The following is a 72089-nucleotide window of genomic DNA, read 5'->3' as shown; positions in this document are numbered from 1 at the left end:
GGCGTTGTATTCGACTTTCTCTGTGGACATGGGATCCCCATCCACTAATTGAACGGAGACGTTGTTTGGAAGACAAAAGCGGTCGCGAAACTCCCGCTCATTGAGGAGCTCAATGTTTTTTCCCTGATAGGGGTGTCCGGAACCGCCCTTCTCACTTGACCCAACCGCGTTAGATGAAGCAATATCCTTTTTCGCAGGCATGTTGGAGCGTGGGCCCAAGAAAAACCTGCATGGCGCAATGCCCACAGTTAGAGGATAATTATCTGGCCCCACCGCCCTGAAGGCATCACCCCAAAATGCCTAAGCTAGGTGACATGCCTGAGTTGATAACCTCCCCAAGTCAGGAACCCCAATTCCGCTAGTCAACTCCTAACCCTAGCTAAGAAGCGACTCACAGCCATTTTCAGGTATACGAAAGGCCGAAAAAAATACTCAATGGGCTCAACAGAGCCTCGAAGCACAAAATAACCTTGAAGCAACCCTGACCAAAGTTAGCAAGGCACGCCGCCAACAGAATGTGATGCCCTTGAACGACACTATGCATCCTCCCTCTGCAAAATCTAACAAGGACATTTCCCAACCCACCAAAACCCCCAAACATCACCCCCATCCCTTAATCGCAAACTGGCACCAGAAACCAAGGAAAATCGAGAAAACGGGAAGTAGAAGACGAGGAGGAAGAAACAGGGAGCATACCTGACAAGTGTTTGCAAGAAGAAGACGAACTAGGTCACAGTCGCCTGAGTGAACCAGTCGTGAGATTGTGAGGAAAGCACCGTTGAGTAAAGCCTTAGGAGCAATGCCCAGTTAACGCCAGAATGAAGTAGAAATGAAGAAAAAGTACTACCGGGGGGGAGATTAATTCCCTATTTATGGGATGAAATCCTTAGGGACTCCAAACGACCAGGCACCCAACCGCACTACACTCGAAACGACACGCTGCCTGGTAATCATCCCAAGGACAGCGGCTCTCCATAACTGCCCCTCTTAGGCGCTACGTGCCACACAACTTCCAAAAAAAAAGGCTAAATGGATTGTTTTAACCTGCTTTTTCTATCCTGATAAAATAACCAGTTTAAAAGGGGGGCATTGTGGGGACCACCCCTAAGCGAACACATGGCACGTCCTACCCTCTGTCCGGACATCCATAAGGCACTCCTCCAATGGACACATGGCACGTCCTACCCTCTGTCTAGACGACCAATCCGAACCCAGTAGTTGTCATCCCAAACAGGACCCCTGACCATATTTTACGGGCAATCATTACTCATTTCTCCAAAAACATACTCAACAGGACATTCCCAAGTCTTTTCAGATGACCTGCTATGACCTGTCTTACACCACCTGTAGAATGAAAAGACAAGTGGGATGACAAGTCATCTCCCAACAATCTCTGTCAGCCGTTTACAGGAAAATGATGGCTTTACCACCCTCTGAGCACTATCATGACTGTGAAAGTCAAAGAGTCTTTCCATCTTCAAAGTGACGGGGCTTCGGACACTATAAAAGGCCCCCAATGACTCAATAAAAAAGAGGTAAGCATTCCTGAGAAACGCCCAAGAACACCAATATGCTTGACCGCCAAACTAACAAAAGCTTCGAAGGGTGTATCCGGACCACTTGTCCGGACATCTTTTGCAGGAGAATGGAAGGAAGCATCGTTCTTAATTGAAGGGGCGAGTACTTCAGGGAGCTACAACGCCTCTAGGTCTTCCCCACACCAACAGTAAGTGTGGCAAGGCCCTATCGGGATAGGAGCGTCTTGATATTCTCACAATAAGAGATAGTAAGTGATGTAAGAGTAATGAGGTTTTGCAGTTGATGAGGTAGCAGCTCCATATTCCCACAATTATTAATATCCAATTCTTTGAGTTTGTAGAGGCAACCTGGTATGATTTTGAAACAAGGATAGCTCCAATACTAAAAAATTCAAGTAAACTATTATTGGAGTGAAACATCTTTTAGCATATTAGTTTTAGTTTTTTATTTTTATTTTTATTTTTATTGTTATAACCAATAGTTGGTTAAGTTGTTTTTTCTCTACAGAGCTCTACAGCTCCTTATGCGTGACTTCTATTATAAAAGGCATTTTTACTACTCTATTTTGGGGCTCTCTGTACAGCTCATTTTTTCAATCAATGAAAGAAAAATCTGTCAATTTTTTTCTCCATTTTCCTTTGTAATATGGTATCAGAGCTTCTTACCTTTACCGCTCACTGAAATGGCTCGTGGTGGTTAGCATAACAATGATAATAGAATTTAGCCCCTCACATCCTCTACCTCTGGTAGCACGACAACACAATCAGATCAATCTCTCATGGAGAACACTAATAACCCATTTTTCTTACATAGCGGTGATCATCCAGGCTTGGTGCTCGTTTCGCATCTCCTCACTGGTTCAAGCTATAATACATGGAGTTGGGCCATGCTGATGGCTCTCAATGTAAAGAATAAGCTCGGATTCATGGATGGCACTCTTTCGCAACCCATGACCGACTACCCTACAGCCAGAATCTGGCCCCGATGCAATAGCATGGTCACATCTTAGCTCCTTAACACTGTCTCAAAAGAGATAGTTGATATTCTTCTCTATCTCGAGAGTGCCCATGCTGTTTGGGCAGATCTGCACGAACGCTTCCATCATAGCAATGCTCCACGGATTTTCCAAATCAAGCAACAACTACATGGTCTCTCACAAGACTCGCTCGATGTTAATACCTATTATACTTTATTGAAGATTCTCTGGGATGAACTCAAAAACTATCAACTAGTTCCCATTTGCCATTGTGGAGGTATGAAAGATTGGATGGATTATCAATAACAGGAGTATGCGATGCAATTTTTAATGGGTTTGAACGAATCTTATGCTAGCACAAGAGGCCAAATTCTGATGCTTGATTTGCTCCCTCCTGTGGTGAAAGTATTCAATCTTGTTGTTCAAGAAGAACGCCAATGATTTATTGGATCTAGGTCTTCTGCTCCATCGGATTCCATGGTGTTCAATGCCTCTTCTCTGGCTTCTTCTGTAGCTACTACATCATCTCACAACAAGCCTAGACATGAACACCCAATTTGCACCCATTGTGGGCTCACATGGCATACAGTAGATAGGTGTTATAAATTGCATGGATTTTCACCAGGTTATGAGCCCAAAGGGAAAGACCAAACATAAATGGCCCAGACAAGCCCCCTTCAATCCCAATCTACTTCACCAAGCTCATTTACTGAACCATTGAAAAGCATTCATTATTTCCCTTCTGCTGCCGCTGCTACAGTGGGATCTTCCCCACTACTAGTCTCTCTCTCATCGAATCAAGTTCAACAACTCATTGCCTACCTTAGCACACACCTTCAACAGCAAACTATCGACCCACTTGAGTCTCCATCGACATCAAAACCTTCAATTTCTCAAATCTATGGTAACAATTGTTCTACTCAATTTTTTTTTCATCTTTTTGTTCCTTCTGATGCTTAGGTGATTAACATAAGGGCCACCCACCATGTCTGTTGCAATGTTTCTCTGTTTTCTCATTCTAGACTGGTTCATAATACTACAGTCACTCTTCTTAATGGTCATGCTATTGCAATCAATCGTGTAGGTTTTGTGAGGTTGTCTGATACTTTGAACTTGGATAATGTCTTGTTTGTCCCCATGTTCACTTTTAATCTTCTCGGCATTAGTGCTCTTACTCTTAGCCATAATTGTAGTGTTAATTTCCTTTCAAATTCATGTGTCATTCAGGACCTCACTCAGGGCTTGACGATTGGGAAATGTAGAAGACGAAAGAAGCTATATTTTCTAGAATCAGGGAATGAATTTTGTAATTCAATTTTTACAAATTCTGTAATGTCGAAAAGTGATATTTGGCATTTTCGCCTTGGACATCCATCTCATGTAAAAATTCAAATTCTTCACAATGAATTACACATTCCCAATTCTTTATCCCATTTGTCTTCTCACTGTAAAATTTTTCATATGGCCAAGCAAAAACGTTTACCTTTTGTTTCACATAATAATATGTCAACTAATCCTTTTGATCTAGTTCACATTGACATTTGGGGACCATTTAATGTTAGTACACCAATTGGACACATATTTCCTCACTATTGTTGATGACTGCACACATGCTACTTGGGTATATCTTCTTTGTGCTAAAGCTGATGTTCTCACTATCTTTCCTGAATTTTTCAATTTGATTTCTACTCAATATAACATTGCAATTAAATCTGTCTGTTCCAATAATGCCCCTAAATTAGTTTTCCATGATTTTTTTTGTACCAAGGGTGTTATTCCTTATCATTCTTGTGTTGCTACACTTGAACAAAACTCAATTATAGAGCGTAAACATCAACACATACTTAATGTGGCACAAGCGTTATTGTTTCAATCTTGTGTTCCTCTTTGTTATTGGGGTGATTGTGTTTTGACAGCTGTTTATTTAATCAATCATACACCCTCTCCATTACTATCCAATAAAACCCCATTTGAGCTGTTGAATAACAACAAACCCACTTACAACCATCTTCGCATTTTTGGGTGTCTATGTTATGCTTCCACGCTTTCTAACCAACATACAAAGTTTGCCCCTCATGCTTGAGCTTCTATTTTTCTTGGCTATCCTTTTGGTTATAAGGGTTACAAATTACTTGACTTAGAAAGCAATAAGATCTACATTTATCGGAATGTCATTTTTCATGAATCACTCTTTCCGTTTGCTCATTCTGCTATGAGCAACGATGTTATTGATTTGTTTAATGATCATGTCCTTCCTAAGCCAATTCAATCCATCTCCGAGCCTTCTTACAGTTAGCCCAACATGTCTTCTTCCTATAGTCCAGAGTGCATTTTCTCACCAGCCCCAATTCAAACAACCTTATGTCCACGTCGTGTCACCACAAAACCAGCTTACTTGTCTGATTATCACTATTACCTCACTGAACATGTTTCTTCTAAGCCTTCTCTATATCCTATTTCCTCTTGCTTGAGTTACCACAAGCTTTCCAGGCCATACCGTGAATTTGTTCTCGCCATTAGTTCTCAAACCGAACCAACATCATTCTCTCAAGCCATTGAGTCTCAAGTGTGGCATGATGCTATGAATATTGAATTGCAGGCATTGGAAAGCAATGACACTTGGTCCATTTGCTCTCTTCCCATTGGCAAACAAGCGGTTGGTTGTAAATAGGTGTACAAAGTCAAGTTTCGAGTTGATGGCATTATGGATAGATACAAAGCATGCCTTGTGGCTAAGGGATTTACACAACAAGAAGGTATTGATTATCTTGATACCTTTTCTCCTATTGCCAAGCTAGTTACTATTAAAATGTTGCTTTCTTTAGCTGCAATTCATGGCTGGTCTCTCACTCAACTTGATGTCACTAATGCATTCCTTCATGGTGACCTTATAGAGGAAGTTTACATGAGTCTTCCCCCTGGATACACTTGCCATAAGGGGGAACATTTGCCTCCTAATGTTGTGTGCAAGCTGCATAAGTCTATCTATGGTTTGAAGCAGGCCTCCCGTCAATGGTTCCATAAGTTCTCTAATGCTCTGTTACTAGAAGGTTTTGTTCATTCAACCAGTGATCACACCTTGTTCACAAAACATCAAGATACTTCTTTCTTAACACTTTTTATCAACGTTGATGACATCATTATTGCTAGTAATGATCAAATTGTTGTGGATACTTTAAAGCATGCCCTCAACTGCAAGTTTAAGATGAAGAACTTGGGGCCACTAAGATATTTTCTAGGCTTGGAAGTGGCTCAATCTACTGTTGGTATCTCTATTTGTCAACGCAAGTATGCGTTGGAATTGCTCTCAGACACTGGACATTTAGGTTGTAAACCTACCACCATTCCCATGGATCCTAATTTGAAACTATCTCAAGATGATGGTGACTTGATTGAAGATCCTACCAGCTATAGGCAACTCATTGGTAAGCTGTTATATCTTACTATTACTCGTCTTGACCTGAGCTATTCTGTGAATCGTCTCAGCCAATTCTTAGTAACCCCTCGCAAGCCACATTTTCAGGCTGTTTTTCTCATTTTTTACAGTACATCAAGCGAACCCCAGGCAAAGGACTTTTCTTTTCATCAAATTCCAAAGTGCAACTCAAAGCCTTCACAGATTCTGATTGGGCCTCTTGTCCTGACACTCGTCGTTCTATTTCTGGTTTTTGTCTGTTTCTTGGGACCTTCCTTATCTCTTGGAAATCCAAGAAACAACCGATTGTCTCTCGCTCATCTATTAAAGCTAAGTACCGATCCATGGCCAACACTACTTGTGAGATTCTGTGGCTCTTGTCTCTTCTTCACGAATTGAAGATAGCCCATCATGGGCCAACTGTTCTTTACTATGACAACCAAGTTGCTCTCCACATTGTAGCAAACCCAGTCTACCATGAGCGCACCAAACATATTGAGATTGATTGTCATATCATTCAAGAGAAGATTCAAGCTGGGATTCTCAAGACTCTACATGTTACCTCTTAAAACCAACTTGCTAACATTCTTACTAAGGCTCTCCATCCTAGTCAATTTCATGGTCTCTTAGGCAAGATGGGAATTCATGATCTATATTCTCCATCTTGAGGGGGAATTTTAGCATATTAGTTTTAGTTTTTTATTTTTATTTTATTTTTTCTGTTATAACCAATAGTTGGTTAGGTTGTTTTTTCTCTACAGAGCTCTACAACTCCTTATGCATGACTTTTATTATAAAAGGCATTTTTGCTACTCTGTTTTAGTGCTCTCTATACAGCTCATTTTTTCAACCAATGAAAAGAGAATCTGTCAATTTTTCTCTCCATTTTCCCTTGTAATAACATTTTCTCTAAAATTGACTCCAGTTGTGCACAATTCATAATATAAAGTTTCTTGAGGGTGGAGGGAAACTTGTCTGTGGGGAAGAATGTGAGAGATGGGCATACCCTAATGACCAAGACATGAAGACCACAACTGGTGGTGGTGGTGGTGTTTGAATCATGGTGCATCATCCCCTCGGTAGAGACTCCAGTTTTTCACACCTCCATATCTTGAGTTCCTTAAGCGTGGTGGGTAACTCAACGTCTGGAAAAGCAATGAGAGATGGGCACGTATCTATCTCCAAGTATTCAAAGAGACGCATGTTGCTACTGTTAATACTACCATCCTTCATCCCCATCATCTAATTGGGTAGACATCGTAGACCTTTACAACTAACAATAACAAGATGTCTAAGCATGGGCAAGAACCCCAACTCTGGAAATGACACCAACTTTGGACAACCATTGATTTTCAACCCTCCAAGACATGTTAGCATGTGCAGTCCATTTGGAAGCTTCTCTAGGTTGTATCAATGCAATGTCTCAATGGTGACTTTTGGATCCTAATGTTTGAGTCAATTCCAACGTGCTGTTGATGAATTATGAAAATATCGGTAATTACGGATATATTAATATATTGATTTTATGAATATATCAAAGATATATCGACAGACATTTTAGAAAAAAATATCAATAGACTTAAAATTATCAAAACTCCTAAAAATATAAGAAAAACTTCATAAAAATGAATTTAAAAGTATAATAGACATTTTAAATTTATTTTGTTCAAAATTTATATATATATATATATATATATATATATATATATATATATATATATATATATATAATTTATCATATTTGATAATAATATTGTATGCATCGATAAAAAATATATATATTTTATAAGCATACATTTATTATTAAGTTGCACAATATTATTTTACAACAATAATATGATAATATGTTTAATTTCAAAATATTAAAATTAGGTTCAATTTTAATTTAAATGTATTCAATTATATCAAATAAATAATAAAATATGTATAATTTTTTTAATATTTATATTTTTTATATTTGATAAATATATAGATTACATAAAAAATATAAAAATTATATTTTTATATTTTTGGTAATAAATTAAATCAAATGCAAAAATAAAATAATTAAAATTAATTTATTTAATAAAATAATTTTTAATGTTCTTATATATACAATTTGGTGTATAACTTTTATCAAAGAGCAACTTGCTCTAGTGGTTATTGCCAGGTTCAAATCCCCTCAGCAACAACTTGATTTTTTACCACTTTTGACTGAGGCCTAGTAGCAGCAACTTGATATATTGGTGAAAAGTATTAGTGTATTATCGATATATCGACGATAAAAATGGAAAAATTGGGCCAGTGAAAATTTGTATTGACACCCCGATACACGATATATCCAAGATATTTTGCCGATATATATGAAAATTTTCATCCTTGCTAGTGATGGGTCCAAATGAAAATGAAAATTAAAGTAAAATATAAACACAATTATTAAGATTTGATGTGATGTTACAACAACTTCAATTAATTATCTTGAAAGTTACAAGTCATTGCGTGAAAATTTTGTACTAAAGTAATCATAGTAGTTGCTCATTTGTTTTTTTATACACTTAACTCTTATTTACAAATAATTATACTTATTTAAACAATTTAAAAATCTTTTATATATATATATATATTGTTAAGATCCAATGACCTAGATTAGTTCGAGGTTTTTTAAACTTCTTACATTAAGGATGCAACAACCAAATTTAAATCTTGATTGGAAACCCTCTCTAACGATTACATGCATGATCCAAAATCTTTTCCTTCAATAATATATAGAAATAAGTTACAAATATATGGGAGAAACTTACAAAGATGTAAACAAATAATTTAGGTTAAGTGCTCCACTTCCAAGCAGATCATGTGCTTAATTTGACATTTTTTAGTTTTTGGTGGGAGGCCACACCACCATTGTGTCGTTCTTCTCACTTAATAAATAAAAGAGTTGTAATTTTTACACCATAAAATTTGTCCATATTAATTAAGGAGCTATAACATCATCTCACTTTACTTAAAATTGTGTTTACATTCCACTTTAATGTCCACATTTTTTATTTTCTTTTAAACGTACCATAAGATATTCAAATTCTTTCCTTTTTTTTTTATTTTATAAAACCTACCACCAACATTGCACTTAGTTCTAAGTATTTTTATTTTATCATTATTTAATAATCTAGATTTTATATATGTTTGAACGGTCAAAATTCTTATTTAATAATCTGGATTTTACATATATTTGAATGCTCCAAAAAATGATCAAAGACAGCATAAATAGATGACAAGGATACAAAAAAGGTCAAAGACTTTGAAAATTCTTCGTAAAGATGTATAACATAAAAATATTATAATAACCTTAGATTTATCTTTTTATAAAAATTAAGAAGATACAAATAATTATTTTGAGGATAGAATAATATTTGTTTAACACATAACAATATTAACACATTAATAAGAACAAGTAATTTAATGTTTAAGAATATTTAAATATTAATAGAAATAAACAATTTAATCTTAACGAGATTAAGTTCTATTTAAAATTCAATAAAGATTTATTTAAATTTAAGATAGAGAAACAAATTAGATATAACCTTTTCACTTCTTATTAAAATATTTTGCAATTAAGTGTTCTTAATAATATTTTTATCTATTATAAAAATTATAATTATTTGATGAATGATAGACTAATTTTCTTTTCAAGAGAAAAAATATCATTGAAATGGATCTTGAGACAGGACAATGAAAAGAAAATGGAAGTTGAGTTATTGAAAATATTGTAGCCTCTAAAGATAGAAGGAAAGTACTAAGCCATAGAGTGATCAAATTTAGATTATTGAATAAAAATATACATAAATTGGATCAAGAAATAAAAGAGACTTTAATGTAAACAAATGAGATTTGAGCGTGCACATGTGATACCATTTGAGACATGCCAAATAAAAAATTTTGCTCTCACATTTTCTATAATATTAAAGGAAAGTCAATTTCCTGATGATCTCTTTCCATCTTTTGGTACATGCCATAGAATAAAATATAACCATAATTCTATACATTTCTTTCATGGGAAATAAAAAAAGAAAAAGAAAAAACATGGGGTGTAGGCTAGCTAGGTGTCCGCAAGCAGAGCCCTTGTATGCAATTATAGGTAAGAGATGGCTAAGATAGGTGGCAATTATTGGGGCTCTTTTACTTAATAGAATATATTTATAAAATAATTTTAAAAATAAATTCAAAAAATATATTGAAGTCTATAATAATTGTCAGATGTTGTCAATTTGATTTTAGTTCCAGTAAGAAATCTTTTTTGTTCTAGTATAGGAATTTTTTTACTCCATTGAAGATTAAATGTTACTACTCATTTAACCATATTGTTACAAGTAAGTGTAAAAATATTTATTAAAGGCAAGTTATTTTTTTTATTGAGGTAGAGTTGGATATGAAATTTTAAAATTGAGCTAAAATATTTTAATTAATTTTTGACAACTTTGAGATTTTTTTTTTTAAGAATTTCTTAATTAATTTATAGAAGTTGATATTTTATTTTTTAAACAAAAATTATTTTCTTAATTAATTTTGGAAATTTAATATTTTATTTTTTAAGAAAATTTCATTTCCAACCATCTAGGATCTTAGGCCTATATATATTTTACCTAAATATGTTTTTGGGTTGGATGCTTTAATAGAATCAACCCCAACTTGCTCTATCATTCACAAACTCTCAACAAAGAATTCACTAATCGAATTTTGGTTTGTTACAAGGACTTGCATCTTCCTAAAGGCTGAGGTGAATTCACTAGAGCATTGAGACATGAATCAAGTTATAGGTAGGAGTGAGTTTTTAGGGTAAAGCTATCAGATAAATCTATGTACTTTGATCTAATATTGTGAATTATTAGATTAGAGATCTTAGACCCTATAGTTTTGTATCTCCATATTAGCATGAGATTTTTCCACGTAAAATTCATTGTCTTGTGTGTGATTGTGATTTCATTATTTTTATGGACATGTGAAATTGATAAGGCTGCCCCTAGCCTAGAGGCATAGGATGTTACAAACATCCTTATTTATGTGCTCCCCTTATGTTGACATGATTATATTCATATTAACCCAATGTGAAGATCTTTGAGTTGTCACATTCCAATATTATCTATAAGCTTCTTGAGAGTTGAAGTTGACAATGCTTTTGTGAATAAGTTTACTAAATTATAATTTGATTTTACTTTTTGAATATTGATCTTACTACTCTTTTGAAGTTTATGAATATAAAAGAACTTGAATGATATATGCTTACTTCTATCACCCTTAATATATTTTCTTTTAATATGTGCAATTATATATATAATATTGTATTATGTATTTTTTAATGATTTGAAAAAATGACTACCATTGTTTGTTTAATATCATCATTATGATTACCACATGCAAATACATATCATGTTCAAGATCTAACCTTGTGAAGATTTAAAAGGTAATCACTATCTGCATATACAATTGGTTTTGATTGTATTCCTTTAGCTTATGTTTTTCCTCTTTTTATAATTATGGCCTATATGATTCTTATTGATCTCAAAATTAAATTTAAAAGGTTAGGCAAGACATTAACCTACTTACAATTCATTAAGCTTGAGTTATTTAAAATTAGCCAATTAAATTAGTTTGTCATTTCTCTCTCTTTATAATTATGGTTGGCAAGGTTCTTATCTATATCAAGATTAATTTAAAACATTAGATAAGAGAACTTACTTACAATTTATTAAATTTGAGAGAATAAAATTGATGGAATTAGTTTGTCGTTTTTTTGTTTTTATAATTATGGTCGGCTTAGTTCTTATGATCAACTTGAAGATTAATTTTAAAGATTAGGTAAGGGCACCCACCTAAAATTTATTAAACTCGAATTAATAAAATTAGCTTTAGCTTGATGCATTTCTCTTTTTATAATTATTGCCGGCATGGTTCTTGTCAACGTCAGGATTAAATTAAAGGATTAGCTAAGTGAACTTCAACTAATTGGTTAGTTAAGTAAATACGCTTGCAATAATTTAAAATCAAAATCCACTTTAAAATAATAAATATATGCTACCTTTTTCTAGTTGCATTGAACTTATTGTTAATTTGATTTAAACATAAATAAATATAATTATTAAATTATTAATTAAATTTATATATATAAAATATAATATAAAATTTAATTAATTATTTTATATATAAAATAAAATTTAATTATCTAATTAAAATTATTAAATACTTAAGCATTATCGTGCCTAAGATTTAAAATAATTTTTTTATTTTTTAAAGGCACAAAAAAATAACGAAGGAAAAATCTTTATTCAAATAAATAAATAATTCCATGGAAAATATAGAAGTGAAAATAACATTTATATTCTGTAATATTATATTATAACCATCTACAATTTATCAATCCTATTTGGATTGATTTTTGAGAAGTCAAAAACTCTTTCATAAACTCAAGGACTTCTATGTAATAAATTTTCTTAAGAGAGCTTATGGTTTAAAATGAAGATATGGAAGCTAAGTTTTTTTTTTTACTTTTTATAAAAGCTTTATTTTGACTAATATAAGTTCTTTCATGATTAATAAAATTTTTATATTGCCCAAAATTATCATTGAGAAATTATAACTTCAGCTTCCCACTAAAGTGAAAAAAAGAAAGTTATTCTGAATGAAACCATTGTATATTCAAACTAAGTTAATGATTCATGGAACTAATAAGAAATTAAATATCAATATTTAAATTTAATTATGATAAGTTGAACATTGTCTCATAGTATATATCTCTTATCAATAAAATCTATAATGTCATGTATAAAGGATTTTTGGAAGAGAGAAATTGAAGAATTATTACTACTGATTCTCATTGATATGGTTAGTATATATACAGATTGCATGAGCACGAAAATAGGAAACTGATTGCAAAGAAATAGGAAACAAAATAAATTGAGTAACTATACAAATAAATGGTATAACTACAAATATTCCAAAATATTCAAAACTTGGAAATCCCTTGATTTTCTCCCTTGACTTTCTCAACTTGATTGTATATCCTTATCATGTCCCCGCAAGATGGACGGCCGTGGAGCAAGTCCAATCTTGGCCTTGAGTGAGTCAAACTGAGGACGAGCAAGAGGTTTGGTAAGAGCATCGGCGAGTTGATCAGAGGCAGAGATGTGGGACACTCGTAGCAAACCATTTTGAACTTGTTCTCGGATAAAGTGATAGTCGAGGGCAACATGTTTCATGCGCGAGTGAAAGACCGGATTGGAACAGAGATTTGTTGCACCAACATTATCACAATAAATAACTGGTTGTTGAGGAAGAGTGACACCGAGTTCGGTGAGGAGAGAGCAAATCCAACGAATTTCTGCAGCAGTAGAGGCCACCGATCGGTATTCAGCCTCAGTGGAAGAGCGAGCCACAGTTCGCTGTTTCTTAGAGCTCCAAGAAATAGGGTTGTGACCCAAATAGATTATGTATGCACTGGTGGAGGTGAAATCATCTTTGTTACCTGCCCAATCAGAGTCAGAAAAGGCATGAAGTGCTAGTGGGGAGGTCCGACGAAGTGTGATGCCGTGGTCTAAGGTGCCACAGAGATACCGCAGCAGACGCTTGATTGCATTCCAGTGGTCACTTGTTGGTTGATGCATAAACTGAGAGAGTTTGTTCACCGTATAGGCAATGTCCGGCCGAGTGAGGGAGAGATACTGGAGGCTACCAACCACTGTTCGATACTCGGTTGGGTCAGATAGTGGGGTTCCTGATTGTAAAGTGAGAATTGGACTAGTTGCTAGTGGTGTAGGAGCAGGCTTGGCTTCAGTCATGTGAGTTCTGTTAAGTAGATCGGCAATGTATTTGCGTTGACTGAGGAAAAGACCATTGGTGTGGGAGGTAACTTCCACTCCAAGGAAGTATGTCAGGGGGCCAAGGTCCTTGAGAGAGAAACGCTGAGAAAGTTGTTGAATGAAAGTCTGCGCTGCTTCAACATTATTCCCAGTGATAATGATATCGTCGACATAAACTAACAGATAAAGAATGGTGCCATGGTTATTGAAGATGAACAAGGAGGTATCGGCAATGGAATTGATGAAGCCAAATTGGAGAAGAAATTGGCGCAACTCATGATACCAGGCACGTGGGGCTTGTTTGAGGCCATAGATAGCCTTGCGTAGCTTGCAGACATGATGAGGATGATCACGATCAATGAAGCCCGGTGGTTGAGACATAAACACATCCTCAGTGAGAGTGCCGTGAAGAAAGGCATTGTTGACATCAAGTTGTCTTAGTGACCAACCCTGGCTGACCGCAAGGCTGAGAACAAGGCGGACAGTGGTAGGTTTGATGACGGGACTGAAGGTTTCAGAGTAGTCAATGCCAGGGCGTTGGTGGAAGCCTTTAGCAACCAATCAAGCTTTGTACCTGTCTATGGAGCCATTAGGTAAATATTTAGTGCGAAAGATCCACTTACAACCAACCAAATTTTGAGTGGGATGAGATGGCACTAGGTCCCATGTCCCATTACGTAGTAAAGCATCAAACTCTGCAGACATAGCTTGTCACCACTTAGGGTCCTTGAGGGCTTGGGTAACAGTGGTGGGTTCAAGGGTAGGTTGTTGGAGTTGGGCTGTGAGGTTAAGCTTTTGAATTGGTTTATGGATGTTATGTTTGGAGCGAGTGACTATGACATGAGGTGAGGGTGAGAGGTCGGGTGGTTGATTAGGGTCATTTTGAGTAGGCGGGAGGGGTGGGTTATTGGCATAGTCGCACTTGGTTTCTGGTACGGGCACACTGGAATGGCTGTCAGGCTCTGGTGTAGGTGTGGCATAGGTGGTATTATTTTGGCTTGGGTCTTGGGATTGGCTTGGTGCGGTAGGAGTGAGCAGACTTGATGGGGGAGCAGAGCCGACATTCACGGATGGTGTGGCCACGACTGGTAAAGTGATAGAGCACCATTCAGAGATGGTGGATGAAGTGGCGCGAGGAAGAGAAGTATGAGAAGTGACAAAGGGAAAGATTGACTCAACAAAGCGGACATGACGGGAAGTGTATAGACGAGCGGTGGATGTGTCAAGACATAGATAGGCACTTTGAGTAGGAGAGTACTCGACAAAGACGCAAGGGGAGGAACGAGACTCGAGTTTGTGGGATGTGTATGGGCGAAGCCAAGGATAGCAAAGACATCCAAAGCTTCGAAGTTTGGAGTAGTTAGAGAATGTGCCAAAGAGTTTGAAATATGGTGAGAGGTGGTTTAGAGTCGATGTAGGAAGACGATTGATGAGGTAGACGGCAGTAGAAAAGGCAAAAGGCCAATATGATAGAGGCATGGGTGCATGGGTAAGTAGAGAAAGACCCGTTTCGACAATGTGACGATGACGACGTTCAGAGTACCCATTGTGTTCAGGAGTGTGAGGTGGAGAAGTAAGGTGTGAGACCCCGTTGATTGTTAAGAATGAGGAGAGAGCTTGATATTCCCCCCCCCCCCCCATTGTCAAAGTAGAGAGTTATAATTGGACGGTTAAAGAATTTTTCGACTAGGGCCTTAAAGCGCACAAAGACATCATGCGTGTCGGATTTGCATTTGAGGGGATAAAGCCAGATATATTTTGTAAAATGGTCGACAAAGATGACATAGTATTTAAAGTTATCAGTAGAGTAGACTGGTGATGTCCATATATCAGTAAATATAACTTCAAGAGGGGAAGAGGTAGAGAGAGTAGAAGTAGAAAATGATAATTTATGACTTTTATTGCATTGACACGAATTACAATTAAAATTGAAATTGGATGGACGAGAGACATCTAAATGAAATGAAGACATGATATTTTTGAAGATTGACAAAGAAGGATGACCGAGCCTATGATGCCACTCGGACAAAGTGGTCTTGACACTAGAAACCGCAATTAGAGGACGTGACTGGGTAGTGGAGAGTGGTCATTCATACACACCATCCTTAGTTCGACCCTGCAAAAGAATTGCCCCCGTGTGCAGATCCTTCACATGAAAAGAAGAGGGTAAGAACTCAATGGAAGTATTGTTAGACTTGCAAAATTGAGAAATAGAAATAAGATTACGTTTCATGGTAGGAACACATAAAACATTAGATAGAGTAAAGGAATGAGAGGGAGTGGTAAGAGAGGTGGAACCAGTGTGAGATATGGGGAGACTAGAGCCATCGCCGATCATAATTTCATCTGTGCCATCAAAAGGATTGTGGAGAGCAAGATTGTGTAGGTCAGTGGTGACATGATGTGAGGCTCCACTATCAAGTAGCCATGTGGTGTTGGGGGGAATGGTGGTTGTAACATTTGCTTGAGCTTGCCAAGGAGCTGGTGGTCGAGATTGTGATGAATTGTCGGGACGAGAAGCTGGCTGCACCTGTGGAAACTGTTGTCGGAAAAGAGTACAGCGGGAGACTACATGACCTTGAGTACTGCACCATTGGCAGCGACCAAGGAATGGACGAGCAAGAGAACGGTTGTCACGGGTGTTGGTGGGAGAATTTCTTATGATACCTTGAGTGGGTGCGGATGTGGACCTAGGGAGCCGAGGAGTGCGATTGGTGACAGACCATGGAGTGAAGCGAACATTGGTGGCATGAGCAGATGCCGGTAAGGGTGAGGGGCTTATCTTGTTGCGGAGAGACAATTCTTTGTTGATGAGTTTTTCATGGAGTTCATCAAAAGAGATGGTGGAATCACGACCGTTGACAGCATCAATGATGGACTGATAATTTTCATCAAGGCCTTCAAGTACTTTTTCAATCAGATCTTCTTGGTCAAGAGGCTTACCAAGAGCAGCAAGTTCATCGGCCCGGGTTTTAATGGACTGCATGTAGTCTGTAATGGACTGAGAACCTTTGGTGATGTTTTTAAGATGGTCTTTGAGTTGCTTGATATGGCCACGAGATGGGCGAGCATAGGTGTTGGCCAATATTTGCCAGGCTTCATAAGAGGTTTTTGATTGGGTGATGAGAGGAACTAGAGTAGATGAGAGAGTGCCGACAAGGGCTCCAAATAATAGTTTGTCTTGACGTAGCCATGTTTGGTATGCAGGGTTAGTAGAGACAACATTATTGGTGGTGATGGTGGTTGGAGGAGCAGGGTGGGATCCATCAATGAATTTTTGTAGATCATAGCCGATGAGAATGGCTTCCATTTGGGTTTTCCAAGAAAGATAGTTGGTGGGTGTGAGTTTAATGGAGTTATGGATAGTAATCATGGTTAGTGGTTTTGTGGGTTCCTGGGCATTAGGAATGATGAGTTGAGAATTCTCAGTGGCCATTGGAATGAGGAGGATGAAAGGCTTGCTGAAGATTGAAGAACGTGGCTGGGAAAAAAAAAAAAAATTAAAGAAAAAACCTTTGCTCTGATACCATAAAGGATTTTTGGAAGAGAGAAATTGAAGAATTATTACTACTGATTCTCATTGATATGGTTAGTATATATACAGATTGCATGAGCACGAAAATAGGAAACTGATTACAAAGAAATAGGAAACAAAATAAATTGAGTAACTATACAAATAAATGGTATAACTACAAATATTCCAAAATATTCAAAACTTGGAAATCCCTTGATTTTCTCCCTTGACTTTCTCAACTTGATTGTATATCCTTATCAATGTATAGTGTGGGGTAAAAAAAAAAAAAAATTAAATTAAATTAAAACAACAACAACATTGAACTCACCTTTTAGGAACAATAAGTTCAAGAAAAAAAAATAGATTTTCATATAAGCCTCGCCTTTTGAAAAAACAAGTTAAGCATTGTGGACCCCGCATTTCGGCTCATGCGTTTCCCACTCGATGGTGAGCTCGATTTTTATTTGAAAATTTGATTTTTATTTGATTAAGAAAAATGACTTGGAGTCGCCACTTATTTTTGTTTTATTTTTTAAAAGGGTAAACAAAATAAGAAAGAAAAACCCTAAGTGTGACTCCTTATTTTGGAAAAGGCGGTTTGCGAAAAACCGGATCGGGTTCGGGGGTCAGGTTACTTATCGGGAAGGTACGGTACGGACCGTAGCACCCCTTTAAGTCCCTAAAGTCGGGTCTCTACTAATAAAATGAAGCAATCATGGCAATTGATGAGGGAATCAATGAATACTCAGAGTGATCATGCACATGTGAGAATCTAGACATGCATACAGAAAATGACCCGAGCGGGTGTGGATGCGTACCTGGGCAGTAATCCATAAAGCGCTATCAAGAAGTGAAATTAGCACGCAATTAAGGAATAATTTCGAGCATGTCATAGAGCAGAATAAAATTGATCATGTATGACAATTAAATCAAACAAACAATCAATCAATCATAAGGAAATCACATATGTTGGACCCCCACCAAAGCCCGATTGATCTTGTATGAATTAATCTCACAAATTCCATTGTTCCGAAATTATGAAAATGACATTCATGCTTATATAAAATTAAGAGAAAAAAAAGATTATTTGAAAACCAAAGTGGAATTAAAACTGTTCGAGTGAAAACTGGATTTTTGAAATTTATTTAAAAATTGAAGTCCCGAAGATTATCTGATAATTGGAGCCTTGGGAATTGAATTTAAGAATGGGAATTTTGGAAATAAAATTTGAAAATCGAAAATTTTGAAGAATTGTTTAACAACGGAATTTTAAAATGAATAAATAAAATAATGATGATTAAATAAATTGATGTGAAAATTAAAATTTTGGAAACTGAAATTTAAAATTAGAAATCGGAATTTTGAAGAGTTATTTAAAGATTGAATTTTAAAAATAAACAACTGAACAAAATGATGATGATTAGATGAATTGGTATAAAAATTGGAATCTCAGAAATTGGGGTTTAAATTTAGAAATTGGAATTTTGAAAAAAAATGTTTAAAAATAGAATTTTAAAATAAATAAATAAATAGAATGATAATAATAATGAGAATGATGATTAAATGAATAAGCGTGAATATTTGAATTTTTGAAATTGAAAATTAAATTTGGAAGTCGAAAAATCGTAATTGTCTAATGATAGAATTTTTAAAAAATAAAATTTGAAAATAATTAAAGTTTGGGAAGTTAAAGTATTGAAAACTAAATTTTTAAAAATGGGAACTTTTGAAAAATTAAATTAGAATTGGAGCTTTGAGAAATTAAATTAAAACTAGAGTTTTTTTTTGTATATTATTTTAAGATTAAAATTTTGAAAATGAAATTTTTGGGCATCAAAAGTTGAAGAAAACTAATAAAATAATAGAATGAAATAAAATAAAAAGTGGCTTACCATCAAAACGTGTACACAACATGAGGAATCAATAAATGGAAAGAAAAGGCCCCACAAACCTATTTTTTTAAGTCTCTTCCCGGAAGGTCCACTTATAATTTTGTCCATTGGATAATAAGGTGATCCCATACTTTGCAACCATATCCATATGACCATATAGACCAAAAAAAGTGTGCTGGAGCTAGTAAATAAAGTCAAACCACTTACCCTATTATAATAATAATTCTACTTGGAAAAATGCTCCGAGCCTTCACTGTTGCTGAAACTTTATGCATATATATGTAAAAAAACAGCTGACATACCTAATGGCCGTGAAGGTACCAAAAAAATGGGGTGTGCAGTTGGTGCGGCGACGAATGAAAAAGAACCAGCTGTGACATGGAGTTGATGCTATGGTGGATGAGCAGCCCGGTGATAAAGAAAAGTCAGTAGCCCGGTGATGAAAAAGAATAGCAGTCCGGTGATGAAAAGAAATCAACAGCCCGGTGATAAAAATATGGCAGCCCAGTGACTGAAAAAAATGGCTCTCTTCCCTCACTGTTCTTACATTTGTCACTCTTGTTTAACCTCAGGCCTAACACGCTGCCAGTTTTGGATGATGACTCTTTGCATGCAAGCTTCTCTGTTTACAGATATTAAAAGAAGAACAAAGATCCTAAAAAACAGAGCATACATCTCGTTAACGTCTCTGCTTCATCTGAAACCATGGGTGGCTCAATCGGTTTTATCAAATACAAGAAACAGCCTTTGTGTATAGGCCTTCATTCATAGAAAGGATCACAAATATAGGAGCCAAAACAACAAAAAACGAGGGAAAGATAATCAAGGAATAAAGTAGAAAAACATGAGTGTATCAAGCCTCATGTCGGGTGGTATCCATGGGCAGATACAGGTGGGAAGATCTCAAGCCAGAGCCACAAAATACGTGAGAAACAGATCTCATCAACTCCAAACTAAACCATAAGGATAACGGCAAGATCAACGACAACAAACAAGTGATCCAAAAAAATCAATGAAATTCAACATGAAATCCAACCCGGACTGATGAGCAATGCAAAGCAAACCAAAATGAGAAAGGGATGAGGAGAATATGAATCAAAAGGGAGCAAGAGACTCACCCCAAACTCACCTGCAGCTGCCTTCTTTCTCTGTTATCTCCTTCTCTAGTAAGTTCTCCTCTAAGATCAATGGAACCAGCAAGCTCCCTTCTCTGTGACTCCCCTAATGGCTTCCTCTAATGGCCCCCTCCCTCCCATCAGACTCCCCCCCTCGTATATCCTTTTTCTCTCCTGTTTCTATCTTCCACCGCAAGCCACTCTGCCCCCTGCTACACGTCCCATCTGGTGGCTACCTTCATCATCAGCATGGCGTCTCTGCTCCTCTCTAGCTGGGGGTCCCCTACCCCTTCTAACAATATAATGAAAATCCAAAAAAAAACAAACCTCCCGGGTCCTCACTACCAAAGGGGGTCTACAAGCATTTTTACATGGAATTTGTTTTATGAAAATCTAAGTCTAGTATCTTTCAACAAACTTTTCTTTCGGAAAGATGAGTTTAGTATTTATATATTAAGCTCATCTCTTAAAAAATGAGTTCAATGAAAAATGTAAATTTATTTTTTTATATTGAACTCATCTTTTGATAAGACAAATTTTAGTTAACAATTTTATGGTAGAACCTTTAATATTTTGTAAGTTACCTTTTTTTTTTAAATAATATTTAAACAAAAAATCTATATAACATGAGTCACACACTCAATGGTTAGAAAAAACAAAAATTGATAAATTCAATAACTAAAAAAAGGTAATTATCAAGTCCTATAAAGAAATAAATTAAATATAATCTTCTAAATCTTTTTAAATATTATTTTTAATTAAAGAATAATATTTAAAATGATTAAGACTATCAAAATATGAATTTTCAAATCTTCCTAAATAATAGCTTTGATTAATTAAAAAATAATATCTTTAAGGAATCAAACAAATATTTAAATACATTTGTAGACCCTTTAGAGACAGAAATTTTTTTTATTTTTTTTCTCTCTTTTTACCACCCCGAGGGTCAGCCGTTGGAGGCGGCCAGAGATGACAGAATGGGCTGCGTTGGGCGGCCATGAGATGGGACGGGGGCGAGCAGTATTTGGGCGGCTGAAGAGGACGAGAAGTAGCGGGAAAAAAGGGAGATTGAGAAAAAAGATTCCTGGAGCTGAAGCAGATTCCATAACAGGAAGGAGAAGGAGAACGAGAACGACCAGAGGGGAAGATCACAGCGAGAGAAGACAGGTTCGTTAAGCAAACTTGAAATTTTGAGTTCTGTGTTTGTTCGTTTATTGTCTTCAGAGAATGGACCAAGCTGCTTTCAACGGGGGCTTTATTTTAGTTTCCCTTTTAGGATTGAAGATTCAGATTTGTTGACTTGCGTTATTGTTTTTGCTGTTGTTTTATCATGTTAGTGGACTGGGATAGAATGTGGAACAAACACTCTTATGAACCTTCTGTGTGCCTCTCTTTGGCACATTTGATTTCTCACAATGATGAATGATGAACCTTGAACTTGATTGGTAATGTTCATTTGGGCCCTCTATGATTGGGCTTTACTGAAGGCTATTTGGTTTTTATGGACCTAGTCCGTTGCTTGTTAGGTGTAGACCCCATTGGCCTAGTGTTTGGCCCTCTTGATTCTTCTTCTTTATATGTTAAAAATATAGTTCTTGTAAAAAAATTCTGTTATCATGTAACTGTCTAAAATTCACATTTTTAAATTCCAATATTCATGTTTATTTATTTAATTATTATTCTTGTTATTATTATTCTATTTACTTATTTGCTTATATATTTTTTTAAAAATTTAATGTTCAATTCTTAAAAAATCTGACTTTCGAATTTAATTTTCAATCTAAAAAAAATTCTACTATTCACGTTCATTCGTTAAACATTATTTTTGTTATTATTATTATTCCATATTTATTTATTTATTTATTTATTTTAAAAAAATCCAATAATTAAAGTTTAATTTTTCAAAAATCTGACTTCCGAATTTAATTTTCAATCTAAAAAATTCCACTATTCACGTTCATTCGTTAAACATTATTTCTGTTATTATTATTATTTCATATTTATTTATTTATTTCTTTTAAAAAAATCCAATCATTAAAGTTCAATTCTTCAAAAATCTGATTTTCGAATTTATTTTTCAATCTCAAGAATTCCACTATTCATGTTCATACGTGTAAACATTATTTTTATTATTCCATATTTATTTATTTCTTTTAAAAATTTCAATCATTAAAGTTCAATTCTTCAAAAATCTGATTTTCAAATTTAATTTTCAATCTCAAGAATTCCACTATTCACGTTCATTCATTTAAACATTATTTTTGTTATTATTATTATTATTATTCCATATTTATTTATTTATTTATTTAAAAAAAATTCAAATCATTAAGGTTCAATTCTTCAAAAATCTGACTTTCAAATTTAATTTTCGATCTAAAAAATTCCACTATTCATGTTCATTTGTTTAAATATTATTTTCATTATTATTATTTCATTTAAAAATTCTAATAATTAAAGTTCAATTCTTCAAAAATTTGACTTCCGAATTTAATTTTCAATCTCAAAAAAATTTCACTATTCACATTCATTCATTAAACATTATTTTTATTATCATTATTATTATTCCATATTTATTTATTTCTTTCTTTTAAAAATTCCAATGATTAAAGTTCAATTCTTCAAAAATCTGATTTTCGAATTTAATTTTCAATCTAAAAAATTCCACTATTCACGTTCATTCGTTTAAACATTATTTTTGTTATTATTATTATTATTCTATATTTATTTATTTATTTATTTTAAAAATTCTAATAATTGAAGTTCAATTCTTCAAAAATCTGATTTTCAAATTTAATTTTCAATATTAAAAATTTCACTATTCATGTTCATTCGTTTAAACATTATTTTGGTTATTATTATTATTATTCCATATTTATTTATTTTAAAAATTCAAATCATTAAAGTTCAATTATTAAAAAATCTGACTTCCGAATTTAATCTTCAATCTAAAAAATTCCACTATTCACGTTCATTCGTTTAAACATTATTATTATTATCATTCCATTTATTTATTTTACAAATTCCAATAATTAAAGTTCAATTTTTCATAATCCTGTTTTCCAAATTTAATTTCCAATCTAAAAAATCCCACTATTCACATTCAGTTGTTTAAATGATTCTTTTCATTATTATTATTATCCCGTTCATTTATTTATTCACTTATTCATATATTTAAAATCTCATCTCTAAATAATTTCTTAAATTTTTAATCTCCAAATTCAATTTTCAATCTCTAGAATTCTATTTTTCGCAATTATTTATCTAATCTTTATTATTTCGTCATTATTATTATTCTATTCATTTATTTCTTCACTTATTCATTTATTAAAAATCTCATCTCTAAATAATTTCTCAAATTCTCAATCTCTAAATTCAATCTCCAATATCTAAAATTTTATTTTTCACAATTATTTACTTAATCTTTATTATTTCGTCATTATTATTATTCCATTAATTTATTTATTCACTTATTCATTTCTTATTCGTTTATTAAAATTTCGTCTTTAAATAATTCTTCAAAATTCCGATTCCCAAATTTAGTTATCTGAAATTCCAATTTTCTAATTTCCGAACTTAATTTTTTTCAATTTCCAATGTTCCAATTCTCGTATTTATTTTGTTACTTATTTATTATTATCATTATTATTATCATTTTATTCATTTATTTCTAAAAAATCTATCTTCGAACGATTTCCAAGATTTCCAATTTTTATAATTCAATTTTCATAGTTTCTACTTCTCAAATAACTTTCAATTCTGATTTCTTTCAAAATTTTATTTTTAAAGTCCCAATTTCCATAATTTAATTTCTAAAAAAAAAATCCCAAACTTTCAAATAATTTTCAAAATTCCAATTTCTTTTAAATTTAATTTCTAAAATTCTCATTCTTATATTTAATTTCTAAAAATCCAATTTTCAAATAATCTCTAAAACTCCAATTTTCAAATAAATTTCAAAAATCCAGTTTTCCCTCGAACAGTTTTCATTTCTATTTGGTGACGTATGTGATATGTTTTGTGCTCTTTATTATACACTGACCCCATTTTTATGATAGCGCATTACTCGTTCGTGGCCCAGGTATGCATCCATTCCCATTCTAGTCATTCTCTATACATGTTTTGATTCTCATGTGTGCATGGTCGATTTGAGTATCTGTTGATATTCCTATTGGTCGCCACGCCAACTTCATTTTATTAGTAGAGACCCGACTTTAGGGATTTAGAGAGGTGCTACGGTCTTTACTGTACCTTCTTGATGAGTAACCTGACCCCCGAGCCTGATCCAGTTTTCCACAGACCACCTTTTCCAAAATAAGCAGTCACACTTAGGGTTTTCTTTCTTATTTTGTTTACTCTTTTTAAAATAAAACAAAAATAAGGGGCGACTCCAAGTCATTTTTTTAATAAATAAATCATTTTTTAAACAAAAATCGAGCTCGCCATCGAGTGGAAAACGCATGAGCTAAAATACGGGGTCCACAAAATGGAGACTCCACTGGGGGATCATGAGGGTCAAGCTTGAACTTAAGATGAAGCAAATGTGGCGCTTGATGAGTCGATCAGTGGGTACTCGTCTCTTGATTGCACATTGAGAGTTCCTGAGTTTTCACTTGGGACATTGACACGTTGATCGTATTGGTTGATCATCTTGATTGAGGATTCTGCTATAGTGATTCTTTTTGCGCTTCATTGATATATTTGTTGAGATATTTGACATGTTGATCGTGTTGATTGATTTGTCTTGATTGAGGATTTCGAGATAGTTATTTCTTCCATCTTCGTTGCTATATTTGTTTGGGATATTGACATGTTGATTACATTGATTGCTTATTTTGCTTTACTTAGCATAATGATTCTAATTTTTGTCATGATTGTTCTGATCGCCTTGCATTTGTGGATTCATTGTTACATAGCGTTTGATTCGACATTATTGATTCTCTTGCTTGTATGTTATCTTGATCGTCTTCGAGCATGATGTCTGTATCACTTTTCATCTGATTGTCATAGTTGTATGTGGACCTGAGTGATATATCCTATACTCTGCTTGACTGCATGTTGCATGACTGTCCTCCTTCTGCGTGATTGCATGTCGCCTGTCCATGTGGGTGACACATCTATCCCCTTACCTCCAACTCTCTTGGCCTCGGTCATTCCCTTCATTTCGGTTCTCACTATTGCAAGTGCGAGGCCTTCTGTATGCTTGTTATTTTGATTGAGCCAGAGATTAGGAGTAGAGTCTAGTGACGGGCTATATCGATGTTTGGGAGCATCTGGAGGTGATCGACACTTTGATGTTGATTGAAGTCCGATCATTGAAGACCTGTATAGCCCTGAGCTAGGTTTCATGGATATTTGTGTAGCCAGTGTGTTTTTTCTTTTTGTTTTAGCTTCATAGGGCTTTCGGATGCACCCGCACCGCTCATTGTGCACTCTAGTTGACCACTGAGAGTTGAGAGTTTCGAGTGATTTCGCCATAAGAAACCCCTTTGGATATCGAGGTAGTACATGTGTTGAGGTGATGCCCACCTTGCATGGAAGCGGCCCGTCTCTTCGGAGCCGTGTAGAGGGTTGCGTACCATCGGAGGGTACGATCGCTTCTGCTAGGGATCTTTTAAAGTCCACCTATTTCCTTTTAGAGCCACCTTGACCTTGTAGATTGAGCCTTAGACATTTCAATTAGAATTTTCCTTCCCGAACACGTGGGTGCATTTGTGGGCCTTCAGAGCTAGTTCAGTAGTGACAGGTTTAGTTACCTTCGCAGTAGTCTTTTATATATCTGCTCAGGACTGGATATCAGTTTGATTGCTTCCGGGTTACCTTTCGACACATTTGATAGACATTCTTTGTGAAGTTTCCCTTACCCCGCATCTTATCTAGTATTTCCACTATTGTAGGAGTATCGATACGTTTGGTTTGGGTTCGACTTCTTGGATTAGAGTTGGGGGTAGATTGATCAGGGTATCGGACCAGTCAGACCAGAGATCATATAAGTGAGATATGGATTCACAGATAGTTACCGTCGATCAGTTTGCTGAGGTCATGGCTTCGATTCAGGAGGCTATAGCTAGCCTAGGCCGGAGGATAGATGGGCAGCAGGCCTAGTAGGTCCCACCTCAGGATGGCGCCCAGTATGACCCTACAGTGCCACCATCCCTTCCACCCAGTCAGTCAGCACCATAGGCCATGCCGTTCACTCTGCATAATCAGAGCGAGGTTACCCCGCCTCCCATCACCGTGCCTACTCTAACCTCAGAGGACCCACATGCTCGCATGGATAGGCTTGAGCAGAGGTTGAGGCAGTTGTGGACTTCAGACAAAGCCATTACTTGGGAGGATTTTGATGGAGCACCAGTGGCTAGTTTACCGGCCAAGTTCAGGATGCCAGACATTAAGCGATAAATGGAGATTGGGTTCCCCCGCATCTGTTTGAGGCTTTACAGTACGATCAAGAGGGCTCATGGATTGAACGAGGCTCAGATGATTATGCTTTTCCCCATGTCCTTGAGTGGCGCTGCATAGTGTTGGTTTGCTTCTTTGGATGTATCACGTCGTCGGACTTGGGATGATCTGGCCCAAGAGTTCTTGAGACAGTATGCATTTAATACTATCGTTGACCTATCGAGGAGGGAGTTAGAGGCATTGAGACAGAGGCCGGAGGAGTCGGTCACCTCGTTTATCTCCCATTGGAGGGAGAAGATTTCGCAGGTCATTGATAGACCATCTGAGAGGGACTAGATCAGCATGATTATGAGGAGTTTGCAGCCTCGATTTGCTCAGCACTTGATGGGATTTCCACATATAGATTTTTGATCTTTGGTACAGGCTTTGTACGGTATAGAGGAGGGCATAGCTAGAGGATTATGGTATGAGTCTTCTCCTTTTGATTCGAAGGGGAAGAAGCCCTTTGGAGGACAGAGATCAGTGGATGTGAGCGCCATTAGTTCTTCCAGTCAGAGGCCTCCTAGACGTCATCAGCCGGTCCCAAGGTTTCCCGAGACTCATCATTCTTATTCACCTTAGCAGTATAGGCCGCGAGCGCCTCGTCCGACTTATGATCAGTCCTACGTGCCACAAACTTTGGCTTTGCCTTATTATGCTACCCAGGGCATTGAGAGACCCCCAGTTTCCTACACACCCGCAGGACAGCCATGCTATGTTGCTATGTTCACTACGAGACCCACAGCGCCTTATCCCCGACCTAGAGCTCAGCAGACTTCTGCTACATTTGCATTGAGGACACAGAGGCAATTCTCACAGTTAGGCATGCCATTGAGCCAGGCTCTTCAGAAGCTCATAAAGGTAGGGTTGTTAAGCTCTCACTCCCAAGCCGCCACCTCAGCCGATTCCACCCCAGTTCAGAATGGATTTGCACTGTGCATATCATCAGGGGCCTGGACATGAGACCGATCGTTGTACTGCTCTTAGACATGCCGTCCAGGATTTGATCAACCAGGGTTTGGTACACTTGGGTCAGCCGAGTGTGACCACAAACCCGTTATCGACCCACACCACACATGCAATCCCTCCACCAACCGATGGTATTCATTTCTTGGACTTCGATGAGATCGACGACCACGTCCACATGTTGAGTGGGGACGATTCAGACCCAGAGCCCATCATGCCAGATGTGATTTATGAGATGAGTGGGGTGACTCTAGGGCCTCGGATGTCCGCTCCATTTCGATTAGTTCTCGAGGCAGCATCTATACGGGCGACCACTTCCGAGCCTCTGACTTTCACACGTTATTACGTTCAGACGCCATTCATCTTGATCCCTAATGTTAAGGAGGTTTAGGCTTCGCATGTTGATGATTCTCATGCTTTAGATGTTCAGTATATTCTCCGAGGAAGTAGAGTGATGCAACAACCACCTCCCGTGGCAGTTAGGCCAGTTGAGGGTACATCCACTCCTAAGGAGGTCAGAGCAGGGGACGATGAGATTTTGAGACAGCCACAGAGCACTCAGGCTCATATTTCCATCTGGAGCCTGTAGGCATCCTCGAGCACTCACGGTGATGCTCTGATTCGAGCTTTGAGTAAGATCAGAGTCGAGACTACCACCTCCCCCGAGGGATTGATTCATATGATGACGGTCGGTAGAGCCACATGCATTGTATTCTCCGATGATGACTTGCCATCAGAGGGCTCGGATTACACATTGTCCCATATGTCCTTCTGGACAATGGCTCGGCCCTGAACGTCTGTCCTCTGGCCACCGCCATTGCCCTCGGTTACGCACCATCAGATTTCGGTCCCTCCACTCAACTGTTCGCGCGTGTGATAGCACTCGAAGGGAGGTTATGGGTACACTAGAGATTGAGCTACTGATTGGTCCGACCATTTTTGTCGCCGTGTTTTAGGTTTTGAGGATTCCTACATCCTTTAACCTGCTTCTGGGCCGACCATGGATCCATAGAGCTGGGGCCATTCCTTCTTCCCTTCACCAGAAGGTGAAGCTTATTCACGATGGCCAGGTCATCGTGGTGCAGTCTGGGGGGATATGTTCATTTCTGCCAAGCCTGTACTTGAGATTAGTCACACTGATGATGATTTTTTTCTGACCGGATTCACCTTTGACGAGGTGTAGACTCTGGAGATGGAGGATTTCTGTTAAGACTTTGTAGTCATGTCTTTCGACCAGCATAGTAGCACGATGGTGCTTGATATTATGCGGAGCATGTCTTATCTTCTCGGCATGGGGTTAGGGCGGTGTCAGCACGAGCCTAGTGAGTTCTTGGCCTTCCCTGATCACGACGTATCGTTTGGGCTCGAATTCATTCCGATTGAGGTCGATTATCGTTATATGACGCGATTGCGCAAGGAGAGGGTGAAGGCTGGACTGACTCATACGTTTTTTTATTATCCTGTTCGCCCATACACCATGAACCTAGCCTATTACTTTGTGAGGGCATCAGAGCCACATGCACCATCTGATGGGATCATTGGAGGACTCAGCACCACCCAGGAGGCCGAGCTTCAGCGCATCGTCCAGCAATCACGGTTGAGTGACAGAGCCCTTAGCCCTTTGACTTCTTCGTTGATCGCTCATTCCTTCCTAGATCGCACGAGCCTTATGACGTTTTGCTTCTCGGATGAGATCGATGATCACGGGACATTTGTCGAGATCAGCGACATAGTAGATGGAGCCGCGCCACATGACGAGTACGTTGATGAGATGCTCGCGATGAACTTAAGCTAGATCAAAGAGATAGCCCCGCTTGAGCTCGTTTCACCATTTGATTTCTTCGGGGTGTCTGTCGTTGAGGAGATCCAGGTCGCCCCCGCTCCGGAGATCGCTGAGGATGTTATAGTTGTTGATGGTTTGTTTGATGGCCCTGTTGGCCTAGTTGAGGGAGCGCCCGACTTTGTGGACCCATCTCTTTCTTTTGATGTTTTATCGGGATTTGACTCCCGTCATAACTATGTTTATAACTTTTCATTTATGGATTTGAGCATCTTTGAGTATTTGCCTATCTGTCATGTTATCGCTTTATCCGTACCATCTTCACCTACATCACAGATTTTTGACATTGATGATGAGATTGCACAGCGTGATTCAGACGATGACTCGTCTTCTGTTTCTGATTCGGATCCCGTTGATGAGACAGTTTCACCTGCTGTAGGGGACACAAAGATTGTTGATTTTGGCATAGTAGATCAGCCTAGGGAGTTGAGGACCGGATCAAATTTATCTGTTGATGAGAGGGATAGCCTCATCCAGTTGTTGAGAGCATACTTGAACGTTTTCGCATGGTCTTATGAGGACATGCCAGGCCTTGATCCGTCTATTGTCCAGCATCGTTTGCCACTTCTGCCCCATGCCAGACCGGTTAAGCAGAAGTTGAGACGATTGCATCCTCATTGGAGCTTGCAGGTCAAGGAGGATATTCAGGAGCAGCTCAGTGTAGGATTCTTATCAGTGGTCGAGTACCCGGAGTGGCTGGCTAATGTCATCCCTGTTCCCAAAAAGGACGGTAAGGTGAGAGTTTGTGTTGATTTTTGAGATCTCAAGAAGGCCAGTCCTAAGGATGATTTTCTTCTTCCACATATCGACATGCTAGTTGACAGTACGGCAAGTCATTCGATGTTGTCCTTTATGGACGGATTTTTTGGGTACAGTCAGATCTTGATGGCTTCAGAGGACATGGAGAAGACGTTCTTCATTACCGAGTGGGGTACTTATTGCTATAGAGTCATGCCATTTGGACTGAAGAACGTAGGAGCCACCTATCAGAGAGTGGCGACCACCCTCTTCTATGACATGATGCATCGAGATGCCGAGGTTTATGTAGACGACATGATAGTGAAATCCCGAGACAGACCAGATCACCTAGCAGCTCTGGAGAGGTTTTTGAGAGGATCCGACAGTTCAGATTGAGACTGAACCCTAAGAAGTGCACTTTCGGAGTGACTTCTAGGAAACTCTTGGGGTATATGGTCAGTGAGAGAGGCATAGAGGTAGATCCGGATAAGATCAAAGCCATCCTTGACATGCCTGCACCAAGAACAGAGAGAGAGGTCAGAGGCTTCTTGGGTAGACTTCAGCATATCAATAGATTCATCGCCAGATTGACAGACATCTGTGAGCCCATTTTTCGACTCTTGAGAAAGAGTCAACCTACTATTTGGGATGATCAGTGTCAGCGCGCATTTGAGAGGATCCGAGAGTACTTGTTGTCACCCCTAGTCTTAGCGCCTCTTACACCAGGTCGTCCTTTACTCCTATACCTATTCGTCTCAGACGTGGCGTTGGGATGCATGTTGGCTCAGCTCGATGATTCGGGTAAGGATCAAACCATTTATTATCTGAGTAAGAGGATGCTAGACTACGAGACGAGATATGTCATGATTGAGCGCTATTGCTTGGCATTGATTTGGGCCACTCGCCGACTGAGACATTATATGATTGAGTATTCAGTGCATTTGATATCTCGTCTAGATCCTTTGAGATATTTGTTTGATAGGCCCGCTTTGGTCGGTCGCCTCATGAGATAGTTGGTACTTCTGACTGAATTTGACATCCATTATGTCACTCAAAAGTCCATTAGAGGGAGCATTGTCGCGGATCACCTAGCTTCTTTACCGATTTCCGATGGCAGAGCCATTGATGATGACTTCCCAGACGAGGATGTCGCAGCTGTGACCAGTTATCAGGTTGGCGCATGTACTTTGATGGCGCAGCCAACCATTCTGGATACGGGATAGGCATCTTGTTGATATCCCTTCATGGAGATCACATTCCCAGATCTGTTTGTTTGGCATTCTCGGATCGACATCCTGCCACGAACAACATTGTTGAGTATGAGGCTCGTATTTTGGGATTAGAGACAGCTCTCGAGCTCGGGATTAGATAGATGGAGGTGTTTGGTGACTCCAATCTGGTATTAAGACATATTCAGAGCGAGTGGAAGACTAGAGATGCGAAGCTTAGGCCTTACCACGCGTATTTAAAGCTATTGGTCGGGAGATTTGATGATTTAAGATACACACATCTGCTTAGAGCGCTGAACCAGTTTGTTGATGCCTTAGCTACTATGTCTTCCATGATTGACATTCCTACTGGTGCCACTGTTCGCCCATTGTTGATCGAGTCGAGATCTGCTCTTGCGTACTGTTGTCTAATTGATGATACGAAGATAAACGATGGTTTGCCTTGGTACCATGACATATATCACTTTCTGAGACTTGGCGTGTACCTTGAGGTTGCCACGACCAAGGATATGAGGGCATTGAGACAGTTAGCCATCCGATTTGTGATTTGTGGCAAGACATTGTATAGACGATCAGCTGACGGGATGTTATTATTGTGCTTGGATCGAGCCTTTGCCGATAGAGTGATGAGAGAGGTTCATGCGGGAGTATGCGAACCACATATGGGAGGGCATATGTTGGCCCGCAAGATCATGAGGACTGGCTATTTTTGGTTGACCATGGAGACGGATTGTTGCCAATTTGTTCAGAGATGTCCCGAGTGTCAGATACATGGAGATCTCATTCACGTGCCGCCCTCGGAGTTGCATGCACTGACTTTGCCATGGCCATTTTCTGTATGGGGTATTGACATCATCGGGAATATTTCACCAAAATCTTCCAATGGTCATGAGTTCATCTTGGTCGCCATCGATTACTTCACCAAGTGGGTGGAGGCTGCCTTATATGCGAGGCTGACATCAGTTGGAGTTGCTAGTTTCATCAGATCACACATTATGTGTCGCTACGGAGTCCCTCATGAGTTGATTTCAGATAGAGGGGTACATTTCAGAGCAAAGGTTGACGCCTTAGTACAGAGATACAACATTCGGCATCATAGGTCGTTTGCGTATAGGCCGTAGACGAATGGGGCAATAGAGGCCGCGAATAAGAATATTAAGAGGATATTATGGAGGATGGTTAAGACTTCTCAAGATTGGTCAGAGAAGCTCCCATTCGCATTGTGGGCATATCGGACTTCTTTTCGCACCTCTATAGGAGCCACACCCTACTCATTGATATACGACATGGAGGCGGTGCTACCAGTTGAGATTGAGATGGGTTCGTTGAAAGTGGCACTAAAGCAGCAGATTCTCAAGGTAGATTGGGCTCAAGCTCAATTTGATTAGCTCAATCTCCTAGATGAGTGGAGATTGAGAGCAGTCAACCACGTTCGTTCATATCAGAGGAAGATGGCCCGTGCTTTCAAAAAACGAGTCAAGCCTAGACCATTACAGATAGGTGACTTGGTTCTAAAAGTCATCAAGGGATTGATTAGAGATCCTAGAGGGAAGTTCAGGCCCAATTGGAGCAGGCCTTATTTCATCAGGGAGTTGACCCCAGAGGGCGCTGCATGGTTGATGGATTTAGATGGAAACCGATTCTCGGAGTCGACCAATGTGGATCAGCTAAAGAGGTACTATTTTTGATACCATGGTCGCAGGATGGGTGGTCATCAGTTCGGTTAGCCATATACCTTGTTATTTCCTTTTGATATATAGTCCTTTGCTAGCCCATTGAGCCTCCCATGCGCATTATAGCCTTTATTTCTTATCGCCTCGCTCACATTTTCACACCGGGATAGGGGCCCTTTAGTGTATGCATGCATTGTTTGGAAGTTTCATGAGCCTTGGACCTAGGGGCACATTCCTCTCATTATCTTTTCCTATCACTGCACCTCTGCATTTTCATCTCATCTCTTCTTCTTATCCTATCTACTACTTGTTTTGTTCCATATTCTCTCCACCCTAAGTGGTGATCCTCCTCAGTTCATCGCATGGGGGATAGTCACATCATTTCCACTATCTATCTCACGGACATTGGTTTAGAGATCCTTAGTTTGAGAAGGTCATCTCGTCAGAGAGTTTTTACTACCTTAGCACTTGAGATGGTGTCTATCCATTGTCGACATCATCCTTGGGGTTCATTTGTTCATGTTCAGGGTATGTGCATCTGTATGTATGTTATAAAAAAAAATGAAAAAAATGAAATGATAATGAAAAAGAAAATGAAAAGAAAAATAAGCACATGTGTGTATGTGCATAGTATTCTCGATCATTGAGTATGTATATTGATATTTGAGGGTCATGTTTATCGAGTATGTTTGTTGTTGAGAGTTTGTATGTGAGCTCTCTGAGATCCTATGTTATTTGTATTCGCTTTGTCACATCTCTTTGAGAGTGAGCTGAGTGACCTTCTCTTAGGAGCTCTAGGTCATTGTCCTTTCCATCATTACGTTCATTGTTGATGTGACTTCACTTCATGTCTGATTTGAGTTGATCACTACTCTTTGTGTTATTTGTTTCATCATCATTGTCGTTTTCGCTACGGATTCATCATTTTCACTTCACGTCTTATTTCTTTTCTTACAGCAACCCATCTCGGGTTTGATACTCTCTTCGCATCATCATTACACATATCACTATCAGTTCATTTTGCTTCATTTATCTCCTCATCGATATCATATTCACGTTAGGCATCCTCAGGTCCATGGCTCATGGGATTCACTATACATATTGCATTTCATATATGAGGGCGTGAGTTTTTGATCATTGGGTATTTGAGCTTAGTTTTCCTTCATTTCTATCACCCTATCACCTTAGCCTATGTTACGTCTCGTGTCTTAAGACCACCCTGAGGCCATGGGATCAGATGTTGTCTTCGACAGCCTTTATTTGGACAGGTGTTTGAGATCTAGTTGATATTTAGATATCGTTATGCTTCTTCTTCTAGGAGTCGCCTCTTTGATGTGTAGGTTTGATTTAGTTGTGTTCGGATTATTGGGATCATACGTTTGATGATAGATGATTTGGTGTCACCCGATTTTTGACCTATCGTACCTCTGATGCCATACTAGGGCATATCCCATTTCATTTAGAGGTTTATAGATCCTCATGGACTTGCACGATCATCATCATTTACTAGATGCTCACTGAGACGTGGACATGATCGTTACCTTATCATGATTCCTCAGTGGAGCCTCTCGAGAGCCTTCCAGCTAGGCCTGCACTTCTCGGCACTTAGATGCCATCATGCTTCTCCATCCGAGAGGTACATCTCGAATCTGTGGGCATGATTCAGTTATGGATTCGGATGACCAAGATTACATGTTTGATGAGAGATGGTTTCATGTCACTTGTTCTTCTGACCTATCACACATCCGATGCCATACTGGGGCATATTTTAGTTTCAGATGAGATTTACGGATCTTCACAGAGGTTACATGTTCGACGATAGATGATTTCATGTCACTTGTTCTTTTAACCTATTGTGCACTTGATGCCATACTGGGGCATATTTTCCATTTCAGATGAGATTTATGGATCTTCACGGATGTCGCATGTTCGATGATAGATGATTTCATGTTGCCCGATCTCTAACCTATCATACGTTCAATGCCATACTAGGGCATATTACCGTTCTGGATGAGATTTATAGATCTTGGTGGCGTTGCACGCTTATCCTCATTTGCGAGACGTATGTCGAGACGATGATCTATTCACTATCTTTACGATGATTCTTCAGGGGAGCCTCTCGGGAGTTGCCCAGTTAGGCCTGCACTTTTTGACACTTAGATGTCATCATGCTTCCTTCCGGGAGATGCCTTTTTTATCTATGGGTTTGATTCAGTTGTAGACATGGATGACTTGGATCGCGCATTCGATGACGGGTGATTTGAGCTCATCTAGTTTTTCTGACCTATCACACATTTGATGCCATACTGGGGCATATTCCCCCATTTTGATCGGGATTCGTAGACCCCCCACTGATTTGCATGATCACCCTCGGTTTTGAAATACACATCAGGTTGATGATATGATTTCATTTTGTCCTGATACTCCGAGGAGCCTCTCTTGAGTCATTCAGCCAGATTCATACTCTCTGTTATAGTTGTGATTCTTGGACGAAGTGATTCGATGCCCAGCCGGGTCTTTTAATAAAAAACATTTATAAAACCTATGACCTTATACTGGCGTAGCAAATCTACTATAGTATAGCAGTTCTAGGGTCGAACTCAGGGATGGGTTTTCACTCTATCAGTGACAGACTCTAAATTAGAAATTGATTCTGATGATTTCCTTTAGCACAAACTTGAAATTTAAAAGAAAATAAAATTGTTTTGAAAGTGGTGATTTAAACTAAACTCACATAGAACTAAGTAAAAAGTGGAAGAAAGAAAGTTTCCCGGAGATAAAGGTTGCTAGGTTCAAGTTCCAGATGCAAAGTGGAAAATTCCGGATTTTTCTCCTCACATTGAGGATTTAACCTATAGTTATTTCCCGAACCGGTATAGGTTTGACAATGAAGTTTTAATCCATAAAAAGTCACTAGAGATGGTAGTCAAGGTCCATTAATGGCTTAAGACACTATGGGCTATCACCTTGAATCACTTTCCAATGGCTCGTACATGATAACTAATGGACTGATATGGATCTAGCAATAAGCATCCACAGAGACCTTAAGCTTACCATGTATTGGCCAGTCAAAGTGATTCGAAGGGATTTAAGGCAAAACCTTGGCTTTAAAAACCATTTATGGACTCCAACTACCTGAATTTAATGCACGGAAACTTTCCATGTTTTAATCTGGACTTTTCACCTAGCTTCCTTTACTCCAAGAAACTAAATGTTTAGCCTCTCATCCTCTGGGAAAACATCCTCAGAGGGTGTTTGGCTTGCAAGAAAATAGAAAATAGAAGAGAGAAAAAGAAAGCAAAAGAGATCTCTGTATTTCACTAAGTATCAAATTTACATCATTTGGTCTCCTGGAGAAAGCTCCCCGAAGATATCCATTTTCAGAGATTACAAGAGAATTTATATAGGAAGGTAATTTTACCCTTCCTTGGATACTTCCTAGCTAAGGAATTACATGAGTGGTTGAATACAAGGAGAAAATGGAAATTTAGACACAAAAATATCAGAAGAAAAAGAGTCGGCAAAAATATCCCATTTTCGCACGCTGGAGTTCCAATTTCGCACTTTGATTTGAGGTGTGCGAAATTTTCGCACAATGGACTGAGGAATTCGCACCTTGATTTCCATCGTGCGAAATTGTCCCTCAGCTTGATGCAGTTGTCTTCCGAAGGCCATATCTTTCTCATTTCAGCTCCAAATCGTACATGGTTTGAACCGTTGGATTCTTGACTTTCTGAGCTTTGAAATGGTATATAGAATGTAAAAAATGGACTTCGTGAAGTGCTCCAAAAGTGCAATGAAAGACTGCAGCTGTGTCCCCTGTTTTCATCCCCTGTTTTCCTCTTCTCCATTGTTTCTTCCTTGTATACTTTGAACGACTAAGGCAAAGGATTATGAGGCTCTATAGCTTGATTTCTTCATAAATTTAAGCTTTCAAAAGCTTTGCCATGAACTATAAATAGCTCTCCCTCATTCTTAAATTGCTTTGGTGAGCATAAAGCTATCAAAAAGCACCAAAACTTAACACAATTGTTAGAAACGATTGCAAGGGTCCCTAACATGTTAATTGGGTTAAAAGGTAATAATTACTACTCAAGGGTGTTTAAAAGAGCTAATTACAAGCTACAAAATAGCATGTTTTGAGTAGTAATCACTCCCCCCAACCGACATATTGCTAGTCCCTTAGCAATTAAGGAGAGAAAAACTAAGCAAACGTAATAATATACATAAAAGAGGTCATGCAATTCATTCCAAAAAATAATTGAGAGGCATGACTGATATCCAAACACATCTCACCTGGTGAACTAAAGATATGAAGATTCAAAATGCAATAGGAGTTGTCAAAGCTTAAAACTTAAACAAAAAGTACAAAGAGTGGAGATTATGCAATTAAGTATCAAAAGAATTTCTACTCTCAAGGTTCCAAATCAAACTCTTCCATAATAAGCTAAGTGTTAATGAGATTAGCTTCCGGATGTAGTATATACAACTATCCTCACCCTCCAACCTAAGCTTTTCTCGAACATTGGCAAAATTAATCAACTCTTAATAGGTTAGGAACACACCTTCTTATTCACAATTCTTTTTACTCACTAATCTTAACCCATTCACCTATGTAGCAAGCAGAGGATCGATGACTCCCAACCAATCAAGGTTTAGGGCATCGGGTTTTAAAGGCTTTCGCCACCCCTTCGGATCATGCTTAGGTTTCAAGGAAAGAATAAAAGCTTATTCTTCTTTCTTCTTTTTTTTTTTTTTTCAAAGACTCATTGGTCTTTATGAGGTGTCCCAACACTATTAAAGAGAGGCTAAGTAATGAACCAAGTCAAAATTTTCCTAAGCTTAGAAGGTGAGAAAGTTTTACATCATATATCCGGGATCTAATGTGCACAGTGGTGTAAAGCTTGAAATGGAAGAAGAAAGTTCGAAATCAAAGAGGCTTCAATAGATTATCAACTTTGAAAGCATAAAACAAACTCTAAGACTTAAATAATTAAGTTAAAACTCGACTTATCCTATTTTATTTTTGAGAAATTATCTTTAACAACCATAGAGAATGATTCAAAAAACTTTTTAAAAATTTTAAATTTTAAGCAAAAATCAACTAAAATACCAAAATAACTTAGTATTAACAACAAAACTTCCTTTCTCAACTCTCCCCCCAACCAAGTTGAACATTGTCCTCAATGTTTCGAAAGCGATTAAAAATAAAGGGAGGAAGTGGTACCTCCTGAGTGAGACAAAGTCTGAGTGTAAAGGAGGTATGGAGTACCTTAAACCACATGTTCCAAGGACAAAAGAGTAATGAGAAAAGGGAATATAATAAAAAAGGATATATATATATATATATATATATATATTACTTGTAAAAGAAATATACAATGTATGATTTCAAGTAATACTTCCAATCCCAGTTTATAACACATGCAAAAGATGGGATTTACAAGTCTAAAATAAAAAACAAGTAAAATATAAAAATATCAAATATGAGGGGTGTCATGTGATGGCTCTGCTCTGATCTCCTCCTCTGGTATGGGCTGCTCAACTGGTAAGCTCTCCTTATCTGGCACTAGAGGCTCAGATGGTGCAGACCTATCATGCCCAAAAGGTGTCTGCATACTCAAATGCTGCTGAATCTGATGAAGGATCGTGGTATGCTGGGCCTGAGTAGCAATGATCTGATCCTGGTGTGCCCGAATAGTGGCCATCTGGTGGATAATAGAATCCTGAGCAGTGCTCAGTGTCCGCAATGAATGCTCTAAGCCTCTGAATTCCGTAAGAGAAACGATGACAGTGGGCTCAGATGAAAGAGGAGGTGCTGGGGTAGCTGGCATGACTGGTGGAGCACCCGAAGTGATAGGAGAAATAAGATGTATAGGCTTAGGAATATGCTCTGAGGGGTGTGCTGCAGGGACAGGAGGTGTGGTCTCTGTGAGAATCTCATCCTGCTGGGCCTGAGGCATCTGCTCATCTTGGGGTAGCTCTGGAGGTGCAGGCACAGCTGGGGCTCCCTAGGGTGCAAAGTAGGCTACCAAGTGATGCCATTTGTCGAGAGAGAAGTCCTCTCGGCAATGGCGGCGCCTCTCAAGGCGGGGCTGTTCAGGATAGCTCAGGTGCTCTAAAATCTGGCAGAGGAGCCTCGAAAATAGTAATGGGATGCCATCTGCCCTTTGAAGCTTCTTCTGATGGACTTTCTCTTCAAAATGAAGAAGAGAAGTCATAATCAAATGATGAGGGCCGAAGAAATAGCCCTCAGAAATCCTAAATAACGCCTCAAGTATAGCTCATCGCCTCTGAACTTTGTGCTGAAGGGGGAAAAGGTTGGCACGCAGGAGCACATCAATAAGGAGCATCCCAGATGGAAGCTCTCTCCTAGTCAACACTGAGGCTGTAGAAGTCCCCTTGGACAAAATGCGGACCATGTCACTCTGAGAGAATGAGGACCACTCCCTGAAGTCTGCCTGAATCACAGGCTCATAAGGTATACGGAGGGCCTCAGCAATGTGACGAGCTCTAATGGCACCCTGGCGTCCATCTATGGTAAATTGGATGAGGGTAGGATTACGGAGGCCTCGAGTAGTCATAGATTGATAAAAATCTATAACTACTCTGGGATAGTAGAATTGCCTAAGAGTGAGAAGATCCTCCATGTGATACCTCTGTAGTAGTCGGAATGAATCTCTGAGCTCTGGCTGCTGTCTGAGGGACTCTGTATCAAAGTAGGTCTAGGAATGGAAGGATCGATCTCTGCAATCCAAGTTGCCCTCTATCGGTGGTCCGGCTATCATGGGACGCCTGATAACGGTCTCAGGAGTAATCCCCACAGGAATCCGAGAGTCCTCTGTAGGTGGCTCTGACTGAGGTGCGTGGGATGGCTCTCCAGGACCTGAGAACTTGGTTCTCTTCGCTGGTGGCCGAGAAACAGAGCTCGTGGCTTGATCGGCTGGTGGCACAGGGTCCGTGGGTGGTCTCCTGGTGGGGTATCGGCGCTGAGAAGGGGCTTCCCCTTCAGATGGGGGAATGGCCGGGGCCTGAACAGGTGGCGAAGCTGCGGCTCCCATGGCGGCTCGATGTGGTCGAGGTGTCGGTGAGGATGGGGAGCCGGAAAGGCCTCCTCTGGTCTTCGCCATGGCCGAAATGGAGGTGGGTGACTGTTCGGGATTCCAGAGGCTCCTCAACTGGTTCGTGGGGGAGTCCTTTGAGCTTCTGGACTTCAAGGGATTATATAGGAATGAGGTTTAGGGGGGTTTTTGATGTTTTAAAATTTTCCAAGGCAACCGAAAAGTCGTTTTTGGACGTTAGGCATAATTTCGGGGGTAAAATTTTAATTTAAAAAGTCCGTTTAAAATTTTACCGTGCGAAATTTTCACACCTTGGTCTGCAAATTTAGCACCTTGAAATTAGGTGTGCGAAAATGGCACCCCTTTAACTGAGGATTTCGCACCTTAAAATGAGGTGTGCGAAATTTTCGCACCTTGAAATCAGGTGTGCGAAATTTTCGCACCTTGTTTCGCACGGTGCAAAAAGTGGCTTGAGGTGTGCGAAAATGGCACTCGTGTGCCAGGAGGGGATTTCGCACAATGCGAAAATTTTCGCACCTTGCACAGTGGTGTGCAAAATTGGTTTTTAGGGAATTCGCACCTTGAAATCATTTTTCGCACCTTGAAATAAATTTCGCACCTTGGTTTTGGGGTGTGCAAAAATGGCTCCCTTTGGCCCGAGGATTTCGCACCTTGGTTTTGGGGTGTGCGAAATTTTCGCACCTTGGAATCAGGTGTGCGAAATTTTCGCACCTTGAAATCAGGTGCTCTGTTTCCTTGGTTTTACTCCCCTGTCTTGCTTTTGAAGAATTCTCCCCATCTTTCATGATTTTTTTCTGAAATTTATCATCAAAATTGACTTGAATTAAGACAAAATAAACTAAGATTGAGGAAAAATTATAATAAAAAGAAATAAAAATAATGATATAACTATAAAACTATAACAAAAAAATTCATGGACTTATTTAGCCCACGATACCCTGCTTTCCCTCAGAGTTGTGGTGGTTCAAGGAGGTTGATCTCCTCCTTGTCTGTACTGTAAGGCTCTATGAATGGCTTGAGACGATGGCCATTAACTTTGAAGGTTTGATTGCCTGTGGGATTGAATACTTCCACCACTCCATTGGGATGCACTTCATGAATTATGAAAGGACCCGTCCACCTGGATTTCAATTTTCCTGGAAAGAGATGAAGTTTAGAGTCATAAAGCAAAACTTTTTGTCCTTTGGTAAAATTTTTCTGATTTACCAACTGATCATGCCATTTTTTCAATCTTGCTTTTGCAATTTTTGAATTGAGGTATGCATCATTCCTCATTTCCTCCAATTCATTCAAATCCAAACATCTCTTTAACCCGGCTCTTGTCAAATCCATGTTGAGCTTTTTGATTGCCCACCATGCTTTATACTCAATCTCTACTGGAAGATGACACGCTTTGCCATAAACAAGGCGATAGGGAGACATTCCTAGAATGGTCTTGTAAGCGGTCCTATAAGCCCATAAGGAATCCAGGAGCTTGATAGACCAATCCTTCCTATTCACATTGACCATCTTCATCAATATATTCTTGATCTCTCGGTTGGCTAACTCAACTTGGCCACTTGTTTGGGGGTGATAAGGTGTAGCTACCTTGTGCTTAACCCCATACTTGGCTAGAAGAGTCTCAAAAGGTTTATTGCAAAAGTGGGTTCCCCCGTCACTTATAATGGCTTTTGGCACTCCAAATCTTGCAAAGATGTGGTCCTTGAGGAATTTAAGTACCACTTTATGATCATTGCTCCTAAATGGGATTGCTTCTACCCACTTAGAGACATAATCCACTCCTACCAAGATGTAGGAATGTCCAAATGACATTGGAAATGGTCCCATGAAGTCTATACCCCAGACATCAAAGATATCCACTATTAAGATGGGGTTCAAGGGCATCATATTTCGGCGTGTTAGCTTACCAAGCCTTTGACACTGATCACATCCCTTGCACATAGAATGGGCATCCTTGAAAAGAGAGGGCCACCAGAAGCCTGATTGGATCACTTTCATAGCTGTTTTCTGGGAGGCAAAATGACCTCCACATGCACTATCATGGCAATGGGAAAGAATTCCCGATTGCTCTTGCTCAGGAACACATTTCCTTATAATTTGATCTGCACAATATTTGAAAAGAAAAGGTTCCTCCCAATAATAGGCATGGATCTTATCCAAGAAATGCCTCTTGTCTTGAGCACTCCACTCACTTGGTACTTCTCCAGTAACCAAAAAGTTTGCAATGTGAGAATACCATGGAGCTACATCTACTGACATGAGAGACTCCTCAGGGAAGTCATCATTGATAGGCAGACCATGTGAGTCATGTGCTATCACAAGTCTGGACAAGTGGTCAGCTACCACATTTTCTACCCCCTTTTTATCCCTGATTTGGAGATTGAATTCTTGGAGCAAAAGAATCCATCTTATCAATCTTGCCTTGGCATCCTACTTGGTTAGCAAGTACTTCAAAGCAGAATGGTCAGTGAACACCACTATAGAGGACCCTACCAAATAAGCACGAAACTTATCCAAGGTAAAAACTACTGCCAACAACTCCTTCTCAGTAGTTGTGTAGTTCTTTTGAGCCTCATTCAAAGTTTTGCTTGCATAATAGATCACATAGGGCTTTCCATCCTCTCTTTGCCCCAAAACAGCCCCCATAGCAAGATCACTTGAATCACACATTACCTCAAAAGGTAATTTCCAATTTGGGGCTCTCACTATTGGTGCAGTTGTGAGGAATTGTTTCAATTCCTCAAAACTTCTCTAACACTTCTCATCCCACACAAACTTGGCATCCTTTACCAAAAGCTCACACAGAGGTTTTGAGATTTTTGAGAAATCCTTAATGAACCTCCTATAGAACCCGGCATGTCCAAGGAATTGCCTAATTCCTTTAACATTTGTGGGAGGTGGCAACTTAACAATCAGCTCCACATTTGCCTTATCTACCTCAATGCCATTTTTGGAGATGATATGTCCTAAGACAATTCCTTTTTGTACCATAAAATGGCACTTCTCCCAATTTAGCACTAGGTCTTTCTCAATACATCTATGGAGAACAGCTTCTAAATGCATCAAACACTCCTCATAAGAACTTCCATATACAGTGATGTCATTCATGAAAACTTCCATGATGCGTTCCACCATATCACTGAAGATGCTTAGCATGCATCTTTGGAAAGTTGCAGGAGCATTACATAGACCAAAGGGCATTCTCCTATATGCAAAAGTACCAAAGGGACAAGTGAAGGTCGTCTTTTCTTGATCTTCCAAATCAATTTCTATTTGGAAGTACCCTGAATAACCATCTAGAAAACAATAGAAAGGATGTCCTGAGACTCTCTCAAGGACTTGGTCCATGAAAGGCAATGGAAAATGGTCCTTCCTAGTCACTGAATTCAACCTCTTATAGTTTATACACACCCTCCATCCTGAGGTAGGACGTGTAGAGACTTCCTCCCCTTTCTCATTCTGGATCACAGTGATTCCAGATTTCTTTGGGACTACTTGGGTGGGACTCACCCACAAGCTGTCTGAAATGGGATATATGATCCCAGCTTGAAGTAGCTTCAAAACTTCATTCCTCACCACTTCTTGCATGTGAGGATTCAGTCTCCTTTGGGGTTGCCTCACTGGTTTTGCATCTTCCTCCATATAAATATGGTGGGTGCACACCAAAGGGCTAATCCCTTTCAGATCAGAAATTTGTCATCCAATGGCTTTCTTACATTTTCTGAGGACTCCTAAAAGACTATCCTCTTGATCACTAGTGAGGGTTGAGGAAACTACCACTGGACATTTCTCATCATCCTCCAAGTATGCATACTTCAAATCCACAGGAAGTGGCTTTAAAATAAGCTTTGGAGGGTCCTCCACAGTAACTCCTTGTGAGTCTTCCTGGTTGAACAGTGGTAAGATCTCTTCCCGTCTCCTCCAAGGAGACATTATGGCTAGCACATCAAAGGGTTCAGGGAACCCATCTTCAAGGACTTCCAGGTTTTCATCCAAGCTCTCCTCTAAACTCTTGTCACAGTGCTCTTCAACCAAAGTGTTGATCAAGCACATCTCCTCGAATCCTTCCTCCTCTTCAGGGTAAAGATGCCTCTTACATAAATGGAATATGTTTAATTCCAATGTCATGTTTCCAAATGTGAGCTGCATCACCCCATTCCTACAATTAACAATAGCATTGGAGGTAGCTAGGAAAGGTCTCCCTAGGATGATTGGTACATAATTTTCTTGCTTGACAGTGGAATCAGTATCAAGCACCACAAAATCCACAGGATAGTAGAATTTGTCCACTTGAACTAGAACATCCTCTATCACTCCCTTTGGGATTTTGACAGACCTATCAGCTAAAGAGAGGGTCATGGTTGTGGGCTTTAATCCTCCTAGTCCCAATTGTTTATACACAGAGTATGGGAGTAAATTCACACTTGCTCCCAAATCTAATAAAGCTTTTTCCACTGTGTCCCTCCAATGTTGACTGATATGGTGGGACATCCCGAATCTTTATACTTAACTGGGGACTTACTCTGGATGATAGCACTCACTTGCTCAGTGAGGAATGCATTCTTTGTCACCTGTAAACCTCTTGATTGTGCACAAGTCCTTTAGAAACTTTGCATATGTGGGGACTTGCTTGATCATATCAAGTAAAGGTATATTCACCTTCACTTGTCTCAGAACTTCAAGAATTTTTTATGAATTCTTGATTTCTTTCTTTCCATGTAAAGCTTGAGGAAAAGGGGGAGGCATATGTTTCTTCATCATATCCTCCTTAATCACTATCCTTGGTTCTTCTTCAATGCTTGATTTGGATGCACTTTTCTTCCCACTCTGCTCTTCTTGGTTATTGCCCTCTTTAATCAAGGGTCTCTTTGATCTGAGTTCTTCATCAGGCCCCACGTTAGGCAAGGGTTGATCAACCTCCTTCCCACTTCTCAAAGTGATCACAGCTTTGACCTCTCTCAAATTTGAAGACTCACCATCTTGGGTTTCAACTTCATGAACACCCTTGGGATTTTGGCTTGGTTGAGAGGGGAACTTTCCCTTCTCAATCACTGTGTTTAGGTTGGTAAGCCTAGAGATGGAGTACTGAATATTATCTATCTTCTGAAATAGATCATTTTGCATCCCCTCCATTCTCTTTATTTGAGAACTCTCAACATTTTCAATCTTTTGATGCAATTGGGAGTTAATTGCCTTTTGTTCACCCACAAAGTCACCCATGACTTTACTCAGGTTTACAATGGCTTGCTCCACTGAAGATGGTTGTTGAGGTACTTGGGTTTGGCCTTGTGGTTGGTATGGAGGTGTCCTTAGTTTCCAAGAAAAATTTGGGTGGTTTCTCCAGCTTGAATTATAGGTGTTTCCATAAGATGCACTGTTGTTGGGCCTAAATTGCCCCACAACATTTACTTGATCACCTAACATCTCTCTCACAGCTGGCATGGTTGGACACTCATCTACCACATGATCACATGATTGGCAAATGGTGCATGGCATAACATGGACTTGGGTATCGGAAATGGCTTGGACTTCATGTATTTTTTTCAACTCAAGTTCTTCCAACCTCCTAGCTAATGTTGCCACTTTAGCTTTTATGTCCACGTCTTCACTTAACATGTACATTCCAGCCTTTGGATTTTGGGTTTGTTGAGAGGGAAACTTTCCTTTCTCTCTTGAGTTGGGCTCATCCCATCCTCTTGACACCTCAGCCACGTAACTTAAAAAGTCTATGGCTTCTTCAGGATTCTTACTCATAAAATCTCCCCCACACATGGTTTCAAGAATTTGCTTCATGGAAGAAGACATTCCATCATAAAAATAGCTCACTAAGAGCCATGTATCAAAACCATGACGAGGACAAGCATTGATGGCCTCCATATACCTTTCCCAACATTCATGGAACTTCTCATTTTCTTTAGCAGAAAAATTTGAGATTTGTCTCTTCAACCCATTGGTCCTATGGGTGGGGAAAATTTTTTTCAAAAACTCAGCCTGAAGATCAACCCAATTCCTTATGCTCCTTGGTCTTAAAGAATTAAGCCATATTTTTGCCTTGTCCTTCAAAGTGAAAGGGAATAGCTTGAGTCTCATCAAGTCTATTGAAGCTCCTCCCTCTCTAAAGGTATTACACACCTCCTCAAACTCCTTGATGTGAGAATATGGATTCTCACTCTCCATTCCATGGAAAGTTGGTAGGAGGGGCACAATATGGGGCCTTATAACCAACTGCTCAAGTGGGGGCAGGATGCATGAGGGTGCACTCATCCTTGGGGGATGCATTCTATCCCTCATTGATAGGTATGCATTGGGATTACCCCCTTGACCTTGTTGAGAATTCTGATCCTCTGGTGGAGGGTCCATGATATTTACACAGATATCCAACTCTGTGTCTTGAGGATTCTCAATCCTTACTAATCTTCCCTCTTGGTCCCTAATCCAATAGGGCATGCACAAGTTACAATTCCTGTAATAGTAAAAACAAAAGGAAACTAAAGAAAAGGTTAAAGTTAGGAAGAAAATGAAAATAAAATTAACAAAAGGAAAATGAAAGAAAATGAAATTAGTGAAAAAGGAATTCACCCTGGTTGTGATGAAAATCACAAGTAGCCTCTAAAAGGTTGTATCACTGTATTGTGGCACCATCCCCGGCAACGGCGCCATTTGATTCGATGCCCAGCCGGGTCTTTTAATCAAAAACATTTATAAAACCTATGACCTTATACTGGCGTAGCAAAGCTACTATAGTATAACAGTTCTAGGGTCGAACTCAGGGATGGGTTTTCACTCTATCAGTGACAGACTCTAAATTAGAAATTGATTATGATGATTTCCTTTAGCACAAACTTGAAATTTAAAAGAAAATAAAATTGTTTTGAAAGTGGTGATTTAAACTAAACTCACATAGAACTAAGTAAAAAGTGGAAGAAAGAAAGTTTCCCGGAGATAAAGGTTGCTAGGTTCAAGTTCCAGATGCAAAGTGGAAAATTCCGGATTTTTCTCCTCGCATTGGGGATTTAACCTATAGTTATTTCCCGAACCGGTATAGGTTTGACAATGAAGTTTTAATCCATAAAAAGTCACTAGAGATGGTAGTCAAGGTCCATTAATGGCTTAAGACACTATGGGCTATCACCTTGAATCACTTTCCAATGGCTCGTACATGATAACTAATGGACTGATATGGATCTAGCAATAAGCATCCACAGAGACCTTAAGCTTACCATGTATTGGCCAGTCAAAGTGATTCGAAGGGATTTAAGGCAAAACCTTGGCTTTAAAAACCATTTATGGACTCCAACTACCTGAATTTAATGCACAGAAACTTTCCATGTTTTAATCTGGACTTTTCACCTAGCTTCCTTTACTCCAAGAAACTAAATGTTTAGCCTCTCATCCTCTGGGAAAACATCCTCAGAGGGTGTTTGGCTTGCAAGAAAATAGAAAATAGAAGAGAGAAAAAGAAAGTAAAAGAGATCTCTGTATTTCACTAAGTATCAAATTTACATCATTTGGTCTCCTGGAGAAAGCTCCCCGAAGATATCCATTTTCAGAGATTACAAGAGAATTTATATAGGAAGGTAATTTTACCCTTCCTTGGATACTTCCTAGCTAAGGAATTACATGAGTGGTTGAATACAAGGAGAAAATGGAAATTTAGACACAAAAATATCAGAAGAAAAAGAGTCGGCAAAAATATCCCATTTTCGCACGCTGGAGTTCCAATTTCGCACTTTGATTTGAGGTGTGCGAAATTTTCGCACAGTGGACTGAGGAATTCGCACCTTGATTTCCATCGTGCGAAATTATCCCTCAGCTTGATGCAGTTGTCTTCCGAAGGCCATATCTTTCTCATTTCAGCTCCAAATCGTACATGGTTTGAACCGTTGGATTCTTGACTTTCTGAGCTTTGAAATGGTATATAGAATGTAAAAAATGGACTTCGTGAAGTGCTCCAAAAGTGCAATGAAAGACTGCAGCTATGTCCCCTGTTTTCATCCCCTGTTTTCCTCTTCTCCATTGTTTCTTCCTTGTATACTTTGAACAACTAAGGCAAAGGATTATGAGGCTCTATAGCTTGATTTCTTCATAAATTTAAGCTTTCAAAAGCTTTGCCATGAACTATAAATAGCTCTCCCTCATTCTTAAATTGCTTTGGTGAGCATAAAGCTATCAAAAAGCACCAAAACTTAACACAATTGTTAGAAACGATTGCAAGGGTCCCTAACATGTTAATTGGGTTAAAAGGTAATAATTACTACTCAAGGGTGTTTAAAAGAGCTAATTACAAGCTACAAAATAGCATTTTTTGAGTAGTAATCACGGAGTTATCTCACATGCCTAGATTCCCACGTCATCATTTCAGTGGGGTACATATAAGATCTTTTGTACATCCCCCATGGAGTTATTCTCGAGTTATCATGACAAATAGGATAAGTCTGACGTTATACTGGGACATATTTCCCTCATTTATCCATGGAGACGATCGTTCTCTCACAGATCCGTTACAGTTTCCATCACTCGGCCGAGATATATTGTATTTGCCTTACTGATCGTTGTTCCTGTGATTTTCGTCGAGATGAGCTTTCAGTGGAGCACGACGTTCGGGTTTTGATCACCCTGCTAGCCATGACTCCTTAGTGGATATGTTACTTTGAGATTGAGACTTCATGATTTAGTTGGGAGGGTTGTGAGACTATGTTCGCAGTCGATTTGATTATCCCAACTCGCTAGTGGAGCATCATTCGAGACTCGTAGAGTCCCTTTCGGTCATTTACATTGGATTGAGCATTATGGTGGCATGCTACATTGGGACATATTTTCCCCTCATCATTTCCTTGCAGTTTGGCGTTCAGAGCCACCGTTCATTCACAGTTTCGGCGTTCAGAGCCATCATCATCGTATTTTCAGCTTAGCGTTCAGAGCCATCATCATCGCTTCTCAGTTTCGGCGTTCAGAGCCATCATCATCGCATTTTTTGGTTTCGGCGTTCAGAGCCATCATTATCGCTTCTTAGTTTTTGACGTTCAAAGCCATCATCATCACATTTTCAGTTTGACGTTCAGAATCGCATTTTCAGTTTCGGCCCTCGTGAGCCACCATCATTGCATTTTTGGTTTCGGCGTTCAGAGCCATCATCATCACATTTTCAGTTTCGACGTTCAGAGCCATCATCGTTGCTTCTCAGTGTCAGCGTCCAAAGCCATCATCGCTTCTTAGTTTGACGTTCAGAGTCACATTCTCAGTTTCGGCGTTCAGAGTCACTACTCACATCTTCATTTCGGACAAGATCAGAGTCATTACATTATTCGTTCCGTCATTCAAAGCCATGTTTAGTTTCATTTTGGCGTTCAGAGACACTAATTATCTTCGTTCGGCATTCAGAGCCACTACTCACGTCTTCATTCCAACGTTCAGAGCCATTTCAGCATTCATTCCATCGTCCAGAACCACTACTCACGTCTTCATTCAGGGTTCAGAGCCATTACATCATTCGTTCTGTCATTTAGAGCCACCATCACTTTTTAGTTTCGGCGTTAAGAGCCATCTTCGTGTTTTCGGGTTGATGTTCAGAGTCATCATCATTACTTCCCAGTTTCGGTGTTTAGAGCCATCATTATCACTTTTCAGTTTTGGTGTTCAGAGCCATCATCGGTTTCCAGTTTGACGTTCAAAGTCACATTTTTCAGTTTGACATTCAGAGTCGTATTCTCAGTTTTCGGCGTTCAGAGCCACCATCACTTTTCAGTTTTGGCGTTCAGAGCCATCATCGTGTTTTCAGTTTGAAGTTCAGAGTCATCATCATCGCCTCTCAGTTTGGTGTTTAGAGCCATATCTTCATTCGGCGTTCAGAGCCATTACATCGTTCATTCAGCGTTTAGAGCCATGTTTTGCTTCATTCGGCGTTCAGAGCCACATCTTCGGTCGGCACTCAGATCCACATCTTCATCTGGCGTTTGCAGCCATATCTTCATTCGGCGTTCAGAGCCATTATCCATTTTCCATTTGGAGTTCGGAGCCGCATTTTCATTTCGATATCAGAGACATCACCTTCTTCATTTGGCATTCAAAGTCGTTATCCATTTTCCATTTGGTGTTCGGAGTCGCATTTTCATTTCGATATCAGACCCATCACCTTCTTCATTTGGCATTCAGAGTCGTTATCCATTTTCCATTTGGCGTTCAGGGCCATGTTTCTGATTTTGGCCTTCAGAGCCACATCTCCATCTCGGCGTTCAGAGCTGCATTTTCATTTCGATATCAGAGCCATCATCTTCTTCGTTTGGCATTCAGAGCTGTTGTTTGTCTTTAGTTTGATGTCTAGAGCCATTTTTTCGTTTGACGTTCGGAGCCATTGTACGTCCTCGGTTCGGCGTTCAGAGCCGCATTTTCATTTCGACATCCAGGGCCATCGTAGCTTCAGTTCGGCTCTTAAAGCCAATGTACATTTTCATTTCGACATCTAGAGTCGTTGCATCATTCATTTCGGCGTTTAGAGCCATTACTCATCTCCAGTTTCAGCGTTTAGAACCGTCATCCCTTCTTATTTTGGCGTTCAGAGCTACCATTTCTGCCTAGTTTAGCGTTCAGAGTCACCATCTCTTTCCAGTTTGGCATTCAGAGCTGCATCTCTAGCTTCAGCGTTCAGAACCACCATCCCTTCTTATTTTGGCGTTCAAGGCTGCATCTCCAGTTCGGCGTTCAGAGTTGCTATCCTTGCACAGTTTGACGTTCAGAGTCACTGCCCCTTTCACAGTTTGGCGCTATGATCGAGCATTCATTGCCACATTTTCGGCGTTCAGAGCTTTCATCTTCTTCACTTTGGCGTTCAAAGCCACGTTCCTGGCATTTAGGGTTGCCGTTTTCTTTCAGTTTAGCATTCAGAGTCATTCTTGCTATTTAGAGCTACTTTCATCAGTTTTTGGCATTCAGAGTCGCGTTTTCGTTTTAGCATTCAGAGCCATCATCCAACATAGCATTTGGTGCCGCCATCTTCCTTTAGTTTCGGCATTCAGAGCTATCATGCGTACTCATTCAAGCATTTAGAGTCATCATCTTTCATTATTTTGGCATTCAGAGTCATTTCTTCTTGGGCTTATCATTCAGGGTCACGGTTCCGAACATTCATATTCACTGGCATTGCGCATCTTACTTTCATGGTTTTGCGTTCATCCTTGGTCTTTCCCCACCTCGTTACCTTGTGCTTATCACTTATTCATCATGCTCTTCTAGACTTCCCTTTTTCCTTGCACATGACATGGTCCATTGAGTTCACAGCACATACTTCGATCACGTTGTTGGGCACCCTGCATTTAGCATTCTCACGTAGTTCACATAGGGGAGTCCCCTCTGGATGCATTCTTTCTTGTACTCGGAGGAGGTTTGATCATTACTCATCTTTGACATTGATTATTTGAGTCACTTTGGGAGACATCTTAGAGGGAGTCTGGGTCCTTGGTGTAGCTTTAGGGGCACCTTGAGAGATGTTTTTCTCTTAGGATTAGAGCCTTTTTGCTTAGAGCCTTGAGCGAGATTGTGTTTTACTTATGTACCTTTCGGGGGTCTTTCTTTGTTCTTTAGTATAGTTCACTTCCTTTTCACTTCAGTGTTCATGCTCCTTACACTCATGAACTCTATCGAAGACGGGCATATTTGTAGACCCCTTTAGAGACATAATTTTTTTTTTCTCTTTTTACCACCTCGAGGGTCAGCCGTTGGAGGTGGCCAGAGATGACAGAATGAGCTGCTTTGGGCAGCCATGAGATGGGACGGGGGCGAGCAGTATTTGGGCGGCTGAAGAGGACGAGAAGTAGCGGGAAAAAAAAAGAGATTGAGAAAAAAAATGAGGAGAGTTGGGTGGAGGATTTTTGGGTTCGGGACTAGGGGATTTTCAGCTGAGGAAGGAATAAGAAAAACAGAGGAGATTTTCAGTTCTGAAGATTGAGGGTTCTAGGGAATTTTTTGAGAGTTGAGCGCATAGGAATTTTTTTTCGGGGAGCGAAAGGAAAGCAAGAAATAGAGAGATATTTATGGAGAAACTGGACTGAAAATGGAGTATCTTGAGAAGGGATTGTGGGTCGGCTGATTCAAGAAGAGAAGGGTTGCAGAAAACGAAAGGGAAAGGAACTGAAAAAAAAAAAAAGATTCTTGGAGCTGAAGCAGATTCCATAACAGGAAGGAGAATGAGAACGACCAGAGGGGAAGATCACAGCGAGAGAAGACAGAGGTTCGTTAAGCAAACTTGAAATTTTGAGTTATGTGTTTGTTCGTTTACTGTCTTTAGAGAATGGACCAAGTTGCTTTCAATGGGGGCTTTATTTTAGTTTCCTTTTTAGGGGTCTGGTTTTTTTTTTAAGGATTGAAGATTCAGATTTGTTGACTTGCATTATTATTTTTGCTGTTATTTTATCATGTTAGTAGACTGGGATAGAATGTGAGATGGGTAATGTGGAACAAACACTCTTATGAAATGGAACTCAATGAACCTTTTGTGTGCCTCTCTTTGGCACATTTGATTGTTGTGAAGTGCTGCTTTCTCACAATGATGAATGATGATAGTCTATCCGTGTGTTGAACCTTGAATTGGATTGGTAATGTTCATTTGGACCCTCTATGATTGGGCTTTACTGAAGGCTATTCGGTTTTTATAGACCTAGTCCGTTGCTTGTTAGGTGTAGACCCCATTGGGCCAAGTGTTTGGCCCTCTTGATTCTTCTTCTTGATATGTTAAAAATATAGTTTTTGTAAAAAAATTCTGTTATCATGTAACTGTCTAAAATTCACAATTTTAAATTCCAATATTCATGTTTATTTATTTAATTATTATTCTTGTTATTATTATTCTATTTATTTTTTTACTTATGTATTTTTTTAAAAATTCCAATCATTAAAGTTCAAATATTCAAAAATCTGACTTCCGAATTTAATTTTCAATCTAAAAAAATTACACTATTCATGTTCATTCGTTAAACATTATTTTTGTTATTATTATTATTCCATATTTATTTATTTATTTCTTTTAAAAAAATCTAATCATTAAAGTTCAATTCTTCAAAAATATGACTTCCGAATTTAATTTTCAATATAAAAAATTTCACTATTCACGTTCATTCGTTAAACATTATTTCTGTTATTATTATTATTCCATATTTATTTATTTATTTCTTTTAAAAAATCCAATCATTAAAGTTCTATTCTTCAAAAATCTGATTTTCGAATTTAATTTTCAATCTCAAGAATTCCACTATTCACATTCATTCGTTTAAACATTATTTTTGTTATTATTATTATTATTCCATATTTATTTATTTATTTATTTTAAAAAAATTCAAATCATTAAGGTTCAATTCTTCAAAAATCTGACTTTTCGAAATTTAATTTTCGATCTAAAAAATTCCACTATTCACGTTCATTCGTTTAAATAGTATTTTCATTATTATTATTTCATTTATTTATTTATTTCTTTTTAAAATTCTAATCATTAAAATTCAATTCTTCAAAAATCTAACTTCCGAATTTAATTTTCAATCGCAAAAAAATTTCACTATTCACGTTCGTTAAACATTATTTTTATTATCATTATTATTATTCCATATTTATTTATTTATTTCTTTTAAAAATTCCAATGATTAAAGTTCAATTCTTCAAAAATCTGATTTTCGAATTTAATTTTCAATATAAAAAATTCCACTATTCACGTTCATTCGTTTAAACATTATTTTTGTTATTATTATTATTATTATTATTATTATTATTCTATATTTATTTATTTATTTCTTTTAAAAATTTTAATAATTAAAGTTCAATTCTTCAAAAAATTGATTTCCAAATTTAATTTTCAATCTTAAAAATTCCGCTATTCATGTTCATTCGTTTAAACATTATTTTGGTTATTATTATTATTATTCCATATTTATTTATTTATTTCTTTTAAAAATTCAAATCATTAAAGTTCAATTCTTCAAAAATCTTACTTTCAAATTTAATCTTCAATATAAAAAAATTCACTATTCACGTTCATTCGTTTAAACATTATTATTATTATTATCATTCCATTTATTTATTTTACAAATTCCAATAATTAAAGTTCAATTTTTCAGAATTCTGTTTTCCAAATTTAATTTCCAATCCCACTATTCACATTCAGTTGTTTAAATGATTGTTTTCATTATTATTATTATCCCGTTCATTTATGTATTCACTTATTCATATATTTAAAATCTCATCTCTAAATAATTTCTCAAATTTTCAATCTCTAGAATTCTATTTTTCGCAATTATTTATCTAATCTTTATTATTTCGTCATTATTATTATTCCATTCATTTATTTCTTCACTTATTCATTTATTAAAAATCTCATCTCTAAATAATTTCTCAAATTCTCAATCTCTAAATTCAATCTCTAATATCTAAAATTTTATTTTTCGCAATTATTTACCTAATCTTTATTATTTCGTTATTATTATTATTCCATTAATTTATTTATTCACTTAATTATTTCGTCATTATTATTATTCTATTAATTTATTTATTCACTTATTCGTTTCTTATTCGTTTATTAAAATTTCGTCTTTAAATAATTCTTTAAAATTCCGATTCCCAAATTTAGTTATCTGAAATTCTAATTTTCTAATTTCCGAACTTAATTTTTTTCAGTTTCCAATGTTCCAATTCTCGCATTTATTTCGTTACTTATTTATTATTATCATTATTATTATCATTTTATTCATTTATTTCTAAAGATTCTGCCTTCGAACGATTTCCAAGATTTCCAATTTTTATAATTCAATTTTCATAGTTTCTACTTCAAATTTAATTTCTAAAATTCTCATTCTTATATTTAATTTCTAAAAATCCAATTTTCAAATAATCTCTAAAACTCCAATTTTCAAATAAATTTCAAAAATCAAGTTTTCCCTTGAACAGTTTTCATTTCTATTTGGTGACGCATGTGATATGTTTTGTGCTTTTTATTATACTTTGACCCCATTTTTATGATAGCACATTACTCGTTCATGGCCCAGGTATGCATCCATTCACATTCTGGTCATTCTCTATGCATGTTTTGATTCCCATGTGTGCATGGTCGATTTGAGTATCCGTTAATTTTCCTATTGATCGCCACATCGGCTTCATTTTATTAGTAGAGACCGAACTTTAGAGACTTAGAGGGGTGCTACGGTCTTTATCGTACCTTCCTGATGAGTAACCTGACCCCCGAGGCTGATCCGGTTTTTCATAGACCACCTTTTCCAAAATAAGGAGTCACACTTAGGGTTTTTTTTCTTATTTTGTTTACCCTTTTAAAAATAAAACAAAAATAAGTGGTGACTCCAAGTCATTTTTTTAATAAATAAAATCATTTTTTTAAACAAAAATCGAGCTCGCCATCGAGTGGAAAACGCATGAGCTGAAATGCAGACTCCACAACATTATTTATAATGCTTATAAATAAGACTCATTTCAAATCTTTTAGGGTACAAGATAATACAAAATGAGAAGGTGGAGTGAAGCGCCTTTAACATATATGGTTGGTCCAAACTTCAATAATTGCTATACTTTAAAGTTGTTGCATATCATCTCACACTAATAAATTTGTATAACCAAAAAAAAATATTTCATAGGCACCACCAATTACCTAGAAAATGAATTTTAACTTTATCAAATACTTAATTTTTGTAACAAAAATGTTTTTAAGCATTATCGAACATTTCTAACTTTTCTAAAATCATGACCATTTGACTCATAATCTTTTCAAATACTAAAACATCCATCAAATTATTTTGTTGTGATTTTTTTATTTTAATTAAAAGTTTAAAATATGTACTATCTCTATCAATTTTATGTTCTAAAACAAGTTTCTTTCAAAGCTTGTAATGTAAATTAATTAATGAATTTTAGTCATGAATAATCTTGGAGGAGTTTGAATTAAAAATTTTGAGGTAACACCTTTTTTTTATTGTTTATGATTAAATATGTATCAAATAAATGTACAAAATTGAAAAGACTTTAGAGGGTGATAATAAATCAATTTCATGACTTAATTTTAAGAATAAATTTAAAAATGATTTTGAGAAATCGTCTTAATAACTAAGACTTAATGACTTAATTACAATTAATTTAACTTAGAGTCATCTTACTTCATTAAATATCAAGTTTTACCAAAATTACTTGTTAATGATCTCAATAATTTTTCATTTTCCTACTAAATATAATTATTTTTATTTATTTATTAATGGATTATGGAGAACAACCATCCTCTCTCCATCCTCTTTTCAAATTGCATATCAAAGGTTAGATAGATATTTGAAAAGGATCCTTAAATATGGTCTAAAGTATCATTAAACTTGGTCTAATTAAAGTGACATGAACAACAACAACATGATTAGACTTCTCATCAAAACAATAATTATCTAAGAACCTCAACCTTTAGACTATATAATTGCAACTTGAAAATTAAAACAAATATTGCATAATAAGCATGAAATTTTTTTTTCTAACAATTACATAGATGTTTTGCAATTGCATTCAATGGTACAATATTAGAGATAATGATGGTAAATTAACATTGAAGATTGTTTCTTGATAAAAACTTATCTCTAAAATTGCTTCTTGATAAAAATAAAAATAAAAATCACACATCAATTATAATATTCTTTATATTAAGTAACTTTTTTTATAGGAAAATATTGACTATACTACTATTTTTACCATCATTTGTACCACTTTGTTAAATGCTAAGTGATGATCATAAACTTTTGAATTTAATAAACAAGGACCTATTTTTATTATATCTAGTTATACCCACTTGTTATATAATAAGATGATAAAGGTTTACTAGTGGGTTTGCACGTGACAAAAGTGGGATGCATACAATATATATATATATATATATATATATATATATATATATATATTATTTTTTATATCTATATATACCCACTTGCTATATATTTTTTATTCTCTACAAGCTTCTTATCCCTATAATTGAAGGCAGATTGACCATCAAAACTTAAAATTTGAAGTCATTACACTACACCTTTTGAGGGAAAAATTTTGATCTTGTTTGCTTCCCTTTGTTTCATTAGCATAATTTTAATTATGTATTTATATTTTTTAAAAACATTTTATTTCTTTTTTCTTTTTTATTAATTTTAATAAAATTTACCAAAAACTTTTACAAGTAGTAGAGAATCGTGAAACTACTTAGGCTAAGGTTTCACAACCCAAGCTAGCCCAAACCTAATTTTATATATTTATAATTTATATTATTTTATATAATGATACCTATTTTGTATGTGTGTGTGTTTTTATTTTTTTTAGTTTTTAAAGAAAAATGTTGAATTTTAATTGTATTATTTCATTTTTGTTGACGGATACATAAATTTATTTATTTTTGTTATTATGTTGAAAAGTTATCCAATTTAATTTTTTAAATTATGATATAAAAGAAGTATAAAAAAGAAAAAAAATTATGAATAGGTTCAAACTAACTCAACCTTACCAAACCTAGTTATGATCATACAACCTAATCAACTCAACTAAAAGTACTATGAGTCAATTTAAGCCTAACTTTAGTAGGTAAAAATGAGTTTGAGCTAAGTTTGGGTCAAACACCTCACATTAGAGACTAAATTTGATTGGGTTAAGTTTGAATTTAGGTTTGATTTGAATCATCTATCAAATCAATCTAGTTTGTTTAAAATGTAATATTAATTTTAAGTTTTTATTAGCCTATCTTGGAATTTTAATTGGAAAATTTAAAGGTTTTTAATTAAAAAGGAGATAAAACATGTATAAAGTATAGACCATGGAAAGTGTGAATAAAGTGGGAAAGATTGTGAAGGAAAATTATGGAAGGAAAGAAAAATCAAGAAAAATAAAAAATTAAGCTTAAGTTTAATATTTTCCATAAGTTCATTAAAATTGACTTGCTTTTTTTTCTTTTTTGTAAAGAGTAAATATTAAAAGTATATAAAACTCTAAACAATTTTCATTATATGTAATTTATTTCATATTTTTAAGATAATCAAATAAAATTTGAACTTCTTTCATTTTCTTGTTTTTTTGGTTGCAATTTCAACTATCTAAACATAGCTTTAACCATACCTTTAACCATACATTTAATGTTTTTGAATTTTTAACTCTTCATCATTGTTCATATTTCTAAACGAGTTTGAGACCTTACAATATGCAAAATAAATAAATAAATAAATTAACACTAGCATAAATTTCTTTCCAACCTAACACAACAGTAAGATCACACTATTCTTTTTTAAAAATTAGTGATATTTTTATAAATTATCTCTCCATTAAATTTAATATCATTTTCAATGCAATGACATATCATTTTTAAGGTAATTACTTGAAAGTGTTGTAACATCAGTTTATTAAGTCAAAAAGTACGTCCACATTCTACTTCTCCATAACTTTCATTTTCTATGAGACTCACCACTAAGTTAAGACATTATAAAGTTCAAAATTTGGAATCCAAATTCATATTCATAGAATAATTCATTTTGTTATGAAACATTTCACTAAGACGTTATATGATAGAAAATACTATTGGAATCTAAAGTGGTTTTAATCATTTATCATATCAATTTTTTTTGGTTGTCTTTAAAATTACTTTAAAAAACTTCATAGTCTTGTAATAGGTCATATATAAGTTGATAGGGTTTGGATTAATAAAGATTTTTTCTTCAAACAACTGTTCAAATGAACTTTCAAAAAAGGAGGGTTTTTTCTTTTATTTATTGGCACTTAATAGAAAAACCAAAAGTCATAAGGACTATAGAAAACAAAAATGAGATTTTACTTTGAATCACATGTCCTCATTCCAAGAAATGTTTTCCACTCTTTCCCATATCACTATCTTTTAAATATAAACTTTACATGTTTTTCTTCATGTTATAGTTTTTTCTCTTAATAAAATATTCATAGAAATACTTCTACCACTTTTTCTTATTTTATAAGGAAACTTATTTTTACAAAAAGATATAACAATCTCTATTTAAAAAATAAAATAAAATTAAACACATTAATAGTATGATAATATTTTTTTTCCAATAAATAACAGATATTTATTACTTATCTCTCTTTTGAAAGAAATTCCTTATGATAGTTGGTCAAATTTAATATCAATTCTCAATTCAATGATATCTCACTTTCAAAATAATTACATAAGGCATTGTAACATTACTTCACAAGTAAAAATTTGTGTTTATATTCCACTTTAATTTTCATATTTTTTGTTTTCTTCTAGACCCATCTTTGTGGCATCGAAATTAGCCCAAAAATTGGAATCCAAAGTCCCTTTCATGGTAACTACATAAGGTATTGTAACATCACCTTACAATTAGTAAAAAATTGTGTCTATATTCCACTTTAATTTCCACATTTTTTATTTTCTTCTAGACCCACCACTAGGGCATTGAAATTGCCTTAAAATTTGGGATCCAAAGTCATATTGACAAGAAAAATTCCTTTTCATCCTACGAATCATGGAGACATTGCATTGGGAAAAAGATTATTGGAATTAAAGTGGTTTTTAGAATTTATCATGGAAATTTTTATCAATGAAAATTTTTGGTAGTTTTCTTAACTATAATAGGCAAATAATATATTAGTAAATGTTAGGATTTTTGCTAAATTAACCTAAGGTAGTCACCCTCGGGGGGAGGGGAAGGGGGAAGAAGGGTAAATAAGGTGATGGTTTCTTTTTACAAATTTAAATTATATGAATGCCAAAGACAATTATATACAAATATACAATAAATACAATGAAAAGTAATTGCATACAAATTATAAAGATTAGGGAAGAGAGAATACAAACACAATATTTTTATTGTGGTTTGGTGCAACCCATCCTACGTTCACTTTCCTATAGCTTCAATCCCAAACTTGAGGTTCTACTAATCCGAAGTTTCTAAGCATTACAATTAGATTAACTGACTCCAGTGGACACTTACAAATTTTTCAAGAGATACCTCACTCTTGAATTTCCCAAGTGATGCCCCATACTTGACAAACACTAAGTGATACCTCATGCTTAAATTTTCCTTTAAGTAATACCCCACACTTGATTTCCCCTTACAAAGGTTTACACAAAATGATAGGAAATATAATCTCACACATTCCTAGTACAAATTTAAGCTCAAATGATACAAGATAAATTAAGATTTATGGTGAACTAATGATGTGCAAGTTTTGCAGCAAGGTGTGCTAGAAAACACTCCCCCAAGGCTCAAATAATATTCATAAAAGATTTGGGAATGTTAGACTTACCAACAATGAAGATTGGAACCTTTATGTAGAAGTAGAAAGGCTAAACTTGTTGTTAGGCACATTTAGGGGGTCAACCAATGGAGTTCCAATTTGACCGATTCACTAATTGTTAACAATTAATGCCAAAATAATTAGCAATTAATACTTTTAGTAGGTGTTCGTTAGGGTTCAAGACTTTGACCATGAAAGGCAAAACCTTGACCAAGAAAGGCAAAACCTTTGTTAGTGACACAAACCACTTGAAGAGAGAAAATGTGTGTAAAAACACCCCTCAACTGATTGAGCCCAAATTATTTAATCGATTCCTTGGACTTTTTACTGTTTGCACTATTAAGTGCTCAAATACTTAGGTTTTAGGTTTCAAACCTCTAGCAACTCATGCAACCCCTTTTAAAACCTTTTTAAAAAGTTTAGAAAAAAATTTGGCATAAAGTTTTAATTAAAAACATAAAATCATCCAATTATAAAAAAATTTAAAACAAAACTGCACAAGGATGATCTTTGATGCTTGAATAAAATGCATGTAAAATCTAGTGCACCAACAACCTTACAAAGAGATCTTATAAAAAGTTTTGAAGGCTCTTCTCTTTAAGGTCTTCTTTTTCTTATTTTTTCTTTTGTTTTGGTTTATCTTTGTAATTGCTACTTTAAAAATCATCTTGCCTAGTCACACTCAAGATGAAACATTAGTTCCGAACCTTCTTTTATTAACATCAAAACTAAGAATTATCTAATCTTTGGTTTCGCAATAGAAATATGAGTAATAATTCATGTTGGTGAGTAACGCAGATCAAACACTCAACTAAATTATAATTAAAAATACAAACTCGAACACAATCTAATTATTAACTAGGTAATATATTGTAACCTATTTAACTCTTGTAATAATTAGATGTTATTTAATAATCAAATTGAGTTTAACGTTGTATGATCTTATATGGTTAGTGTCCTAAACTGACATGTTTATAACTCAATTATGATGTCACTATTGAAAATCAAATTTTAAATGAGTCAAATATGAGTTAAATAGGTTAAAGTTATACTTAAGTTAATATTATTAAATAAGTCAATTTGAGTTAAATGTTTGTTATGAAAGTTAACTTAAAAACAATTTATTTTTATTCAAATACAATTATACTCATTTCAAATTTATAAAAAAAATGTGTTGGATTTGAATGGTGTGGACAAATCATATTAGACGTTACTTGTCTTATATAGAAATTACTTCATTTACAAGAATTATTTTATTGCCTAACCATCCAATCCTTGTGGAATTTTTAATGACGCAAATTAGGTACTTGTGGTGATGATATTCTTAATATTTTTGGCGTCATTCCCTTTGTGCTAAAATCAATCATGATCATTCACTATATATAAATCTTATCTTCCTAGACATTAACTTCAGATTTTTGTTTTAGTAAAATTTTTTTGTTTTAATGAAATTTTTTATTGTACATGTAGTATGCCCAAATAGGTTGTACATCCTATTGGAAATCTTGTTGGAGCAGCCATGTCAAAGAAGATGTACATTATACAAATACTTGAAGAGAAGTATCTGAATTTGGAAACTACTAGTGTCTCTACAACCTCAAAATTCTTCACTTAAGAAAATGTGGATCTCAAGTCCCTACCTCATCGGGTTTAGAGTTTCACATCTCTTTAACAGCTTTGTGTTGCACATTGTCCAGGTTCTAGAGTCCTTTGAGAACATAATTTCACGAATACACTTGCAAGAGTATTAAAACCCCTTATCTTTGTGGAGCCTCCAAAGATTCACCTCTCTAAAAATTTAGTTCATTGATTTTATATTGTACATTGTTAAATGCAATTTCCTTTTGACAGTATTTCTTGCTACGGCTCTCATTGATCTTTCAATGAAAATATTGTCAAATCTGGAATCCCTAGCCTCCTCCCTTCATCTTCAAAACTTCATCTCTTTAACTTGTAGAGATTGAGGGATGCCCTGTTCTAGTCCTCTTTTCCAAGTGAAAGGTTGTCTTCTAAGTTTTATCAAACTTTGAAATAAAGATGTTTCAAGGAGAATGATTGAGATTAGCCCCAGATTGCCCGCTTCCCCTAAGATGAGGATACATCATAAACTCATTTTTGAACCATAATACATTCAAATTGCAAAAATGGTTGCAGAGCCAATTCAACCCTATCATATCCTTACATTCATTAAGGTAACTCTTATTCTCAATACACATTTCTTACTCTTTTATCTACATAGTACCTTGTAAATTTCTCATATTGATGTTGTGTTTTACCAGTGGCTCAACAATTTATGGAAGTTTCCATGGAGTTATGTTAAAAGTTTGACTAGGAAGCAGGTTTTGAGTACAATAGTTACAAACTTATGGATGAGTATTTTGTTTCTTATCAATCTCTCCCATGGTCAATGTAAGCATCTTAAGTTCTAACTATGATGAAATCTTGGTAATTTTATTTTAGGTGCTCTTTGAGCAGTCTTAGTTAGAGATTTGACATGCAAGCATGGGACGTAAAATGACGAAGGGTGTTATTTGACAGCAGTTGCAAATTGGCATGGATGCCTTCATTTCAATTAAGCATCTTTTGTGATACTCTTCTAACTAGATTTAAATACAATTTTCCAATTTCAATATATAATGCACAAATTTTACCTTAATAAGTTCACTTTGTGTTTAAATATCAATCTTCTGTAATCGAGGAAATGATAGATTTTCCTTTTAGAAAGAATGATGAAAATTTTCTTTACCGTATAGTTATTTATGATCTCAAGTCATTCCTTTCAGGTTTTCAAATTGTCAAAAGGAAGGATTCAATTTGCTATATGTTTAATGCTCTTATTGTGTTGACAAAATGAGATTTGGATTTCACATTGGAGACTACAAGTTTGGCTGAATGCAAGTAACACCTCTTTATTTATTTCATAAATGATTAAAAAACTAAGTAGCAAGTGCATATGTCTAACTTCCATTTATTTATTCTACAGTTTCTACAACATACCACGTTCTTATGTCTCTTGGAAAGTTAAAAACCTTGTTTAAAATATGGTATGCCTTCCATGCTAAGAAGTCTTGTGCTCTATGATTGTGGTGGCTCAAATAGAAACTTGCATCTATTTTGATACATGGAGAACTCAAGAGAACATTTGGTTTTTAGTGTCTTTCAAATTAGTGGATTTCATATTAATTTCTCAATCAATATGCAATGTGTTTTTCATGAAACATTGCCAAAGAATTTTGTAATTTCCTTTTTTTTTTTTTGTTTATAAATCATTACTAAATTTTGATTGCAAATAATTGTCAGGATTCATTAGCAGGACTTTTATCCAACATACAAGTTTTTAGGTGAGTGATATACAAGTTGTCCCATGATGACTCACATTCCTAATGTTCTAGTTGATGGTGTACCTTCCTGAGATTGAAGAGGGAGAAATGTCAAAGACATCCCTTATCTGAGGGAGGTCTTTACAGATTCATCACTCTCAAACAACTCAAGATTGATAGTATATTTAAGATGTGTTTCTTCTCAGATGACCAAGGCCTACCCTTTCTTCCAATGTATCTCTCATTTATATTTTCATGTAAAGATTCCAGAATCCATGACTTTCCTACATCACCAAGACCTCACCTAAGCTCCAGTTGTATTTAATAGATGGAGAGATCCAACTTTGATCCATAATAGTTTGGGTTCCAAAAATGGAAACAGGGAGGGTTCACCCTATCCTATCCATATATATAGTAAGTTTCATCTATTCCTAACACATAATTCTTACATTTTATCTTCTTGTTAACATATAAATTGCCATCCAGTTGAAATTTTCTACAAGTTCAGCTATTAGAGAATCCCTACACTGAACCTTTTTGTTGAAAACTTGACTAGGGAGCAACATCTGACAGTAGTTACAAGTTTTAAGGCTTCACATTTTATATTCAAAGTCTGTTCCTCTTGTTGGTCCTCCCACAATCCCATGTAAGCATTAGTATTTTTATTTCTCCCAATTTACATTTTAACACAATAATTTAATCGAGTGAATTCATTTATGTTAACAAGAAGTTTTGTTTGGTGTATTCTTGTAGGATTCTTTTTGTAAAAGGTTGTCTAACTTCCTATTCACCATGTTTCCTACTTCATTTAGGCATAGTGACGTGCTAATTGGATATCTGGAAGTTATATGATGTAATGAATTAGAAGCTACCAAGAGGGTGCATAGCTTCAAGCCTCTTCAAGAGCTAATAATTGATGGTTGCATGCCCAAGACACCTCTTTCCTAGGGACAGGTTTTTCATTCAATGTAAAAAGTTTAACAGCTAAAAATTGTATATAGGGCTTTGCGGTTGTTACTGATTGGAATGATTCACAATTCATGCAACAACAAGTCTCTGGAATTCTTTCAGATTTCTAAATGTCCTCTCATGTGTCTCCAAGAGGTCAACTTCTTGCAATCCTAATGAAGGTGGAAATTCTAAGTTTCTAAAATTTGGGGTGTAAAGTAGATGAATGTTGTTGAATGCAAAAGAAGAATACTACTAATCTTAAATATTGGTATGTCGCTTATCATTATCTCTCACATCATTGCTAAGAGATGCCTTATCTGATCCTGAAACACCTTGGTATTTATGATTGGAATCATTCACAATTCAAGCAACAACAAGTCTCTAGAATTCTTGTAGATTTCTAAATGTCCTCTCATGTGTTTCCAAGAGGCCAACTTCTTGCAGCCCTAATGAAGGTGGAGATCCTGAGTTGCTAAAATTTGGGGTGTAGAGTAGATGAATGTTGTCAAATGCAAAAGAAGAATACTACTTCTCTTGAATGTTGGTATGTTGCTTGTCTCTATCTCTCACATCATTGTCAAGAAATGTCTTACCTGATCTTGAAGCGCCTTGGTATTTATGATTGGAATGATCCATAATTCAAGCAATAACAAGTCTCTGGAGTTCTTTCAGATTTCTAAATATCCTCTCATGTGTTTCCAAGAGGCCAGCTTCCTGTAATCCTAATGAAGATGGAGATCCTGAGTTGCTAAAATTTGGGGTGTAAAGTAGATGATTGTTGTCGAATTCAAAAGAAGAATACTTCTTTTCTTAAATACTGGTAGTTGCTTGTCTCTATCTCTCACATCATTGCCAAGATATGCCTTACTTGATCTTGGAACAACTTAGTATTTATGACTGGAATGATTCACAATTCAAGCAACAACAAGTCTCTGGAATTCTTTCATATTCCTAAATGTCCTCTCATGTGTTTCCAAGAGGTCAACTTCCTGCAATCCTAATGAAGGTGGAGATCCTGAGTTGCTAAAATCTGGGGTGTGAAGTGGATGAATGTTGTTGAATGCAAAAGAAGAATACTACTTCTCTTGAATACCGATATGTTGCTTGTCTCTATCTCTCACATCATTGCCAAGAGATGCCTTACCTGATCCTGAAACACCTTGGTATTTATGATTGGAATTACTCACAATTCAAGCAACAATAAGTCTCTACAATTCTTTCAGATTTCTAAATGTCCTCTCATGTGTTTCCAAGAGGCTAGCTTCCTGCAATCCTAATGAAGGTTGAGATCCTGAGTTGCTAAAATTTGGGGTGTAGAATAGATGAATGTTGTCGAATGCAAAAGAAGAATACTACTTCTCTTGAATACTGGTATGTTGCTTGTCTCTCTCTCACATCATTGTCAAGAGATGCCTTACCTGATGCTTAAACACCTTGGTATTTATGATTGTGGGAAACATGTTTTGTCTTTGAAGTTTATGTGTCGTGTTCCACTTCCAATGTTGTCATTTGTTTGTGAACTAGCTATGGTGGCTGCCCACTTGGCCTCTTCCAATTCCTTTCATATTGGCAATATTTTGAAGCTTAATTCTCTTCCCAAATCACATGCTAGAATAGAAGTGATAGAATTAGAAATTATTGGTTGCAAGGAAATTTTCTATTTATGTCAAGGAGATTGGAGATATGATAACAACATAATCTCATTTCCCTTTGTAATTTGCAGATTAATGGTTTTGAAAAGCATTTTCCCCAGTATCAGTGGAGAAAGACAATCTACTTCAGAAACAACTAGCAGCTTTGATTAAATTGGTGTCTCAAGTCTCCCAAAGAACTCAAATTGAGTTGGTACTCAAGACAGTTTACTTTCGTAAGATTGAATTGGGGTGTGTTCCCTAAGACAATTCAAAATTATAGCACTTCAATTCTTTACTGATTGGAATGATTCATGATAGCACAAAACATGTCAGTGGAATTCTTGCATTTTTCTAAATGTGTTGTCATCTTCTAAGCTCCATTTGTATTTTGCAAGTGGAACCATATATGAGAGACAGAACTCCTAAATCCAATATTGAGAGATGGGCCAAAGATAGCCCACATCTCTAATGTGAAAACCGATGGTGAGATTTATTTTTGATCTATAATAGTTCACTGCAATAGCAGAAGCAAGTTCACCATATCCTAGTTTCACATCATTGAAATTTCCTACAAGTGGAGCCATTAGGTGAATTTTGCACTTACCTTTATTGTTAAAAAACTTCACTAGGGAGCAGCTTTTGACAACAGTTACAAGCTTTATTGCTTTACATTTACTATTCAATGTTTGTTCTACTTATTGGTCCCTCTCATAGTCCTATGAAAGCATCAATATTTCTATCTCTCCCAATTCATTTTTTTAAGCAACTTTATCCTTAATTTGGGTGAATTCATTTATGCTAATAAAATTTTCATTTTGGGGTATTCCTACAGGATTCTTTCAATGATGGGTTGTCCAACTTCACTTTCAGCATAGCTCTTAGTTCATTCAGGTGTAATGATATTGGTAGTTGGATATCTACAATTAATATGATGTAATATATAAGAAACTACCATGATGGTGCACAACCCTGAGTCTATTAGAGAGATGGTTGCATATGCATAGGACACATCTCTTTCCTAGGGACAGATTTGTATATATCTTTTAAAGTTGTTATTAATTGGAATGATTCAAAAGTAGCAACAGGCCTTTGGAATTCTTTCAGATTTCTAGATGCCCCTTTTCCATGTCTTTCTAAGAAGCCAACTTCTAGCAATCCTAATGAAGGTGGAGATTATGAGTTGCCCAAATGTGGAGTTCAGACTAAATGAATGTTGTCAAATGAAAAAAAAAGAAGATCATGTATTTTGAATACTGGTATGTTGCTTGTCTCTATCTCTCACATCATTGTCAACAAATGCCTTACCTGATGCTTAAAACACCTTGGTCCTTATGATCGTGTAAAATAGATTTTAGGTGGTAGAGGAGGGGATAATGCATCACAACACGTTTCTTGTACATCTTACAATGATGCTCTCTCACAATGATAAAAAGAAACATAATCAAAACTAAGAAATGATGCAATTTTGCCTCAAGGAGGAAGGAAAGGGAGAGGAGAGGAAGCAACCCAATGCAAAAATGCATTAGATCACTGTGTCTTGACAAGGAGATGAAGAGAAGGAGAACACAAGATGCTACTTATTAGTAACATGAAGTCCTTATAAAGACAAATTGTTTGGCTTGACCAAGAGAGGAAGAAACAGAAAAAAGAACCCAAGGTTCATTAGAGGATATTGGTGTGACAATTCACCCATGTAAATTTAAACAAGTAGCTCCATTGAAAAAGGTTCACATGACATACCCATGAGTGCTACACTTCTGTAATTTCATTAAACTGTCATGCCACAAACCGTGTGGATCAATGTACTATGCTATCATAGAATTCCATAACTGTTTTCCAACTTTACATGATCAAAGAGGAAAATATTCATAGGCATAATACCGATTTGCAAACCTAATGAATACAATTAAATCCTAATAATAAAATCATTACGACTCAATAAAGAAAAACATTCTAGAATTGTTCTTGGCAAAATGAAACAGAGCAAATCAAAGGTCCAGAATTACAAGATTATATGGAATTGTTTCTGATTACTGTGATTCACAAGTAGCAATAGGTCTCTGGGCTTCTTTCAGATTTCCAAATGTACTTCTCTTATGTCTTTCCAAGAGCTCAGATTCTAGCAATCCGCCTTCAAGTTTAGACTAAATGAATGTTGTCTAAAGCAAATGAAGAAACAACACTTCTCTTTAATATAGGTATGTTTCTTGTTTCTACCTCTCACCTCATTGTCAAGAGATGCCTCACCGGCTGCTCAAACATGTTGATATTTGATTGTGAAAGAACATGTTTTGGTTAGTAGAGAAGGGGATAATTTAACACAACACATTTATTGTAGACAAAAACATTGAAGATTTCTAATATTTTGTTAGTTTGGATGGAATATGAATTATAAAATTTTGAAAAGTCATAATTAACTTTAATCATGCATTTAAAATTAAAAAATAAATTATATCTTCTCAATTTTCTTAATTATAATAAACAAATCACTTACTAGTAGAAGTGATGATGGCAATTTAAGTTAGTGGGTTGTGTTTGTGTTATATCAAAGGTTAGATCCTCCACTAAATAACTCAACCCAAACATGACATGAATAATAATCAAAATTTAAAACATAAACTCAAACACCATATAATTATTATCTAGGTGATACATTATAACCGGCTCAACCGATTTTATAATAAGATGTTATTTCATAATCAAGTCAAATTAAATGTTGAATGAAATAATATGGTTAATATTCTAATATGTCATGTTTATGGCCCAATTATGACATAATTATTGAAAAAAAAATTTTACATGAGTCAAATATGAGTTCAATAAGTTAAAGTTATTATTAGGTTAATCAATACCATTATTAAATAAGTTAATTCAAGTCAAATGTGGGTTATCTAGATTGACCTAAAAATAATCTATTTATTAAACAGGTTACGTTGATTCATATGATTAATTTAATTTAAAGATGATTTTACTCAATTCAAATCCTTAAAACATATGTTGGGTTTGAATTATATTGACGAATTGCACCAAATTGGACCTACCTTAACTAGAAAGAAAACACTCATCATAGAGTTTTCCTCGACATCCTGCTAGAAAATTCTAAAAATACATGACTCACGTGAAATGCATTCATCCTACTCTAAAAGTTTTATTCACTCATAAACTTTTTGAAAAAGTAGGATGTATTTATTACTTGTCTTTATGTAAAGCAATTCTTACTGTTACCCAATGAGCTTTAATATCAATTTTCAATGCAACAACATCTCACATTCTTAGGCAATTACTTGGAAACGGTTGTCACATCACCTCAAACCTCAAAAATTTGTTTCGAGATTCCACTATAATTTCCACATCTTTCCTTTTTCTTTTATACCCATTGGGCATTGGATTGACTCCAACTTTGAAAAATCACTATTTATCATATGATCAAATTTTCTCACTTTATAACTTTTCTCATTCCATGCCAATAATGTATATAAATAAGTGGGTTGGATTTGGATTTGGATTTTTGGGCTCAAATAAATTATTTCATTTTAGTGAAATTGAACTAAAATCAAGTCAAAAAGATGTAGCAATTATGCAAGTGGGGCCTTGAATAGGACTAGTGTCATCACTTTATACTACTAGGCTTTGCTTTTACTATTTGGAAGAAGGGATAAGCTTTGGTCAATTCATCTCATACTTTTTATTTCATTCTTTTTTTAGTTGTGAACCCACCTCAATCTTATCTTCATCTTTACTTTTTATTTCATTTTTGTTTTAGATGTGTACCCACTTCAATTTTATCTCTATCTTTCTCACCCTAAGCAAAGTTAATTAGCCCTCCATCAATATAATTTTATTTAATAAAAATTATTTAAAGCATCTAATGAAAAAAGTGTGTAATGATAAAGTACAAGAAGTTAAAAGTTTTTTTAAAAAATAAATTTTTATCCTTGTATTGTTTTATTTATTAATTTCTATCCTAAATGTAAATCTCTCTCTTCGAAGAAATTAATATCATTACTTACTAAAGTGTATTCTGCAATTGTTTCAACATATAAAAATTTTTATTTTTCAAGTATTAGAAAGATTAGAATCACTTCTTAAAATCATTGTCAAACACACTCTAAGTGCTTCTTATTTTTTGTTTTTAAAAACAAAAATTGATAAAAATTTCCATATAAAGAATATAAATTCTTCACAAAACATATAGATTTAGTTCATGCCCTTAAAAATTATTTTTAAAAAATTTAAAATTTAAGATAGTAAATCTCAATTTGAAATTAGGGTGATTCTATGGTATTAGAAAGTAATTTTTCTATGGAATATATATATATAATTTAAAAAAAAAAATTGGTGGTCCATTAAAAACAACCACATAATAAAAATAGTTTCATTTCTTCTTTAATTTAAATTTTATTTATATGTATCCAATTCCTATTTATTAATACTTAAATATCATTTCTTTATGACATGGTTTTATTTTATTTTTAATCTCTATCCAACAATAATCTCATAGATATGTTTTAGGACTCATTGGGATTGATTCTCATAGACATGTTTATAGTCTATTACACTTCCATCAATAATCTCAAAAAGACAAAATGTCTACTTCATACATTTTTATTTTTATTTTTTTTGTATTGATCAAATTTTGTTTGGTTTTAAATTTTTCAACAAAGATTGGTCACCCAAATTGACTTTTTATTTTTTATTTTTTTTGTTTTCTTTTCTTTAATTATAATTAGCTAATGTTGATGTTAAGATTAATAAAAATGATTTGGTGAAAGAAGTTCAAGACCAACCTAACCAATAAAAAAATGTGTATATTTCACTTTCTATATTATTAGATTAATCAAAATTAACTAATTATATGGAGGTGTTTGATAAAACTTAATACTAATTACTTAATGATTTAAGTTGACTTTTAGTTAAATTATACTTAAATTGTTAACTTAAAACTTATTACTTAATTCTTATTTTAAGTATTAAGATTGTGTGATAAAACTAACTTATGATTAATTCTAAATTTTCAAATTGACATATTTATCCTCATAAATTATACCTAGAGTAAAGGAGGTCGTGTAAAAGTAAAGGTCGTGGAATAGTAAAGGAAATTGTGGAGGTAATTATGGCAAATTGGGGTAAAAAGGTAAAATAAAAATGTGAATTTAAGAATAAGTTAATTATTTTTATTTATTATTTAAAGTTTTTTTATTTTAAATCATACCATTATGTTATTTTGCTAAACATACTTAATTTATTTAATGATTTAAATTAAGTTATTAATTTAATTTAATAAAGTATCCCATAAAAGACCTTTTGTTTTCCTTTCTTAATAAATTCATTAACTTTCAAGAAAAATATTTTCTTTTCTCATTTTCCTTGATTAGTAAAATTTTCATTGTTTGATAACAAAATTAAGTATTAAAAAAGGACGAAAAATAAATTGGTATGACCTTCAATAATTTAAATGCAATACTATTTCATTGAAATAATATTGAAGTGGATTGAAATCTTCTTAATTTTCATTTCTTTTTATGAATTTTATTGTTAATCATTTTCTTTTTCCATTTTAATTTCTTTCTATTTTAGTATGTTATTGTAAAAGAAATTATATGAACATTCTTGATTATAGATTCAAAAATAGAAAACTATTAGATAATCTTTTATTTTGATGGTGAA

At 36.1% G+C, this 72089-nt stretch overlaps 1 protein-coding gene across 1 annotated transcript; it reads right to left on the bottom strand.

The window, feature by feature from the left end:
* Positions 1-39886: 39886 nt before the first annotated feature.
* Positions 39887-40291, bottom strand: LOC104881252 (vegetative cell wall protein gp1-like). The gene has a single exon (XM_010660742.1). It carries the CDS (start codon positions 40289-40291, stop codon positions 39887-39889), a length of 405 nt encoding a protein of 134 aa, XP_010659044.1.
* Between the last annotated feature and the right edge of the window lie 31798 nt (positions 40292-72089).

The sequence above is a fragment of the Vitis vinifera genome, chromosome 13 (assembly GCF_030704535.1).
Source record: "Vitis vinifera cultivar Pinot Noir 40024 chromosome 13, ASM3070453v1".
In the NCBI taxonomy this organism is placed as follows: Eukaryota; Viridiplantae; Streptophyta; class Magnoliopsida; order Vitales; family Vitaceae; genus Vitis; species Vitis vinifera.
This window is presented reverse-complemented; position numbering and strand designations above follow the sequence as displayed.

Excerpts from the sequence above, each read along its gene's own strand:
- LOC104881252 (XM_010660742.1), bottom strand. The coding sequence starts at position 40,291 with ATGGCGAAGACCAGAGGAGGCCTTTCCGGCTCCCCATCCTCACCGACA.